Source organism: Erinaceus europaeus, chromosome 23 (assembly GCF_950295315.1).
Source record: "Erinaceus europaeus chromosome 23, mEriEur2.1, whole genome shotgun sequence".
NCBI classification, from domain to species: domain Eukaryota; kingdom Metazoa; phylum Chordata; class Mammalia; order Eulipotyphla; family Erinaceidae; genus Erinaceus; species Erinaceus europaeus.
Genome location: NC_080184.1, coordinates 14,080,273 through 14,147,428, shown reverse-complemented (window position 1 = coordinate 14,147,428; position 67,156 = coordinate 14,080,273). Strand labels below are relative to the sequence as shown.

Genomic DNA, 67,156 nt, shown 5'->3' with positions numbered 1-67,156 from the left:
GGTCCCCACCTGCAAGGGGGAAGCGTCACGAGCGGTGGAGCAGGGCTGCAGGTGTCTCTCTGTCTCTCTCCCTCTCTATCTCCCCCCTTCCCTCTTGATTTCTGGCTGTCTCTATCCAATCAAATAAAGTTTTAGAAGTAGAGATAGATGAGCATAGAAGCAGCCTGTGTCCGTGGGCTTGGGAGAAGCCCTGCAGTTTCCAGCGGAGGGAATGGGGGCAGTGGACTTAGACCTCTGTGATCTCACCAGTTTGGAAATCAATATTCAGTCAGTAATAAAAAATAAATTAAACATTTCCAGGACCGTGCAGTGGCGCACCTGGTTAAGCACACACACACACACACACACACGGTATGAAGTGTAAGGACCCGTCTCTCCATGAGTGGGGAAGCAGGGCTGCAGGTGTCTCTCTATCTCTCTCCCTCTCTATCTCTCCCTCCTCTCTCAATTTATCTCTGTCTCTATCCAGTAAAATGAGGAAAATGGCTGCCAGGAGCAGTGGACTCGTAGTGCCAGCATCAAGCCCCAGCAATAACCCTTAAAGGAAAAATAATAATAATAATTTCTCCTGTGGGGGAGATAGCATCATGGCTATGTAAAGAGACTCTCATGCCTGAGGCTTCAAAGTCCCAGGTTCAATCCCCCATACCACCATAAACCAAAGCTGAGCTGGGCTCTGGTAAAATAATAATAATAATAATAATAATAATAATTAATTAATTAAAAATAAAATGGGGAACCGGGTGGTGGCACACCCGGTTGAGTGCACACGTTACAGTGCACAAGGACCCGGGTTCAAGCTCCCGGTCCCCACCTGCCAAGGGAAGCTTCACGAGTGCTGAAGCAGAGCTGCAGGTGTCTCTCTGTCTCTCTCCCTCTCCATCACCCCCTGTCCCTCTCAATTTCTGGCTGTCTTAATCCAATAGATAAACAAAGATCATTTTTGAAAATGTTTTAAAAGCTTCCAGAGACTTTTTTTTTAACATTTGTTTATTCCCTTTTGTTGCCCTTGTTGTTTTATTGTTATAGTTATTGTTGTTGTTGTTATTGATGTTGTTGTTGGATAGGACTGAGAGAAATGGAGAGAGGAGGGGAAGACAGAGAGGGGGAGAGAAAGACAGACACCTGCAGACCTGCTTCACCGCCTGGGAAGTGACTCCCCTGCAGGTGGGGAGCCGGGGGCTCGAACCGGGATCCTGACGCCGGTCCTTGCACTTTGCGCCACATGCGCTTATTAACCTGCTGCGCTACCGCCCGACTCCCTGTTTTTGAAAATTTTTAAACAAATAAGTAATGAAAATAAAATCATTTCTCCCCCCCCCCCCAGGAGTCTGGACTAAAAATTGTTGATGGGGAACAGAAGGTGGGAGCTCTGGCTTCTGTCATTGCTTCTACTCCGCTGGACCTGGGTGGCGGCAGGTGGATCCACGTCCCCAGGAGTCTCCCCAGGAGTCTCGGGTCTTACCTGAGGTGCCCGGAGGGCATCGGCACAGGTACCTGTCCACCAGGTCCAGGCACTTCCCGCCGTGCTGGCAGGGCTGGCTGCGACACTCGTCCACCTGGCTCTCGCAGCGGACACCTGTGTAGCCGGGCGCGCAGGTGCAGGAGAAGCTGGCGATGCCATCCACGCAGTGCCCGTGGTGGCAGGGGTCCGGGGAGCAGTCGTCCACGTTGTGCTCGCAGAAGGCACCATCGAACCCTGCGAGTGGGGCGGGGCCCGGGTGGAGGGGCGTCCCAGACAGCCCCTTCTTCTTTTTTTTTTTTTTACATTTATTGATTGATTTTCCATTTTGTTACCCTTGGTTTTTATTGTTGTAGTTATTATTGTTGTTATTGTTGGATAGGACAGAGAGACATGGAGAGAGGAGGGGAAGACAGAGAGGGGGAGAGAAAGACAGACACCTGCAGACCTGCTTCACCGCCTGGGAAGCGACTCCCCTGCAGGTGGGGAGCCGGGGGCTCGAACCGGGATCCTCATGCCGGTCCTTGCGCTTTGTGCCACGTGTGCTCAACCTGCTGCGCTACCGCCCAACTCCCCCTGGCAGCCCCTTCTACCCCCTTCCCAGACAGCTCCGCAGCTCCTGGACCCTGGGCTCCTCTCCCCTGCACCCCTGCACCCCTGCGCACACCCACCCACCCACGAACCCCTTGGCCCACCTGGTCGGGGAGGGGAGTCCCATCACCCCAGGATCCACCCTCAGGAGACAGGTGCAAGCCCGATCGCGCCCCTAGCTGCGACCCCCAGGACTCAGCCTGGCCCCCACTGCTCCCCAGTGAAGCCCCACTCCCAGCCAACCAAAACCCCCCCACCTAATCTTTTCTGTTTAATATTTTTAAAGTTATTTTATTTTATTTATTACTGAATAGCGACAGAAACTGAGAGGGGAGGAGGCGATAGAGAGAGACAGAGAGACACCTGCAGACCCGCTTCACCACCCTTGAAGCTTTCCCCCTGCAGGTGGGGACCGGGGGCTTGAACCCGTGTCTTTGCACACTGTAATGTGTGCTCTTAAACAGGTGTGCCATTCTTTTAAATATTTTATTTATTTTATTTGAATGAGAGAGAAAGAGAAATACAGAGAATATATAGAGAAAGGCACACCGAGAGCCCAGAGCCCGGCTGAGCTCTGGCTGATGGTGGAGCTGGGGATGGAACCTGGGACCTCAAAGATGCAGGCAGGAGAGTATCTTTGCAGAACCATTGTGCTACCACCCCAGTCCAAATATATATTTTTTAAGCTTTTAAATATTTTACTTATTGAATTTTAATGAGAGAGAAGACCTGCTCAACTCTGACTAATGGTGGTGCCGGGGATGGAACCTGGGACCTCAGAGCCTCAAGCAGGAGTTGTTTGTTTTTTGCATAACCATTATGCTGTGTTCCCCAACCGCCCCAGCAAAGAGAAAGATGGAGAGGAAGAGAGACACTTGCAGCCCTGCCCCCCACCCCTGAAGGTGGAGACCAGGGACTTGAACCCGCGTCTTCACACATGCTAATATGTGCGCTCCTGCCGGTGCGCGGCCAGCTGGCCCTCAAGCCCCTCCCTCCCAATCTTGACATTCGCAGCCTGACTTTAGAAATCTCATCCCGGGCCGGGTGGTGGCGCTCCTGGTTGAGCACATGTTACAGTGCCCAAGGAGCCAGGTTTGAGCCCCTGGTCCCCACCTGCAGGGGGAAAGTTTCACAAGTGGTGAAGCAGGGCTGCAGGTGTCTCCCTGTCTCTCTCCCTCTCTATCACCCCCTTCCCTCTTAACTTCTGACTGTCTCTATCCAAGAAATAGAGATAAAAGAAAGAGAGAGAGAGAGGGAGGGAGGGAGGAAGGGAGGAAGGGAGGAAGGGAGGAAGGAAGAAAGAAAGAAAGAAGGAAGGAAGGAAGGAAGGAAGGAAGGAAGGAAGGAAGGAAGAAAGAAAGAAAGAAAGAAAGAAAGAAAGAAAGAAAGAAAGAAAGAAAGAAAGAAAGAAAGGAAGGCATCTCATTCCAGGAGTCGGGCGGAAGCTCAGTGGGTTAAGCGCACGTGGCGCAAAGCATGGGGACCGGCGTAAGGATCCCAGTTCAACTCCCCCCGGCTCCCCACCTGCAGGGGAGTCGCTTCCCAGGCGGTGAAGCAGGTCTGCAGGTGTCTGTCTGTCTCTCCCCCTCTCTGTCTTCCCCTCCTCTCTCCATGTCTCTCTGTCCTAGCCAACAGCAATGACAACAATAACAACAATAATAACTACGACAAGAAAACAACGAAGGCCACAAAAGGGAACAAATGCATAACTATTAAAAAGAAATCTCACCCCACCTCCTGGGATTGGAAATGGGGGCGCACAGATGCTGCCTGGCCACACCGCCTCCCACCCTCCCGCTCACCCAGGTGGGTTCTGTTCCTCCCCAGGACGGGTTGGGGGCGTGGTCCTGGCGGCTGAAGCCCCGCCCAGGCCCGACTATTGGCCCCTCCCATTATAGGCCCCGCCCACCTGTTGGCCCCGCCCCCGGCCCCAGCCCCAGGCTCACCCTCACTGCAGCGACACTCGTAGCCATCGGGCTGGTCCACGCACTCGGCCCCGTTTCTGCAGGGGGTGCTGGCGCACTCGTCCACGTCCAGCTGACACATGGCCCCACTGAAACCTGGGGTGGGGAGACCCAGACAGGGTCAGGGACCCCCACACACACCGGCCCCTCACCAGCTGGGTTTTTTTGGGGGCGGGAGGAGAGGGGTTTAGGGGGAGAAGGGGCCAGGGGCTAGGCAGCAAGTTGCTAGCACAGTGCATCTGCAGAAGGGCTCTTCCGCCTGGGGCTCTGGGGTCCCAGGTTCAGTCCCCAGCACCACCATGAGCCAGAGCTCAGCAGGGCTCTGGGGAAGATAAATAATAATAATAATAATAATGCCGAGGAGACAGCACAATGATTCTGCAAAAAGACTCTCCTGCCTGAGGCTCTGGGGTCCCAGGTTCAGTCGCCAGCACCACCAGCAGCCAGAGCTCAGTGGGGCTGGGGAAGATAAGCAATTGGGGCCTGGGCAGTGGCGCACACACATTACCCCCTCCCCGGATCCCACCTGTCCCCACCTGGGAGGGGGGAAGAACTTCACTCGCCATGGAGCAGAGCTACAAGTATCTGTCTCTCTCTTTATCCTCCATCTCCCCTTCTCAAATTCTCTGTCTCTATCAATAAAAGAAACAGAAATAAGGGAAGAAAGGGGTCGGGCGGTAGTGCAGCGGGTTAAGCGCAGGTGGCACAAAGCCCAAGGACCAGGTTAAGGATCCCGGTTCGAGCCCCCGGCTCCCCACCTGCAGGGGAGTCGCTTCCCAGGCGGTGAAGCAGGTCTGCAGGTGTCTGTCTTTCTCTCCCCCTCTCTGTCTTCCCCTCCTCTCTCCATTTCTCTCTGTCCTAGCCAACAAGGAACAACATCAACAATGGTAATAATAATGACAACGATAACAACAACGGTAAAGAACAAGGGCAACAAAAGAGAATAAATAAATATTTTTTAAAAAAAGAATACCAGATGCAATATTTAAAAAAAAACAAGGGCAACAAAAGGGAAAATAAATAAATAATAGTAAAAAGGAAAAGAAATGGCCTCCAGGAGTAGTGGACTCGTAGTGCTGGTACCGAGCCCCAGAGATAACCCTGGTGGCCACACAAAAATAAAATCAAATAACTAACTAAGGAATGAATGAGCTGTAACGTGTGTCCTACCAGAAGAGCCGTCCGTCAGCATCAGCTCTTAGGCTCCCGTCCCGCCCCCGCCACCGGGGAGCCCGCCTCTCCCGGGCACCTCACCTGCAGGGCAGGTGCAGGTGAAGCCATTGACCCTGTCCTTACAGATTCCGCCGTTGACACAGGGGCTGCTCTGACACTCGTCCATGTCCACCTCACAGAAGGTGCCCGTGAAGCCTGGGGCCATGAGAAGGGGGGGAGGTCAGTCTGGACTCGACAGGCAGGGGTGCCCAACCCCCAAAGGCCTCGAGATTGAGAAAGGAGTGAGAATTGTCCCACAATCCGCTTCCTCCCACCTCCCACCCCTGGAAGTCTCTGCCTAGCATCCGGCTTCGTGAACGACCCCTTCACAGCCCCCCAAGGCCCACGTGGGGGCGGAGGGACCCCCGCAGAGCCCCTTCTCCAGTCTCCTGACTCCACTGGACCATAACCTCTCAGATCCGCCCGTGCCCCGCACACACTCACGCCGTTCCACCTGCAGGCTCCCTCCCTCCTTCCCAGGGACACGGCCTCAGCCCTGGCTGCAGACCCCTCCACCCCCAGGTGCCAGCCCCACCCCTATCAAGGATGCACCCCGCTTGCAGGCTCCGCTCCCAGATGCAGAAGTTCACAAGCCCCTCCCATGGAAGCAGGCTCCACCCCCAAAGTAAGGACACGCCCCCAGGACATGCCCCGCCCACACCCCAGGGTCCACCTACATGTCCACCCAGCAGCGCAGGCCCCTCCCCCAGACACAGGCTCCACCCCCAGGCCGGACCCCACCTCCAGTGAAGGCTCCAGCACAGGCCTCACCCCCAAGCACATGCCCCAGCTCAGACCCCTTCCTAGTCCAGACCCCTGCCCCCAGAGGAAGGCTCCAGCCCCACGTGAAGTCCCTACCCAACTAGGACTCACCCCACTAAAGTCCCGCCCACAACCCAGGCCACGCCTGCACTAGGCTCCACCCACCCTGAGCCCCGCCCTCGTAAGACCCTTCCTAGGAAGGCCCCGCCCACCCAGACCCCACCCACAGAAGAAGCCCCGCCCACATCTCAGGACTCGCCCCAGTCTAGGCTCCACCCACCTAAGCCCCACCCTATCTCAGTCTCCGCTGACACAGGCCCCACCCCAAACAAAATTCCACCCACTCAAGCCTCAACCGGAGCCCAGGCTTCACCCACCCAGGCACTGGCCCACCCAAAGCTCAGGCTCCGCCTACAGCCCGGGCCCCGCCCCACCTTGGCCCTACCCACGGTTCAGACTCCGCCCACTGCCCACACCCCCCCAGTATCGGCCCACATTCATGGCCCTGGCCCACATTTCAGGCCCTGCCCATATCCCAAGCCCCATCCGGCCCAGGCCCCGCCCCATGTAGGCCCAACAACCCATGGTGCAGGCTCCACCCACTGCCCACATCCAAGCCCCATCCACATATAGAGCCCCGCCCACACAGAGCCCCGCCCACACCAAGAGCCCCGCCCACAGCCAGAGCCACGCCCACAGCAAGCGCCCCGCCCACAGACCGGGCCCCGCCCAGCGCACCTGCCATGCAGATGCAAGTGAACTGGCCGATGCGGTCCAGGCAGGTGGCCTGGTTGCGGCAGGGCCCCGACAGACACTCGTTGACATCCGTCTCGCAGCGCGGCCCGGTGTAGCCGCGGCCACACTGGCACAGGAAGGAGCCCTGGGTGTTGACGCAGCGGCCCAGGTGCTCGCAGGGGTTGGCACCTAGGAACAGGGAGACCGGGCTGGGCGCGGGCGGGCGGGGCGCAGGGTGGCCGGGTGCCCACGCCCCCGCCCCGGGCCCCGCCGCACCGAGGGAGCACTCGTCCACGTCCTGGTCGCACGCCCCGCCCGCGAAGCCCGGCGGACAGGTGCAGATGGCCCGGCCGTTCACGGGGTTGGTGTCGCAGATGGCATCCTCGTGGCAAGGGTTGCTGACGCAGGCGTCGTCCAAGTGGCACAGAAGGCCTGCGGAGGGGGTCAGGGGTCACTGCAAGAGACTCTCGGGCCTCTGCTTCGGAGGCCCCGGGTTCAGTCCCCAGCACCACCATCATCTCTGGGTAATAGCAATAGCAAGTAATAGTAATAGCAATCGCAAGTCATAATCAATAATAGTAACAGCAGTAGTAACAGCAAGCACTAGCAATAGCAGTGGCAAGTAATAGTAATAATAACTAGTAGCAATAGTAATAGCAAGTAGTAGTAATAGAGATACTCATAGCAATAGTAATAGTAACAAGGCAGGGTGACAGCACCATGGTTCTGCAAAAAGACTCTTTTGCCTGAGGCTCTGAGGCCCCAGGTTCAATCCTCAGTACCGTCACCAACCAGAGCTCAGCAGGGCTCTGGGGAAATAATAATAATAATAATGGTTCTGCAAACAGACTCTCTGCTTGAGGCTCTGAGGCCCCGGGTACAATCCCTAGCACCACCAGCAGCCAAAGCTCAGCAGAGCTCTGGGGAAAATAATAATAATAATAATAATATAAATACAGCACAGTGGTTCTGCAAAAGATTCTCCTGCCTAAGGCTCTGAGGTCCCAGGTTCAATCCCCAGCACCACCATCAGCCAGAGCTGGACAGAGCCCTTCTCTCTGTCTCTCCCTCTCTCTGTCTCTCTCTCGTTAAAATTAAATCAAGGGAGTCGGGTGGTAGCACAGCGGGTTAAGCACACGTGGCACAAAGCGCAAGGACCAGCATAAGGATCCCGGTTCGAGCCCCCGGCTCCCCACCCGCAGGGGAGTCGCTTCACAGGCGGTGAAGCAGGTCTGCAGGTGTTTGTCTTTCTCTCCCCCTTCTCTGTCTTCCCCTCCTCTCTCCATTTCTCTCTGTCCTATCCAACAATGACGACATCAATAACAACAATAAAAAACAACAAAGGTAACAAAAGGGAAAATAAATAAATAAATAAATAAATAAATAAATATTAGATCAAGTCCAGCCCTGGAACCCCAAAGCTTGCACCCTGGACAGCTCCATCCCTTCCCCTCACCCCTGCCCGCCCCCCACCGCCAGCCAGCCCTCCCGGCTCCCGCCCAGGGCCCTCACCGGTCTTGCCCATGGGGCAGGCGCAGTAGAAGGAGGCCACGCGGTCGTGGCAGGTGGCCCCGTGGAAGCAGACGGCCGTGGCACAGTCATCGATGTTGTGACCGCAGCTCTCGCCCGTCCAGCCATTGACGCACACACAGCTGTGGCCGCCCAGCGTGTTGAAGCAGGTCCCCCCGTTGTGGCAAGCGTTGGGCTGCAGCTGGCACTCATCCACGTCCTCCGTGCAGAACTGGCCTGCGGGGGGAGCGGACGCAGGGCCCGGGCTCCAGCCTTCTCCCCCCAACCCGTTCACCCGGCCGCCTGGCCCCAAGGCACCAGGGGAGGCTCACCCGTCCACTCTGGGGGACACTGGCAGTTGTAGGTGTTCACGCCGTCCACGCACGTCCCCCCGTTGACACACTGGTGGCTGGGGCAGTCGTCCACGTTCACCTCGCAGTGAGGACCCTCGAAGCCTGCGGAGGAGGGGGTGGCCAGGGTTGCGGGAGCTGGGGTGGGTCCGGTCGGGGAGGGGTCGAGACAGGGGGCCAGGATGCTGGGCAGTCAGGGGGGTTGAGGCAGAAGGGTTGGGGTAGGGGGCTATGGGGTTCAAGGCGGGGGTCTTGGGGCAGTCGAGGGTCAGGAGGGGCTGGGACAGGGGCAGTGGGTGGTCAAGAGGGGCAGCTGGGCCTCGGTCAGGGTGGGGTGCAGGGGTGCGTCAGGGCCAGCGGGGGCCCGTCTCCCACACCCCGTCCTCACCGGGCAGACAGGCGCAGTCAGAGGCAGCGTCGACCCCTGGGCGGCAGGTACCCCCGTTGAGGCAGGGGGAGGGGGCGCAGGGGGGCCGGGGACTGGCGCACAGCGGCCCCCCGAAGCCGGCAGGGCAGAGGCAGCGGAAGGAGCCGGGTGTGTTGAGGCAGGTGGCCCCTTGCAGGCAGGGCCCCCCGGCCCGGCACTCGTCCACATCTGCCCGGCAGGTGCGGCCCTGGTAGCCGGCCGGGCAGCTGCACAGGAAGCGGCCGTCGGGGGCGGCAGAGCAGCGGGCTCGGTGGGCGCAGGGTGAGCTCAGGCAGGGGTCCGGCTGTGAGCAGTCAGCACCTGGGGGAGGGGGGGCAAGATGGGCTGGGGCCAGCCAGGGTCATCTGGGGTCAACAGGGGTCAGCTAGGGGTGATCAGGATTGGCTGGGGTCAGCTAGGCTCATCCAGGGGCGGCCAAGGTCATTGGGGTCAACCAGGGTCACCTGGAGTCAACAGAGGTCAGCTAGGGGCAGCCAGGGGCAGCTGAGGCTAACTAACTGGGGTCAGCCAGGGTCACCTGGGGTCAACAAGGGTCAGCTAGGGGCGGCCGGGGTTGGTTGAGGTCATCCAGGGCCAGCCAGGGTCGACCAGGGTGAGCTAAGGTCAGCAAGGTCACCTGGGGTCAGCTGGGGTAGCGAGGGCACGGGGAGCAAGGAGGGGCAAACGGGGTCGTCCTCCGCTGACTGGGGTCCTCCCCCCTTTACCTCGGAAGCCGCGGGGGCAACGGCAGGAGAAGCGGGCAGCACCCCCCAGCACGGAGCTCTGGCAAATGGCGCGCCCGACACAGGGGCCCGAGTGGCAGGGGTCCTCCAGCTGGCAGCGCTCACCCACCCAGCCTGGGGGGCACCTGCAGGAGAGACAGACCCCTGTGGGACACACACACACACATACACACACACACACACACACACACCAGGCACAAAGACCCGGGTTCAAGCCCCCAGTCCCCACCTGCAGGGGGGAAGCTTCACGAGCGGTGAAAACAGGGCTGCAGGTGTCTCCCTCTGTCCCTCTCCCTCTCTCAATTCCTCTGTCTCTTATTCAGTAATAAATAAACAAATACTAATCAATATCTCCCCAAAGCAGGCATGGAACACATCAGCAGGGCTGAGGAGACAGCACAACGATTCTGCAAAGAGAATCTCCTGCTTGAAGCTCTGAGGTCCTAGGTTCAAGTCCCTGTACCACCATCAGCCAGAGCTGTGCAGGACTCTGAGTAGTGTGTGTGTGTGTGTGTGTGTGTGTGTGTGTGTGTGTGTGTCTGTCTGTCTACATTTTTCTCTATGTATCTCACTCATTAAAATAAAACATCTATTTTCTTAAATTCACAATGTGTAACAGCCCAAACCTGGAAGCAACCCAGGTTGTCCAACCACAAGTAGTGGCTGAGCAAGTTGTGGTCTAGATACACCACGGAATACTACTCAGCTGTGAAGAAGGATGAGGTCACCTTCTGCACCTCGTCTTGAATGAAGCTCGAAGGAATCCTGGGAAGTGAGATCAGCCAGAAAGAGAAGGGTGAATCTGGACTGATCTCACTCACAGACAGAAGTGGAGAAATCAGAACAGAAGGAGAAACGCCAAGCAGAATGCGGACTGGGTTTGGTGTCCTGCACCAAAGCAAAGGACTGTGGGGGTGGAGATGGGGGCTTGAATTCAGGTCCTGGTGCTGATGTTGGAGGAGGACCCGAGCTGGGGGGGAGAGGGTTTTGCAGAAAACTGAGCAATTTTACAGATGGACCAGCAATAGTATTTGCTATAAGCCATCAATCCCCTTCATAAAATTTAAAAGAAAAAAGGGGAGCCGGGCAGTAGCACAGCGGGTTAAGCGCAGGTGGCACAAAGCACAAGGACCTGCAGAAGGATCCCGGTTCGAGCCCCCGGCTCCCCACCTGCAGGGGAGTCGCTTCCCAGGCGGTGAAGCAGGTCTGCAGGTGTCTGTCTTTCTCTCCCCCTCTGTCTTCCCCTCCTCTCTCCGTTTCTCTCTGTCCTAACCGACAACAACAATAATAAAACAACAAGGGCAACAAAAGGAAATTAATTAACTAATTCGTTAAAAAAAAGGGGGGGAAAGCAAGGGCAACAAAAGGGAAAATAAATAAATAGATATAAAAATTTTAAAAAGACCCTCTCCCCCCTCCAAAAAAAAAAAGTTCCTGGCTGGGGTGGGGCGCGGCTCAGAGCTAACGGGGGTACATTTCCGGGGTTGGATCCCTGAATCCCTGAATGTTTGGGGTGTGGCTGGGTGAGAAAGGTGAGCTCATCCAGGTTGTCCCACCTGGGTTTCTGCTGGGAGCTGGGACAGGCCAAGGTGGGAGCGACCCAGGGATAGGAGGAGAGGAGAGTGCAAGGGAAGGTGACAGGCCCAGACCAGCTGGGGGCTGGAGGGCAGATTGGACAGACTTTCTTTCACGCTGCCAAGACAAGATTCTGTTGTTTCTGTTAGTTCTTTTCTCTTTGATTTATTTATTTTTTATTTATCCCTTGTTGTTTTATTATTGTTGTATTTATTATTATTCTTGTTATCGATGTCGTCATTGTTAGATAGGACAGAGAGACATGGAGAGAGGAGGGGAAGACAGAGAGGGGGAGAGAAAGACAGACACCTGCAGACCTGCTTCACCGCCTGGGAAGCGACTCCCCTGCGGGTGGGGAGCCGGGGGCTCGAACCGGGATCCTTGTGCTTTGCGCCACGTACGCTTAACCCGCTGTGTTACCGCCTGACTCCCTCCTTCAATCGCTTTTTGGTGTGTGGGGGTGGGGGGAGAACGTGGGCACCCAGGTTAGAGGACCGTAGCCTCCTCCCCACCCCCAGGCCTCGCCATTGAGAGAGAGGAAGGGGGGGCAGAGCGGTGCTTGGAGAGCCCCCCAGCCCAGGGCCAGGCTTCTGGTGCTGCCACCCCTACCCCACCCTTGGCCCCCGTCCCAGGGCTCGGCCTCCTCAGTCCTCAGGGGGTGCTGACTCAGTGACTGTCACCCACACACACCCAAACAGGCCTGGGCAGGCAGGCAGGGGTGCGGGGTGCTGGGCGACTCAGGGCTGGAGCAGGTAGCCCCGGTCGACTCCCCCAGGACACACCTCCAGACCCCCCCCACAAGGTGCGCCCTGCCCCCTACCCCAAGTCATCTTTGTATTTTTTAATTATCTTTATTTATTGGATAGAAAACACCAGAAATGGAGAGGGAAGGAGATGAGACAGAGAGACCCCTGCAGCCCTGCTTCACCACTCGCAAAGCTTTTCCCCTGCAGGTGGGGACCAGGGATTCGAACCCGGGTCCTTTCACACTGTAACATGTCGCTCAACCAGGTGCGCCACCACCCAGCCCTATAAGTAATATATATATATATATTTTATTTTCATTTATTTATTTATTCCTTTGTTGCCCTTGTTGTTTTATGGTTGTAGTTATTGTTGTTGATATTGATGTCGTTGTTGTTGGCTAGGACAGAGAGAAATGGAGAGAGGAGGGGAAGACAGAGAGGGGGAGAGAAAGACAGACACCTGCAGACCTGCTTCACTGCCTGGGAAGCGACTCCCCTGCAGGTGGGGAGCCGGGGGCTCGAACCGGGATCCTTCTGCCGGTCCTTGTGCTTTGCGCCACCTGCGCTTAACCCGCTGCGCTACCGCCCGACTCCCTTGTTGCCCTTGTTTTATTGTTGTTGTTATTGATGTCGTCGTTGTTGGATAGGACAGAGAGACATGGAGAGAGGAGGGGAAGACAGAGAGGGGGAGAGAAAGACAGACACCTGCAGACCTGCTTCACCGCCTGGGAAGCGACTCCCCTGCAGGCGGGGAGCCGGGGGCTCGAACCGGGATCCTCAGGCCGGCTGCACGACTGCCCGACTGTGCCAAGTAATCTTTCTAAGATCCCCTCCACCTCCCCTTTACAAGGGGTCGCCAAAGGGCGCCTTCCTGAAGCCCCGCCTCCAAAGCCCCCCCAACAGGTCCCCACAAGGACCCCTATTCACAGTCCCCCAAAATAGCCCCTCAAAAGGGACCTTTTCCAAGGCTCCACAGTGCCCTCTTCCCTGCACCCCCTGCCCACCACCTCCTTGCCCCCACCCTGCGCCCCTGTCCCACTCACCCCTCCCCATGCACTCTCCTCGTCCCCACCCTGTGCCCCTCCCAGGACCCTCCCTGTCCATTCCCTTACCCACTCCCCCCATGCACCCCTCCCTGCTTCCTATCCTGTCTTGCCTACACTGTGCACCCCTTCCCACACCCTCCCCCATGCACCCCTCCCTGCAACCCCCACCTTGTGCCCCAAAATCCCTCTCCTGCATGCACCCCTCCCCGTGCCCCCTCCGCATACACCCCTCCGCATACACCCATCCGCCTGCACCCCTCCGCATGCACCCCTCCGCATACACCCCTCCGCCTGCACCCCTCCGCATGCACCCCTCCGCCTGCACCCTTCCGCATGCACCCCTCCGCATGCACCCCTCCGCCTGCACCCCTCCGCCTGCACCCTTCCGCATGCACCCCTCCGCATACACCCCTCGCATGGACCCCTCCGCATGGACCCCTCCGCATACACCCCCCTGCCTGCACCCCTCAGCATACACCCCTCTGCATACACCCCTCCGCATACACCCCTCCACATGGACCCCTCCGCATGCACCCCTCAGCGTGCACCCCTCCGCATATACCCCTCCGCCTGCACCCCTCCGTATGCACCCCTCCGCATGCACCCCTCCGCATACACCCCTCCGCCTGCACCCCTCCGCCTGCACCCCTCCGCACGCACCCCTCCGCGTACACCCCTCCGCGTGCACCCCTCCCCGCGCCCCCAGCCCCTCCCCTCCCCTCCCTGCCTCCCGGCGGGTTCCCACGCTCCGCGCCCGCCGACCGGTCAGGCCGGTTCCAGCCCCCGCCCCGCCCCGCCCCTCCCCTCCCCTGCACTTTGGGCGACAGCGACGCGGGAGGGGCGGGGGCGTGGGGTGCGGGGGGCGACGGGACTCGGAGACGCGGCCAGGGGGTGGGGGTGAGGGGTGAGGGGCTGCGGGGGCCCCGACACTGGGGGACGCGGAGTCGTGGGGGGGGGCGGGGGCTCCGATCCAGCGGGTCCGGTTCCGGGCGCCGCGCGCGCCGGTGATTCACCTGTTGGGGGGCGGGGCCGCCGCGGGCGCATCCACCTGTCTGCGCCCAGGTGCGCGGTGCCCTCCGCGGTGTCCCACCTCCACGCCGCCGCCCGCCCGCAGGGCCAGGGGAGCCGCTGCGCCCCACCCCGCACAGGGCCCCGCAGCCAGGTGAGCCCGCACCCCGTCAGGTGAAGCCCCCACACCTACCTGTCCCCACCCAGGGCACCCCCATCAGTCAGGTGAGCCCGCACCCCGTCAGGTGAAGCCCCCACAACTGTCCCCACCCAGGGCACCGCTATCAGCCAGGTGAGCCCACAACCCGTCAGGTGAAGCCCCCACACCTGTTCCCACCCAGGGACCCCGCCATCAACCAGGTGAGCCCACACCCCATCAGGTGAAGCCCCCCACAACTGTCCCCACCCAGGGCACCACCATCAGCCAGGTGAGCCCGCACCCAGTCAGGTGAAGCCCCCACAACCCACACGCACACCCCAGGCACCCAATCAGGCGAAGCCCCACCAAACACCCGCGTCAGGTGAACCCCCGACACACACACACGTCCAGGGTTCAGCTCAGCCAGGTGAAGCCCCCCACATCGCCATGCCCCACCCAGGGTCCCGCTTGTTCACCCGCCAAGGTGGGTGCAAGGTGCAGGGGTGCTGACTCCCTAGGGCATGTCCCCAGCAGACCCCGCGGTCCCCCAGACACGCGTGTAGCCAGTGTGACGGAAACTGAACCTCGGCTACCGGTCCCACCACCTGACAGCAGCAGGAAGGCGGCCAGGGAGGGCTCAGCAGCGGAGCACAGGACTTGCACGGGCCACACGCACTGCACAGGGCCTGGCACTGCACAGGGCCGTGCTGAGCGGCACCCTGGTATCTCTCAGGAAGCTGAAGCTGGGGAGACAGCAGGAGGGTTCTGGCCACAGACTCTCCCGCCTGAGGCTCTGAGGTCCCAGGTTCAGGCCCCAGCACTGCCACCAGCCAGAGCTCAGCAGGGCTCTGGGCTCTGTCTCCCTCTCATTAAAATAAAATGCTTAAAAACATAAGAAAGTGCAGCGGGTTAAGCGCATGTGGCGCAAAGCGCAAGGACCGACGTTAAGGATCCCGGTTCGAGCCCCTGGCTCCCCACCTGCAGAGGAGTCGCTTCACAGGAAGCAGGTGAAGCAGGTCTGCAGGTGTCTGTCTTTCTCTCCCCCTCTCTGTCTTCCCCTCCTCTCTCCATGTCTCTCTGTCCTATCCAACAATGACGACATCAATAACAACAATAACTACAACAATAAAACAAGGGCAACAAAAGGAAATATATATATATATATATATATATTGAAAAAGAAACATAAGAAAGAGGGAGTCGGGCGGTAGCGCAGCGGGTTAAGCGCAGGTGGCGCAAAGCGCAAGGACCGGCGTCAGGATCCCGGTTCGAGCCCCCGGCTCCCCACCTGCAGGGGAGTCACTTCCCAGGCGGTGAAGCAGGTCTGCAGGTGTCTGTCTTTCTCTCCTCCTCTCTGTCTTCCCCTCCTCTCTCCATGTCTCTCTGTCCTAGCCAACAACAATAACATCAATAACAACAATGATGAACAACAAGGGTAACAAAATGGGAAAAAAAGGTCTCCAGGGGCAGTGGATTCGTAGTGCAGACACCGAGCCCCGGCAATAACCCTGGAGGCAAAAAAGAAAAAAAAGACTCTCCTGCCTGAGACTCTAAGGTCCTGGGTTCAACCCCCAGTGCCACCACTAGCCAGCTAGAGCTCAGCAGGACTCAGGGCTCTCTCATTAAAATAATACATATATTATTCAGCAACGAGAGAGAGAGAGAGAGAGAGAGAGAGAGAGAGGAGCAAAGCATCACTTTGGTGTACGCAATGGTGAGACTCCAATCTGGGACTTCTTGCCTGCAAGTCCTGCACTCTAGACACTGCACCGCATCCCAGGCCTCAAGGTGAATACTTTCTCAAGGTCAGGGTTTATTTCTTTATTTTTGCCTCCAGGGTGATCGCTGGGGCTCAGTGCCAGCACTAGGAATCCTCTCCTGGGGGCCACTGTTTCCATTTTATTGGACAGGACAAGAGCGAAATGGAGAGAGAGGAGGAGAGTCAGAGAGGGAAAGAGACCTGCTTCACCGCTCTCGAAGCTTCCCCCCACCCCCGCAGGTGGGGAGCCGGGGACTCGAACCGGGAGCCTTGCATGGGTCCTTGAGCTTAGTACTGTGTGTGTTTAACATGGAGCACGACTGCGTGGCCCCCTTCTTTCTTTCTTGAGAGAGAGGGAGACCAGAGCGCCTTTACAGCAGACGCCATGCTGGGGGTGGAACCTGGGGCCGCAGGCCTGCAAGGCCCCCACTGTCAGGTGAGCTACCTGCCTGGCCCGAGACCATGCACCTTCATCCTTCATTATTTTTTAATGTTTTTTTTCCCTTTTGTTGCCCTTGTTGTTTTTCTGTTGTAGTTATTATTGTTGTTATCGATGTCATCATTGATGGCTAGGACAGAGAGAAATGGAGAGAGGAGGGGAAGACAGAGAGGGAGAGAGAAAGACAGACACCTGCAGACCTGCTTCACCACCTGGGGAGCGACTCCCCTGCAGGTGGGGAGCAGGGGCTCGAACCAACCAGATACACCAAGATTTATGTTTCTTATTTCATGAGAGACACAAAGACAGGCCAAGAGTCTCACTCTGGTACCAGCAATGACAGGTGGGGCTCAAACCCAGGACCTCATGTTCATAAGCCCACAGCGCTACCTACTGCACTACCTCGCAGGCCGCCAGAAGCCTTGTTTGTGGAGTTGGTCGTGCTCTGTGCTGGGTTCTTGCACTGTCACCACTAACCCAGGAAGGGGAGAGAGGGCGAGAACGAGAGAGAGACAGAGAGAGAGAGAGAGACCTACCTGGCTGAGCGCACATGTTACAGTGCGCAAAGACCGGGGTTCGAGCCCCTGGTCCCCACCAGCAGGGGGAAAGCTTTGTGAGTGGTGAATCAGGGCGGCGGGTGTCTCTCTGTCTCTCTCCCTCTCTATCTCCCCCTCCCCTCTCGATTTCTGGCTCAAGATAATACAAAAAAGTTAAATAAATAAAAGAATATGGGAGTCGGGCGGTAGTGCAGCGGGTTAAGCGCAGGTGGTGCAAAGCGCAAGGACCGGCATGAGGATCCCGGTTCAAACCCCCGGCTCCCCACCTGCAGGGGAGTCGCTTCCCAGGCGGTGAAGCAGGTCTGCAGGTGTCTATCTTTCTCTCCCCCTCTCTGTCTTCCCCTCCTCTCTCCATTTCTCTCTGTCCGATCCAACAACGACAACATCAATAACAGCAACTACAACAACAATTTAAAAAAAGGCAACAAAAGGGAAAATAAATATATATTTTAATATATATATATATATCAGGAATTCACCCAGCCTGCCTTGGCCCAGAGCCCTTGCCTGCCCCGTGTCCCCATCTCCCCTCCCCGTCTGTCCCCCTGTTCCTCTGTCCCTCTGTCCTCTCTCCGCTGAATTCCTGAGTTCCTCTCCGTGGCTTGGAGCCAGGGCCCAGCAGCCTGATTGCCGGGGCCCAGAGAGGGGAAGTGAGTAACCCCTGGTCACGCAGCAGCGGGAGGGTGAGGGGGGCTGCCTGCCAGCTTTCTGGGTCCCTCCCATGGCTCCCTCTGGACAGCTGAGGATGCAGAGGGGGGACCCCAAAGATGCCAGGAGGATAGAGCTTGTGGTAGGATTGGGGGCATCACGGAGCAGAGAGGGAGAGACAGACAGCCCCCCCCTGCCCCCAACCCCGGTCCGCCACCCTCCAGCCCCCTCAGCCTCCTCCTCCCTCCTCCTGCACGAAGGGCCCAAGGGCGGCTGGGAGGGCCACTCACAAGCAGGCCATGTCGCCAGAGCGCAGCTGGGTGCACCGGCCTCCGTTGGCACAGGCATTTCCATCCAGGCAGGGGGCGGCTGTGGGGGGGGGGGACAAGCAGGTCGTTGGAGGCAGAGGTCAAACAGAACCCTCGTCCTCCTCTCCTCCTCCCCTTCCTCCTCCCTCTTCCTCTTCCTCTTCTTCTCCTTCTTTCTCTTCTCCCCCCCCTCAGAAACAGCTGCAAGCTTGGGGGGGTGTCTCCGTGGCACAGGGAGCGCCCCCCAGTCCCAGTTCCCACGCCCCCCCACCGCCACCCCGGGTCCAGCTGTTGGGGCCGCAGCTGTTCCTGCCAGCTTGAACCCTGGGAACCACAAGCACGGGCAGGGGGAGGAGGAGAAGGATGCCAGATGTGGGGGCTCAGGAAAAGAGGGGGGTCCCTGCTGAGGTCCAGGAAGAAAATGGTGTGAAATCCAGGCCCCCCCCCCCAAGATTCAGGGGCAGAGCGGGGCATGGGTGGGTGTGTGTGTCACAGAGATGTTCTGGCATCTATCCAAATAAATAAATAAGTATATACTTTGAAAAAAAAAAAGAAAGAAAAGAAAAGAAAAGCAGAGGCCGGGATAGAGAACTATCATGGTTCTGTAAAAAAAAAACAAAAAAAACTCCCATGCCTGTGGCTTCCGAGTCCCAGGTTCAATCCCCAGCACCACCATCAGCCAGAACTGAGCAGGGCTCTGGTTTAAAACAAACAGGCAGTGGTTAAGTGCACACAGTACAGGGTGCGAGGACCTGGGTTCGAGCCCCCGACCCCCACCTGCTTTACAAGTGGTGAAGCAGGGCTGCAGGTGTCTCTCTGTCTGTCTGTCTTTCTCTGTCTCCACCTTCCCTCTCCATTTCTGTCTCTACCCAATAATAAATAAATAAAAACATCATATATATATTTCCCCCCTAACATCAGAGAGAAAACCAGGACCCAGGAACCTGGCACACTGACTGACTTTCAGGCCAGAAGCTCCAGGGTCCCAGGTTCAGTCCCCAGCAGGACATAGGCCAGAGCTGAACAGTACTCTAATCTCTCTCTCTCTCTACCCCACTCCCTCCTCCCCTCCCTCTCTCTCATAAAACAATAATAAGGTCTTTTTAATATTTCACTTTAAAAAAACATTTAATTTATTTTATTTTATATATATAATTTTTTAAATTATCTTTATTTATTGGATAGAGACAGCCAGAAATCAAGAGGGAGGGATAGAGAGGGAGAGAGACAGAGGGTGATAGAGAGGGATAGACAGATAGAGGCTGATAGAGAGGGAGAGAGACAGAGAGACACCTGCAGTCCTGCTTCACCACTCATAAAGCTTTCCCCTTGCAGGTGGGGACCGGGGGCTCGAACCCGGGTCCTTGCACATTGTAATACATGCGTTCAACTAGGTGCGCCACCACCCGACCCATAATTTATTTTATTTTAATGAGAGAGATACAGAGAGAAAAACACAAGAGAAAAACTCCAGAGTCCTGCTGAGCTCTGGCTGATGGTGGTGCTGGGGCCTGAACCGGGGACCTCAGAGCCTCAGGCAGGAGAGTCTGTTTGCAGAACCCCTGTGCTGTCTCCCCAGCCCTGATATTTTACTTTTTTTAATGAGAGAGAGACAGAGATAGCGAGAAAGTACAGAGAGAGAGGAAGCTCGGAGCCCTGCTGAGCTCTGGCTGATGGTGGTGCTGGGGATTGAACCTGCGCACAGAACCATCCAGCTGTCTCCCTGGACCCTGAGGACGGGGGAGAAGGAGCCACTACAACCCCGTGGCTTATATGATGCTGCCGGATATTTAACTCAGGACTGTCCTGTTTACTTTGACTTATTTTTAAAGATTGCCTTCCTGGAGGGGACGGGTGGGCAGGGGTGGGTGGGGACACCAGAGCTCCACTCTGACACTGGGGACCGAATTCAAGAACTCACTCTTGGCAGGAGCTCTCTAACCACTGCACCACCCCCCAAGCCAATTTTTTGTTTTTTTAAGAGGAAATCAGGAGGCTGGGAAATAGCATCCTGTTAGTGCCCTGGATGGTCCCGCCGGAGGCTCTGAGGTCCCAGGTTCAGTCCCCAGCACCCCCATCAGCCAGAGCTCAGCAGGACTCTGGGGAAAATACTAGCAATGGTAATAATATTATTATTCTACAAACAGACTCTCCTGCCTGAGACTCTGAGGTCTCGAGTTCAATCCCCAGCACCAGCAGCAGCCAGAGCTGAGCAGGACTCATGGCTATCATTCAATAATAATAATAATAATAATAATAGCCTTTTTTTAAGAAAAAAAAGAGGAAACTGGACACCAGAGGTCACAGAGAGGAGAGGAGGTCAGAGACAGAGAGAGAGAGATGAAGGGTCAAACACAGGACCTCCTTGCTTCAAACCCTGGGTTCGATCCCTGGCATGATAGACACCAGAGTGATACCTCCCTCTAAATAAAATGAAACAAAAATAAAAATGCTTTTTAAGGGAGTTGGGCTGTAGCACAGCGGCTTAAACGCATGTGGCACAAAGCACAAGGACCGGCATAAGGATCCAGGTTCGAGCCCCCGGCTCCCCATCTGCAGGGGAGTCGCTTCACAGGCGGTGAAGCAGGTCTGCAGGTGTCTGTCTGTCTCTCCCCCTCTCTGTCTCCCCCTCCTCTCTCCATTTCTCTCTGTCCTGTCCAACAACAGTGACAACAACAACAACTACTACAACAGTAAAACAACAAGGGCAACAAAAAGGGAATAAATAAATAAATATTTTTTAAAAAATGAAAGAAAGAGGGGCTTCGGTGGTGGCGCACCTGGTTGAGCGTGTGTATTACAACTCGCAATGTCCCGGGTTCAAGTCCCTGGCCCCCACCTGCAGGGGGAAAGCTTTACAAGGGGTGAAGCAGGGCTGCAGGTGTCTGTCTGTCTCTCTATCTCGCTATCACCCCCTCCCTCTTGATTTCTGTCTGTCTCTATTCAATAAATAAAGATAATAGGAAATGTAAAAAAAAAAATTTTTTTTTTAAAAGAAAGAACTGCGTGCGTGGTGGGGGGGGGGGTGATGGAGAGCTGGTGGTGAGATTTAAGAGGCTGCGACCCTTGGTGGGTGGCTGGGTGGCTGGGTGGGTGGGGGCAGGCGGGCACCCAGCCTGGGACCAGGCCACCCATGTTGTGAGCCCCTGGGGTGCAGCAGGAAGGGGGTGTCCTGGGTCTGCGCCCCTCAGCGTCCTCCAGACAGGCCTGTGCACCCCAGGGTGCGGGGGAGCCAGTTGGGGAGCCCACCCCGCACCCATCAGCCCCTCCCCATGCAAGAGATGGGGGTAGGGGGCAAGAGGGGGGCTGCCCCCTGCATGGCTGCCCAGCCTGGACTTGCACCCCTCCTCTTTATCCGGCCTGGCCTGGGGTTTTCTTTTCTTTTTTTTTTCTTTCTTTCTTTTTTTGGGGGTGTGTGTGTGGCTTTGTGTGGCTCAGGAGAGAGCGCGGGGCAGCGGGGGGAGGGGGCGTCCAGACCGCCTGGCCATTGTCCCGCGCAGGGGGAGGGGAGGGGCGCAGGGGGGAGAGGGGAGGGGGTCCCCGGGCCACCAGGAGAAGGGGGGAAGAGGGGTCCTGGAGCAGCACATGTGCGACCCCCACCCTCCCTGGAAGCCCGCCCCAGCAGTGGATGACATGGGGGAGACAGGGGGCGCGGGGAGAGGGGGGTCTCCCAGTTTGCAGGGGGGAGGGGAGGGGGTTTGGAGTCTGGGTTGGGGGGTGTGTGTGTGGAGGAGGAACCCCGGGACTCCGGCTCCGGCTCCGGCTCCGGGTCTTGGCTCACCCCGGGCCTGGGAAGTTTCTCTGGGACTCAGAAGCTCTTGCAACTTTGCGCCCCCTCCCCCAGCACCCCTGCCCCCGCCCCCCTGCCCGCACTGGGGGTGGGGGCTCTGTGTGCCAGGGGGTCCTTGGCTTAAAGGAAAAAAAAAAAAGTCGGGGGACTGTCGGGGTGTCCACGGTGCCTTATCTCAGAGCACCCCCCTCTAAAAAAATAAGAAAAAGAACCCCCAGATTTGAGGTGGGGGCACCCAGGTCCCAGCCACCCCGCCCCCAGGTTCCCGGCACTCCGCAAAGTCACAGCCCCTGGAACCCCGGACCTCCCTGGGGTTCATTCATCCGCACCCCGACCCCTGGGTGCTCTCCCAGAGCTTCTGGGTCCTCCCCGCACCCCCACTCCCGCACCCCCACTTTGCCCTGGACAGCAGCGCAGCCCCGGGAACCCCCTCCCCCACACACACCCCCTGTCTGCACCCCCAGTTCTCCGCTGCGGCTCCTCCCAGCCCTGCCCGTCCAGCTTCAGGGGTGCTGGCACTCGGTACCCCCTTCTCAGCCCACCCCCACCCACCCCTCCCCGCCAGGACAGGGGCCCCCTCACCTGCAGCCTCGGGCCCTGCCAGCAGATGCAGCAGATGCAGCAGGTGCAGCAGCAGCAGGGCACCCCAGGGCCCCATGGCCCCCGGCCCGCACCCCGCGCCCTGCAGCACCCTGCACCCAGCACCCAGCACCCCGCGCCCCGCTCGGGCGCTCCCAGCAGCAGAGCCCCGACTCCGCCGGCAGCCCCGCCCGCCAGCCCGCCCGGCCCCGCCCCGTCCCGCCCGGCCGTGGGCTCCCGCCCCTGGGCCCTGCAGCCTGGACCCCACGACCAAGGGCCCTGGAGGGACACCCCAGACGTGGCCCCCTGCACAGATGCAGGAGCCCCCCAACACTGACACTCCCACTCACACACACACACACACACACACACACACACACACACACACACACACACACACACACACACACGAGTTTCTTCATGGGAACTTAGAGAAAGAGGCAGTAAGTCCCCAGACTGGGTACATACAGAGACAGAGACAGAGAGACAGAGTCATAGAACTTAGGAAAAAGTGACTGTAAGTCCCCAGACTGGGTACAGAGAGAGAGAGAGACCGAGAGAGATTCATAGGAACTTTGAAAAAGAGACTTAAAAAGGGGAAAGAAAAAAAAGAAAAGAAAAGAAAAAGAGATTATAAGTCCCCAGACTGAGTACACACACACTCACAGATTCTTTCTTCTTCTTCTTTTTTTTTTTTTTTTTGCCTCCAGGGGCTCAGAGCCAGCGCTAGGAACCCACTCCTCCTGTGGCCATTTTTTTCCATTTTATTGGACAGGACAGAGAGAAATGGAGAGAGGAGGGGGAGACAGACAGGGGGAGAGAAAGACAGACACCTGCAGACCTGCTTCACCGCCTGGGAAGCGACTCCCCTGCAGGTGGGGAGCCGGGGGCTCGAACCGGGATCCTTCTGCCGGTCCCTGCGCTTTGCGCCACGTGTGCTTAACCCGCTGTGCTACCGCCTGCCCCCCCCAGCACCCCCCCACACACACACAGAGTTTCTTCATGGGGATTTAGAAAAAGAGACTGAATTAGACCCAAATTAGGTAGACACACTCACACACACACACACACACACACACACTCACACACACACACACACACACTCACACACACACACACACACACACACAGACACACTCACACACACACACACAGAGACACACACACTCACACACACACTCACACTCACACACACAGACACACACACACTCACACACTCACACACACACAGACACACACACTCACACACACTCACACACACACACACTCACACACACACACTCACACACACACACTCACACACACACACTTACACAGACACACACTCACAGTCACACACAGACACACACACACACTTACACAGACACACACACTCACACTCACACACAGACACTCACACACACACTCACACACACACACTCACACACACACTCACACACACACAGACACACTCACACACACACACACTCACACACACTCACACACACAGACACACACACACACACAGAGACACACACACTCACACACACACTCACACTCACACACACAGACACACACACACACACACTCACACACACACACAGACACACACACTCACACACACACACACTCACACACACTCACAGACACACACACACTCACACACACACACTCACACACACACACACTCACACACACACACACACTTACACAGACACACACTCACAGTCACACACAGACACACACACACACACACTTACACAGACACACACACTCACACTCACACACAGACACTCACACACACACACACACAAACACACACACACTTTCTTCTTGGGGAACTGACAACCAAAGACAGTGTAAGTCCCCCAACTTGGTCCTGAGCTTTTGAGGGAATTTTCAGAATCCAGACAGGCCAGGTGGGTAGGCGTGAGACCTGGGGCATGACAGACAGACAGACAGACACATATCTGCCAATCAGGCAGGAAAGCAACCCCACTTTCTTTCTCTTTGCTGTGCTATGCAGAACCTCCAAAATCCAAGCCAACCCCAGACAGTCCTGCCACCCAGACCGCCTTTTTTTTTTCCTTTCCTTTTATTTATTTGTTGTCTGTTTGTGAAAGAGAGACGCAGAGTGGAGTCTCTCTGCCACATGCGGTGCTGGGGACCAAGGCCGGGGCCTGATGCCTGAGAGTCCAATAAGGGAGAGAGACTGGGAGACCCCTGCAGCCCTGCCCTACCATGCATGAAGCTTCACCCCTGCAGGTGGGGACCAGGGGCTTGAACCTGGGTCCTTGTACAGATCCTTGCGCTTAGTACTATGTGAGCTTAACCGGATGCACCACTGCCTGGGCCCCCATCTCTCTCCCTTTCTGTCTCTTCCTTCCCTCCCGATTTCTGTCTCTATCCAAAAACAAATTCTTTCTTTAAAAAAAGGGGGAGTCGGGCAGTAGCGCAGCGGGTTAAGCGCACGTGGCACAAAGCGCAAGGACCGGCGTAAGGATCCCGGTTCAAGCCCCTGGCTCCCCACCTGCAGGGGAGTCGCTTCCCAGGCGGTGAAGCAGGTCTGCAGGTGTCTGTCTTTCTCTCCCCCTCTCTGTCTTCCCCTCCTCTCTCCATTTCTCTCTGTCCTATCCAACAACGACGACAGCAGCAATGATAACAATAATAATAAACAACAACAAGGGCAACAAAATGGGAAAAATGGCCTCCAGGAGCAGTATATTCGTAGTGCAGGCACTGAGCCTCAGCGATAACCCTGGAGACAAAAGAGTGAAAGGAAGAGGGGGAGAGGGAATAAGTGGAGGAGGAGGTGGCCTCTGGCCTGAGACCCCTGGTTGCAGGTGGAGCAGCATGTGGTGTGAGGGGCCCTATCTAGAAGCCCCTCCTCCCGCACACCCCTCTCCTCCTGACGCCCCCGGGACCCCCACCCGGTGTGCCCACTGGGCAGGAGGGTGAGGCCGGCTCCAGGCTGGTGGCTGCTCTGGGCAGGGTGGCGGGGACAGTGACTGACTGACCGTTCCCATGACCTTGCGGTGGGCGGCCGCCCGTGGCCTTGGCCTGGGGACGGCATTTCTCCACCATGACTGTAGTCTCCGGGGACCCGCGGCCTGGGGCCAGGCCAGAACCTGAGAACATTCTCAGGGCTTCCTCAGCCTGGGCCACGAGCTGGGGAGACAGAGCCAGGCCCGCTACGGAGGAACTTCTTAAAAAAAAAAAAAGATTCTGTGAACCGGATGGTGGCACACACACAGTTGACTGCACACGTCACAGTGCGCAAGGACCCGGGTTCCAGCCCCCGGTCCCCACCTGCATGGGGGAGGCTTCACGAGTGGTAGAGCAGGGCTGCAGGGTCTCTCTGTCTCTCTCCCTCTTTCCCAACTCTTTCCAATAGTAAATAAATACATAAAGAAAATATTTTAAAACATAAATTTCGGGAGTCGGGTGGCAACGCAGCGGGTTAAGCCACATGGCACCAAGCACAAGGACCGGCATAAGGATCCCGGTTCGAGCCCCCGGCTCCCCACCTGCAGGGGAGTCGCTTCCCAGGCGGTGAAGCAGGTCTGCAGGTGTCTGTCTTTCTCTCCCCCTCTCTGTCTTCCCCTCCTCTCTCCATTTCTCTCTGTCCTAGCCAACAAGGACAACATCAATAACAACAACAATAATAACTACAACAGTAGTCCGGGAAGTGGCGCAGTGATAAAGCTTTGGACTCTCAAACATGAGGTTCTGAGTTCAATCCCTGGCAGCACATGGACCAGAGTGATGTCTGGTTCTTTCTCTCTCTCCTCCTATCTTCCTCATTAATAAATAAATAAAATATTTAAAAATAATAATAATTGGGGGTCGGGCGGTAGCACAGTGGGTTAAGCACACGTGGCGCAAAGCACAAGGACCGGCGGGAGGATCCCGGTTCGAGCCCCCGGCTCCCCACCTGCAGGGGAGTCGCTTCCCAGGCGGTGAAGCAGGTCTGCCGGTGTCTGTCTTTCTCTCTGTCTCCTTGTCCCCTCTGGAGTCGTCTATGTCCCTATGCAATGAAATAAGTAAAGATTAATTTAAAAAAATAACAGCGGAAAGGATGTGATTAAGAATGCGGAATGCAAGATGAGGAGGCCAGCAGTATGTGTGGGGGGGGGGCAGTGACTCCCTGATTTGGGATGTGGGTGGTGGGGGATGAACTGGGAGCGGGAGGGAGGGGGTTCCAACCCCAGGGACAGGGAGGAGGGGAACGGACTGGGAGGGAAAGGAAGAAGGACAGACTAAAGGGGCAGGCAGGAAGGGTGGGTGGGTGCTGGGTGCAGAAGCAGCCGTGTGTGTGTGTGTGTGTGTGTGTGTGTGTGTGTGTGTGTGTGTGTGTGTGTGTGTCCATGTGTGTGTGTCTGTGTGTGTGTGTCTGTGTCTCTGTGTGTGTGTGTATGTGTCTGTCTGTCTGTGTGTGTGTGTGTCTGTGCGTGTCTGTGTGTGTCTGTGTCTGTGTGTCTGTGTGTGTCTGTGTGTGTGTGTGTCTCTGTGTGTGAGTGTGTGTGTGAGTGTGTGTGTGTCTGTGTGTGTGTCTCTGTGTGTCTCTGTGTGTGTCTGTGTGTGTGTGTTTCTCTGTGTGTCTGTGTCTGTCTGTGTGTGTCTATGTGTCTCTGTGTGTCTGTGTGTGTGTCTCTGTGTGTGTGTGTCTGTCTGTGTGTGTCTGTGTCTCTGTGTGTGAGTGTGTGAGTGTGTGTATGTGTCTGTGTCTGTCTGTGTGTGTCTGTGTGTGTGTTTTGGGGGGCGGACAGGAGCACTGATGGGCCTGATCCCCTAGGGCCCAAGGACCTGGCTGGTTCTAGCAAACATGGCGGGGGAGTTGGGAAGAGACGGGCTATTTTTATATCTGAGCTCTGACGAGTCCACTCCCAGGAAGCCGTCCCCGTGGCCTTGCTGGGACTCTGCCATGTTCCCAGGGCCACTTCCGCAGTCTCCGGCCCCCTCCTCCCTCACCCCAGCCCTGGGCCCCTGTCCCCACCCTAGGCAGCCTGCTACCCAGTGAGCAACTGTTGTTGAGTGAGTGAATGAATGAATGAATGAATGAATATGCACATCATGCTTTCTTATCTAAAGATTTATTCCAGCTTAATATAGATAAGAAAGTAAGTCACTCCCGGCCTGGGGAGACAGCACAGGGGTTCTGCAAACAGACTCTCCTGCCTGAGGCTCTGAGGTCCCCGGTTCAGGCCCCAGCACCACCGTCAGCCAGAGCTCAGCAGGATTCTGGAGTTTCTCTCTTGTGTTTTTCTCTCTGTATCTCTCATTTAAAAAAGGGGGGGATTGGGCGGTAGCGCAGTGGGTTAAGCGCACGTGGTACAAAGCACATGGACCGGCATAAGGATCCCGGTTCGAGCCCCCGGCTCCCCACCTGCAGGGGAGTCGCTTCCCAGGCGGTGAAGCAGGTCTGCAGGTGTCTGTCTTTCTCTCCCCCTCTCTGTCTTCCCCTCCTCTCTCCATGTCTCTCTGTCCTGTCCAATAAAATGGAAAAATAACCTCCAGGAGCAGTGGATTCCTAGTGCTGGCACCAAGCCCCAGGATAACCCTGGAGGGCAAAAAAAAAGTAAGTCAAACCCTAGCAGCATGTAGACCAGAGCTGAGCAGTGCCCTGGTAAAAGCAGAGAGAGAGAAAGAGAGAGGGAGAGAGCAAGGGAGCAGGGCTGAGTACACCTGTTCCCATGCACAAGGACCCCGGTTCCAGTCCCTGCGCCCCACCTGCAGGGTGGGAGCTTCATGAGCGGTGGACCAAGTACTGCAGGTCCTATCTGTCTGTCTGCCTATCTATCTATTTTTTTATTTAGTTTTTATTTAAGAAAGGAGACATTAACAAAACCACAGGATAGGAGGCGTACAACTCCACACAATTCCCGCCACCCAACTATCTATCTATTTATCTATCTATCTATCTCTCCTCCCCAATTTCTGTCTCTATCCAATATAAATAAATTAAAACGTAGGTATTTTTAAAAGAAAGAGAAAAATGAAGAAAGGGAGGGAAGAAGGGAGGAAGGAAGGATGGAAGGAAGGAGAGAAGAGGAAAGGAAAGGAGAGAAGTGAGAGAGAGAGAGAGAGAGAGAGAGAGAGAGAGAGAGAGAGAGAGCATCGCTCCAGCACTTACGTGTGATGCTGGGAATCAAACCCAGGACCTCACGTTTGAGATTCCCAAGACCTTATCGACTGTGCCCAGCCCCGTCCGGGCCCCAGAGACTGTTCTCACAGTCCTGGCCCTCCCCTCCCTGCCCCCCACACCCCCGCACCCCCGCACCCCGCACCCCAGAAGCTGCCCCCTGCAGGCAGCCTGCATCAATGCCCACTCTGTCCTGCCTGCCGTCCCAGGGGGGCTCAGCCAATCCTGGACCTTGGCTGGGGATGAAACTGGGGACACGGAGAACACGGAGCCCCCGAGAGAGAGGGGTCACCCCTGGGGGTGAGGCCCTGACCCCTCTTCTTTCTCTCTCTCCATCTTTCTCTCTCTGTTCATTCTGTCTGAACCCCCTGGAGCACCCCAAACCTGACTCCAGGTGCTGGACAGAAGGTGTCGGATCTTAGTTTCTCTGTCCTGTTGGTGGGGTTGACAACTGATGGCTTGGAGTCGGGCGGTGGCGCAGCGGGTTAAGCGCACGTGGCGCAAAGCGCAAGGACCGGTGTGAGGATCGAGGTTCGAGCCCCCGGCTCCCCACCTGCAGGGGAGTCGCTTCCCAGGCGGTGAAGCAGGTCTGCAGGCGTCTGTCTTTCTCTCCCCCTCTCTGTCTTCCCCTCCTCTCTCCATGTCTCTCTTATCCAACAACGATGACATCAATAACAACAACAATAATAGTAACAACAACAATAAAAACAAGGGCAACAAAAAGGAAATAGATAAATAAATATATAAAGTGAATGATTGGCTGGGGAGACACAGTGGTTCAGCAAAGAGACTTTCTCACCTGAGGCTCTGCAGTCCTGGGTTCAATCCCCAGCACCACCAGCAGCCAGAGCTCAGCAGGAGGAAATAGACAAACAAATACAATAAAAGATGCATCCAGGGTCTGCCTCCCCTGGTAGAGTGCACACGTTACTAAGCACGGGGACCCCGGTTTGAGGCCCCGGGCCACCGCCTGAGAGCACCATACAGAGGGGAGGCTGCACAGTGGTGACGTGGTGCCTTGGCATCTCTCCTCCTCTGTCTCCCTCTGCCTCTCCCCCTCCATCTGCAGAACTGCAGAACGTGAAACAACAGTCCCCCAGGAGAATTAGGATTCTGTAGACGCAAAAGGGGCTGGCATAAATGAAGATATGGACATGTAAATGAAAGAAAGAGAGCAGGGGGGCAGGCAGTGTTGTCCTGATTGAGGGCTCACATAAGAGTGTGCTAGGACTTTAGAGTGTGCCTCCCCCCCCCCCCGTCCCCGTCTGCAGGGAGCAAGCTTCACGAGTGGTGACGCAGGGCTGCAAGATGTCTCTCTGTCTCTCTCCCTCTCAATTTTTTTTAAATTTTTAAAAATATTTATTTATTCATTTTCCTTTTGTTTGTTGCCCTTGTTGTTTTACTGTTGTAGTTATTATTGTTGTTGTTAGTGATGTCATCGTTGTTGGCTAGGACAGAGAGAAACGGAGAGAGGAGGGGAAGACAGAGAGGGGGAGAGAAAGACAGACACCTGCAGACCTGCTTCACCGCCTGGGAAGCGACTTCCCTGCAGGTGGGGAGCCGGGGGCTCGAACTGGGATCCTCATGCCGGTCCTTGCACTTTGTGCCACCTGCGCTTAACCTGCTGCGCTACCGCCCGACTGCCAATTTCTCTCTTTTTCTACTCATTAATAAATAAATAAAAAGTGGGGGCCAGGCGGTGGCGCAACTGATTAAGTGCACACACACATTCCAGTGCACAAGGACCCAGGTTCAAGCCCCTGGTCCCCACCTGCAGGGGGAAAGCTTCATGGGACATGAAGCAGGCCATCAGGTGTCTCTCTCCCTCTCTCTTTCCCTGCCCTCTCAATTTCTGTCTCTATCTAGTAATAAGTAAATAAAAAATATTAAAATAAAGAAAAATTAAAATGAAGGAAAAATCAAACGAGTGGATGAATGAATGAATGAATGAATGAGCGGATAAGTGGACAGTTAGGCAGCTAGGTGAGTGTGTGGATGAATGAGCAGAGGAGTAAGTGAACAAGTGGGTGTATGAAGCAAATTGTGGATCGGTGAGAGGCTGCTTGGCAAATGAGCGAGCCAGTGAACAGATGAGTGGATGAGTGAGCTCGTGACTGAGCTGACACTCTGAACAAGAGAGGACACGTTCAGGTCATTGTGAGTGAGTGAGTGAGTGAGTGAGTGAGTGGATAAAGAAGTAAATAAACAAATCAGTGAGTGAATAATGAATGAGTTCCAGGAAGGTGGGGGTGTGACTAGGCGAACAGTGAATGAGTGAGTGAATGAATGAGTGAAGAGGTGAGTGAGTGAGAACGTGAAGATGTGAATGCATGTGTGAAGAACTGAATGAGTCAAGGAGTGAATGAGTGAAGAGGTGAGTCAAGGAGTGAAGAGGTGAATGAGTGAAGTGAGTGAAAGAAAGAAGCGGTGAAAGAGTGGAGAGGTGAGTGAGTGACTGAAGAGGTGGGGGGTTGAGTGAAGTGAGTCAAGGAGTGAAGAGGTGAGTGAGTGAATGAGTGAAGAGGTGAGTGAATGAGTGAAGAGGGGAGTGAATGAGTGAAGAGGTGAGTGAGTGAAGAGGTGGGTGGCTGAGTGAAGTGAGTCACAGAGTGAAGAGGTGGGGGAATGAGTGAAGAGGTGAATGAGTGAAGAGGTGTGAGTGCAGCCAGTGTGTGCAGTGAACTAGTGAACCGCGCGTGAACAGGTGAGTGAACGAGTGATGCCGACAGAAGGATGAAGGAGAGGAGTTCAGGTCTCGTGGGCGTGGCCCTCTGCGGTGTGCCCCCGCCCCGTCCCTTCCTGGCACCCTGATTGGCTCCGGCACGGGGAGGGGCGGGCCCCGGCCGAGTCCCGCGGCGCGACTGGCTCTTTGGCGCGACCGCCGCCCAATCCGCGGAGCCGAAGGGAGACCGCGCCTCTCCCGGTCGTCCGGGCAACCGTCCGCGGACCCCGTTGCCCCGCAACCGCGCGGGGGCCTCCAGACAGCCCCCGCCCGGGCCCCTCTCTGTTACCCAGGCAACCGCCCGTTCCGGTCACCCATCAGCCCTGCCCCCGTCGTCCTGGCAACCGCCTGGGGAACCCCCTGCACACACAGGGGCCCCCCTGGACTTCCCTCCTCCCCCGGGACCCGATCCCCAAGATGGGGAGCCCCGCAAGGAAAGAGGGGTGCAGGAGGGCGTTGCTCTGGGGGTCGAGGGGGGCTTGGGGAGGGGGGAGAAGAGTCCCCGGTTCTGGGGAGAAGGGGGCGGCCCGGCTGCTCAGAATGCAGGCCAGGTCTTTCTCTGCTGAACGCCTGCTCCCAGGCCCCCACCCCCACCCCAGAACCCCATGAGAACCCCGCCAGACAGGCCCCAGCCCAGCTCCCGTAGCCGGGAGGACCTGCAGCCATTGCACCCCCCAAAAAAACTGCAACCCCATCACCCCCCCAGCTGGGGTCCTCTGAGCCCCCTCCTCCAAGGGGAGAGGGGAGCCCGTTTGCACCCCCAGATTGGGGTCTGGCGTGTAGCATCAGGTTAGGGATAAGAAAGGACACGGGGAAAGGGGGGGAATGGAGGAAGGGAGGGAGGCAGCTGGCAAGCTCCCCTCCCCCCCCCCGCCAGGGAAGAAAGAGGGTCTCTGAGGTCCTCAGGGTGCTTACTCCCCTACCCCCAAAAAAAAATAAAAGTCATGCTTCTGAAGACCAGGCAGAGGCTGGGGAGACTCTGTACCTCCCCCCCCCAAAAAAAAAAAACTACCAGGGAAAGGCTGGAGTGACCCTGACTCCCCCCCCCAAAAAAAAACTACCAGGCAGAGTCTCCAAAAAAAAAAAAGGTACCAGGTAGAAGCTGGGATGGCCCTGTCCCCCCTCAGAAAAAAATAAGAACAAGGGGAGGCTGAGATGACTGTCCCTCCCCCCAAAAAATATATACCAGAGAGGCTAGGGTAACACTGTTCAACCCCCAAAAAATAGACAAGGGAGTCTGGGGTAAGTCAGGCCACCCCCCCTAAAAAACATGGAAAGGCTGGGTAGCTGTCTCCCCCCACAAAAAAAAAGACCAGGTAACAGCAGTTGATTCTGTCCCCCCTCATGACTCCCCCCAAAAAAAAGGCCACACAGAGGCTGGAGAAACTCTATTCCCCCCCAGAAAAAAATTCAGGAGAGGTTGGGGTGACTGTCCCCCAGAAAGACCAAGTAAAAGTTGAGGTGACTTTGTTCCCCCACCCAAAAAAAGGCCAGGCAGAGGCTGGGGTAACTCTGTCCTCCACTCTCAACTTTGTGGGGCTGGGCGGTGCACCCCCTCTACCCTTGTACCCAGCCCGCCTCCCCCCCAAAACAAGCCAGAAAGTGCTGCAAAGCTTTAGACCCCCAGGACCCCACCCCACCCCCAGATTCAGGGCACCCCAGCCTGCTCCCTTCCCCAGAACGGCGGTGGTGGCGGGCGCAGAGGGAGGCCGGGCTGTGTTCCCAGGGTTCTGAGGCTGGGAGAATCTGACCTATGAGCCCAGAAGGTCAGGGGGACCCTGGGAAACACGGATGGGTGGGGGTGAGGGGCTGATGGGACAGGAGGCTGGACTGGATGCAACTGTCAGACCCCCAGGAGCCCCCTACCCACCCCCCGGGGGAGGTGGTCGGCAACCAGGAAGGCCCCTACACTGTCTTTTTAATTAAAAAAAAAAATTTTTTTTTTCTACCAGAGCACTACTGAGCTCTGGCTGATGGTCTGATGGTGGCGGGGTGGGGATGGGGGTTGGACCTGGGATTTTGGAGTCTCAGGCATGAGAGTCTCTTTGCAGAACCATGCTGCTCTCCACCCCTGCCCACTGTCTTTATTCTTATTGAAGTATGTATTTATTTGACAGGAAGTTTATTGGAAGAAACAGTCACCTAGAGAAAAAAAAATGCAGACAGGAAGGAGCCAGCCTCCTCAGAGGTCGGCAGAGAGACAGAGCCACCTTGAAACTGACTTTATTCGGTTCTTTTTCCTCTCTCTCTCTCTCTCTCTCTTTTAAAGTTAGTTATTTATTTATTAGAAAGGTAGGAAGAGAGAGAGATCCAGACATCACTCTGGTCCATGTGCTGTCGGGGATTAAACTCGGGACCTCATGCTTGAGAGTCCAAACCTTTATCCACTGTGCCACCTCCCAGACCACTTCCTTTTTCTTTCTTTCTTTTTTAAAATTTCTTTATTGGGGAATTCATGTTTTACATTCAACAGTAAATATAATAGTTTGTACATGCATCACATTCCCCACCTCTCTCTCTCTCTCTCTCTTTCTTTCTTTCTTCCTTCTTATTTTTTCCATTTATTTATTTTACCAGAGCACACTGCTCAGCTCTGGCTGATGGTGGTGCAGGGGGTTGAACTTGGGACTTTGGAACCTAAGGAATAGGAGTCTCTTTGCAGAACCATGATGCTACCTACCCCTGCCCCCTTTTTATTATTTATTTATTTCTCCTTTTGTTGGCCTTGTTGTTTTTATTGTTGTCGTCGTCGTTGTTGGGTAGGACAGAGAGAAATGGAGAGAGGAGGGGAAGACAGAGAGGGGGAGAGAAAGACAGACACCTGCAGACCTGCTTCACCGCCTGGGAAGCGACTCCCCTGCAGGTGGGGAGCCGGGGGCTCGAACCGGGATCCTTATGCCGGTCCTTGCGCTTTGCCTTAACTCATTGACCTACCTCCCGACTCCCTCTTTCTTTCTTTCTATATATATATATATAGAGAGAGAGAGAGAGAGACCTGCAGACCTACTTCACCACTAGTGAAGCATCCCCCTGCAAGTGGGGAGCCGGTGGCTTGAACCTGGATCCATGGAGAGGTCCTGGTGCTTAGTACAATGTGCACTTAACCCTGTGACCACTGCCCAATCTCTCTCTCTCTCTCTTAACCCTGTGACCACCACCCTATCTCTCTCTTTCTATCTCTCTTTTTTTTTCTATCTCTCTCTCTCAACCCTGTGACCTCCACCCGATCTCTCTATATCTCTTAACCCTGTACCCTCCACCCGATCTCTCTATATCTCTTAACCCTGTACCCTCCACCCGATCTCTCTCTCTCTCTTTCTTAACTCTGTGACCTCCACCCTATCTCTCTCTTTCTATCTCTCTCTCTCTCTCAACCCTGTAACCTCTGCCCGATCTCTTTCTCTCTCTCTTTCCAGCTTGGGGTGGAGGGCGAGGAGGTCAAGGCTCAAGATCTGTTCAGTCCTCTCTTCCCAGAGGCGGTGCGGACAGGGGAGGAGAGGCCCCCACTCCCAGACTCACACCCGCCCTTGGGGAGGGGGTGGGCTAGCGGGGCAGGTCCCCCAGGAAGGCCCACATGTAGTGGTGCACCAGGGCGGCGTGGCTCTGGGGGGCCCAGTGGCCCACCCCTGGCAGCACATGAGCCTCTAGGCGTCCCGGCATGAAGTGGGCCCCGATAGCATCCACCAGCCTCTTGTCCAGAACCGGGTCCTGGTCCCCCCAGAGCAGCAGCGTGGGTGTGGACAGCTCCTGGGGCTCCAGGGGGAAGTCCCTGTGGACAGACGGACAGGTGTGCCTGTGGCCCCGCCCCCCACACTCGCGGGGACCCCGCCCTCCCAGACCCAGGCCCCGCCCTCCCAGGGATAGCCCCGCCCTCTGAGCCAGGCCCCAGCCACCTAGGGCCAGGCCACGCCCTCCCAGGACCAGGCCCCGCCCTCTCTGGGCCAGGCCCCGCCCTCCCAGGGATACCCCGCCCTCCCAGAGCCAGGCCCCGCCTTCCCAGGGCCAGGCCCCACCCTCCCAGGGCCAGGCCCCACCCTCCCAGGGATAACCCCGCCCTCCCAGAGCCAGGCCCCGCCCTCTCAGGACCAGGCCCCGCCCCCCAGAGATAGTCCCGCCCTCCCAGGCCCCACCTGAACAGGTTGCGGTAATAGTTGAGGGGTCCGGTGAGCCCTCCCGGCTGGGTGAAGTCGTACAGGCAGGCCTCCAGCTCACTGGGGCTCAGCTGGGGGATACCCCGCTTGTAGTGGGCCAGGGTGGTCTTCAGGAGCTGGGGGGAAGGCAGGGGGCTACAGTGGGGCTCTGGCCTCAGCTCTGCCGGAGCCAGGAACCTGGACTCTGAGCGGGACCCCCTTGGGTAGGCAACCCCATGCAGAAAGGCGTCTCTCGCCTTTTTTATTTTAAATATATTTTAACTTATTGTATATTAAAGAGAGAGAGAGAGCCCAGAGTCCTGCTGAGCGCTGGCTGATGGTGGTGCTGGGGCTTGAACCGGGAACCTCAGAGCCTCAGGCAGGAGAGTCTCTTTGCAGAGTCATTGTGCTGTCTGTCTCCCCAGCCCCAGAAAGGGCTAGTTGGCGGGAGCTGGGCAGCAGCGCTTCGGGTTAAGCGCAGGTGGCGCGAAGCGCAGGGACCGGTGTGAGGATCCCGGGTTCGAGCCCCCGGCTCCCCACCTGCAGGGGAGTCGCTTCCCAGGTGGTGAAGCAGGTCTGCAGGTGTCTGTCTGTCTCTCCCCCTCTGTCTTCCCCTCCTCTCTCCGTTTCTCTCTGTCCTATCCGGCAACAACGACGACATCAATAACAACAACAACAACGATAAACAACAAGGGCAACAAAAGGGAAAACATGGCCTCCAGGAGCGGGGGATTCGTAGTGCTGGTCTCCAGCCCCAGCGATAACCCTGGAGGCAAAAAAAGAAAGAAAGAAAGAAAGAAAAAAAGAAAGAAAGAGCTAGCTGGTTTCCCTTCTTTTTCTCTCTCTCTCTCTCTCTTTCTATATTGATAGTTCATTTTACTGTGTTACTTTTAGTAAGTGAATTTAAATGTTCATTCATTCATTCATTTTATTTGATAGTACCGAGAGCAATTGAGAGAGAAAGTGTGGGGAAGAGAGAGACAGAGAGACGCCTGCAGCCCTGCTCCACTACTGGTGAAGGTTTCTCCCCCTGCAGGTGGAGACCCTGGGGCTTGAACCCAGGTCCGTGTTCATGGGAACAGCTGTGCTCAACAGGGGGCACAACCCAACCATAATTTTTTAATTAATTCATTTTCCCCACCTGAGTTATTTTTAATTTATTTTATTTCTTTATGAGAAAGACAGGAGGAGAGAGAAAGAACCAGACATCACTGGCACATGTGCTGCCGGGGATCAAACTCGGGACCTCATGCTTGAGAGTCCAAAGCTCTACCACGGCGCCACCTCCCGGACCACTATTTTTATTATTTTTTTTTTTTTAGATCTTTATTTATTTATTGGATAGAGTCAGAGAGAAATAGAGAGGGAAAGAACAGAGAGGAAAACAGAGATACGCCTGCAGCCCTGCTTCACCATATATGAAGCTTCCCCCCTGCAGGTGGGGACCGGGGACTTGAACCCGGGTCCTTGTGCACTGTGACGTGTGCACTCCATCAGGTGTGTCACCATCCGGCCCCTCTTTGTTTTATATTTTATTTTTATTTATTTATTTGTTTGTTTGTTTTCACCAGAGCCCCTGCTCAACTCTGGCTTACGGTGGTATAAGGGATTGAACCTGGGACTATGGAACCTCAGGCATGAGAGTTTCTTTGCATAACCATTATGCGCTATCTATTCTGATTTTTATTTATTTATTTATTTTAACTTATATAGATAGATATATTTATTTTCCCTTTTCTTGCCCTTGTTTTTTATCGTTGTTGTAGTCATTGTTGATGTCGTTACTGTTGGACAGGACAGAGAGAAATGGAGAGAGGAGGGGAAGACAGAGAGGGGGAGAGAAAGACAGACACCCGCAGACCTGCTTCACCGCCTGGGAAGCGACTCCCCTGCAGGTGGGGAGCTGGGGGCTCGAACCCGCGTCCTTACACATTATAGCAGATGCGTCAGGGCCCAGCCAAGAAAGGGGTTTCTTCCTGGCCACGCAGCTAGCTGTCCTGCAGTGCCTTGGTCCTGCAAAGCCAGCGGGCCTCCCCCGAAGCCCGTGTCCCAGATGCCCAGCCAGTGCCCCCGCCCCGTGCGCCCCAGGTCCAGGCACCTGGAAGTCAGACATGGACAGCAGCTTCTCGGGGAGCCAGCGCAGCTGGAACAGGAACATGTAATTGGAACGGAAGAGCTGGGTGACGTGGCGCAGAGAGAACTCTGGGGGAGGGCGGGGGCAGACAGACACACAGACAGACGTGAGGCCCCTCAAGCCCCTGACACACCGGCATGCCACGTTTGCTTGTTTCCTTAAGATGCGTTTATTTTAACGCGAGAGGGAGGGGGTGTCAGGCAGTGGTGCCGCGGGTTAAACGCACATAGCACACAGCTCAAGGACCAGACTGGCACAAGGATCCCATCTGGGCTCAAGCTCCCGGACCCCACCTGCAGGGGGGAAGCTTCACAAGCGGTGAAGCAGGGCTGCAGGTGTCTCTCTCTCTCTCCCTCTCCATCTCCCCACTCCCTCTCCATTTCTCTGTCCTGTTGAAAAATAAATACATACACACATAAAAATGGCCACAGAAGCGGTGGATTTCTAGGGCAGGCACCGAGCCCCAGCTATTAACCCTGGAGGCAAAAGAGAGGAGAGAGAGAGAGAGAGGGAGGGAGAAGAGGAGAGAGAAAGAGAGAGAAAGAGAAGAGAGAGCACGAGTAGACAGCCCATGGTTATGTTGAGACTCTCATGCCTGAGGCTCCAAAGTTCCAGGTTCAATCCCTTGCACCACTATAAGCCAGAGCTGAACAGTGCTCTAGTAAAAGACAGAAGGAAAGAAAGAAAGGAAGAAAGAAAGAAAAAAAAAAAGAAAAAGAAGGAGAAGAGAGAGGGAGAGACAGATTGCCCAGAGCCCTGCTCAGCTCTGGCTGCTGGTGATGCTGGGGATTGAACCCAGGACCTCAGAGCCTCAGGCAGAAGAGTCTGTGTGCAGAACCATCCTGCTGTCTCCCCAAACCCTTCTCCCCTCCCTTTTTTTTTTTAAAAAATTTTATTTAAAAAAATTATGTATTTATTCATGAGAAAGACAGGAGGCGAGAAAGAACCAGACATCATGCTGGTCTGTGTGCTGCCAGGGATTGAACTTGGGACCTCATGGTTGAGAACCCACTGCGCCTCTTCCCGGACCATTATTATTATTATTAGTAGTAATAGTAGTAGTAGTAGTAGTATCATTATCATTATTATTATTATTGGATAGGACAGAGAGAAATTGAGAAGGGGGTGAGAGACAGAGAGAACCCTGCAGCCCTGCTCCACCACTCATGAAGCTTCCCCCCTGCAGGTGGGTACCGGGGACTCGAACCCGGGTCCTTGAGCTTGTTGATGTGTGCCACCTCCTGGTCCCACCTCCTAGCTTCGTAAGGATGCAGTCCTTGTCCCCCTGGGGAGAAGGGGCCTCCCTGCACCCTCTCCCCCACCCGCACGCACCTTGGAACACGGGCCTGGGCGGGGCACTGATCACCACCATGCGCTCCACCAGGGCTGGGTAGTAGGTGGAGACGTGCCAGGCTATCACCCCGCCCCAGTCATGGGCCACCAGCACACACTTGGAGTAGCCTGGGGGACAGGGGTCAGCGTAGAATAAGGGACAGGGGTCAGCCCGGGAGGAGGACAGGGGTCAGCCTGGGAGGGGGGACAGGGGTTCAGCCTGGGAGGGGGACAGGGGTCAGCCAGGGAGGGGGGCGACGGGGGCCAGCGGTCAGCGGGGACCAAGGTGTGCTCGCACCCAGGCCGTGCACCACGTCCCGCACGTCGGCGGCCAGCAGGTCCAGGGTGTAGCTGTCCACCCCGCCGGGCTTGTCCGAGCCGCCGTAGCCCCGCATGTCCACGGCCACCGCGTGGAAGTGGGGCCCGAACTCGCGGAGCTGGTGGCGCCAGGAGAACCTGCGGGGGCGGGGGGGAGGGGGAGCCCTGGGTGGGTGATGGGGACCCCTGACGTGGGGGGAAACCCAGGGAGGGCGCGGTGGAGGGGTCCCCCAGCCCCTGTGTGCAGAGCCCCCAGGGGACGCTTGACCTCCGCCCCGTTGCATCCCAGCCCCCGATGCCAGCCCTCTCCGAGCCTCCCGATCCCTCAGAGCCCCCAGCTGCCCCGTCCCCAGACCCCTTTGCAACCCAGCCTCCCAGGACCCAGATCCTCCCCCTGTGCCCAGGCTCCTCCCTGTCCCCTCCCCATGTCCCCTGTCCCTGTCCTCCTGTCCCCTCCCCCCGTCCCCTCCCCCAAGGTCCCCTCTCCCTCCCCTGTCCCCGCCCCCGTCCCCTCCCCATGTCCCCCTGCCCCTCCCCCCTCCCCGCCCCCAGTACCAGGTCTCCGGGAAGCCGTGCAGGAAGAGCAGGAGCGGCCCGTTCCCGCGACCCGCCGACACGTAGTGCAGCCGCAGCCCCGAGCTCTGGGGGGAGGGGGGGAGGGTGTGAGCCCGGGGGTCCCCTCTGCTCGGCGAGCGCCCCCCACCCCGCGTCGCCACCCCCAGTCCAGAGGGCACCCCCAGCTCCCGGTGACCCGCCAGCCCGACCCCGCCCCTCCCCAGAAAGCCCTGGAGCCCCCAGCACCCCTGAATCTGGATAGCAGCACCCTGGAGACCCCCTGCAGCCCCCAGCACCCCCAGCCCCTAGACACCCCCTAGAGGCCTCCCAGCCCCCCAGTCCCATTGGCGTCCTCATTGCAGCCCCCATGAAGCCCCCATCCCCACGGAGTGACCCCGGGAGCCCCGGCATTGCCCCCAGCCCCCCGTGCCCCGAGCGCCCCCTGTGTCCCCGCCCCGGGAGCCCCGACATTGTCCCCAGCCCCCCGTGCCCCAAGCGCCCCCCGTGTCCCTGCCCCGGGAGCCCCAACATTGTCCCCCAGCCCCCCGGAGTCCCGAGCGACCCCGTGTCCCCCAGATCTCCCCCAGGAGCCCCTGCATTGCCCCCAGCCCCCCGGAGTCCCGAGCGCCCCCCGTGCCCCCCAGATCTCCCCCGGGAGCCCCGACATTGCCCCCAGCCCCCCGGAGTCCCGAGCGCCCCCGTGTCCCCGCCCCGGGAGCCCCGACATTGTCCCCAGCCCCCCGGAGTCCCGAGCGCCCCCCGTGCCCCCCAGATCTCCCCCGGGAGCCCCGACATTGTCCCCCAGCCCCCCGTGTCCCGAGCGCCCCCGTGTCCCCGCCCCGGGAGCCCCGACATTGTCCCCCAGCCCCCCGTGTCCCGAGCGCCCCCGTGTCCCCGCCCCGGGAGCCCCGATATTGTCCCCCAGCCCCCCGTGTCCCGAGCGCCCCCGTGTCCCCGCCCCGGGAGCCCCGACATTATCCCCCAGCCCCACGTGTCCCGAGCGCCCCCCGTGTCCCGAGCGCCCCCGTGTCCCCGCCCCGGGAGCCCCGATATTGTCCCCCAGCCCCCCGTGTCCCGAGCGCCCCCCGTGTCCCGAGCGCCCCCCGTGTCCCGAGCGCCCCCGTGTCCCCGCCCCGGGAGCCCCGACATTGTCCCCCAGCCCCCCGTGTCCCGAGCGCCCCCGTGTCCCCGCCCCGGGAGCCCCGACATTGTCCCCAGCCCCCCGGAGTCCCCAGCGCCCCCTGTGTCCCCCAGATCTCCCCCGGGAGCCCCGACATTGTCCCCAGCCCCCCGGAGTCCCGAGCGCCCCCCGTGCCCCCCAGATCTCCCCCGGGAGCCCCGACATTGTCCCCCAGCCCCCCGTGTCCCGAGCGCCCCCGTGTCCCCGCCCCGGGAGCCCCGATATTGTCCCCCAGCCCCCCGTGTCCCGAGCGCCCCCGTGTCCCCGCCCCGGGAGCCCCGACATTATCCCCCAGCCCCACGTGTCCCGAGCGCCCCCCGTGTCCCGAGCGCCCCCGTGTCCCCGCCCCGGGAGCCCGGATCCCGCGGCCGGCCGGCGGCTCACCTGCAGCGCGAGGAAGCGGTGCTCGCCCAGCGCGGGGTCGCGCAGGCCGGCGGGCGGGGAGCTCCGGGGGCGGCCGCAGCAGCCCAGGCGGGGCCGGCACAGCACCCCGAGCAGCGCGGCGCAGGTGTAGGCGGCGGCGGCCAGCAGCGCGGCGGCGTAGACGGCGACCCACATGCAGAAGCGCAGCAGCGAGAGCGACAGGCGCGACGGGGCGAGCAGCGCCGTCACCACCAGCTCGGGCATGTCGCCGCGGCCAGGGGCCTGGGCCGGGGGCTGCCGGGGAGGGGGCCCACCGCCTTTGGTCCGGGGGGGGCCCGCGCCGTCGGAGGCCCCGCCCTGGGCCGGGGGTCCCGGGAGCCCCTCGCCTCCGACTCGGGGGCCCGCCGTGGCGTCCGGGGCGAGGGCCGCGGGCGCGGGGAGCCCGGCCCCTGGGTCCCGGGCAGCCTCCGTGCCGTCGGGGCTGGCAGGCCGCGTCGTGGGAAGAGACGGGCGGCCGGGGCCGAAATCCCTGCCGCGCGCGACGCACCCGCGCGCCAGGTGCGCTGCCCGGCGACCGACCGACGGACCGACCGACCGACCGACGGGGAGGCGCGGAGGGTGGGGGTTCTGGGCGGACACCTGGGCAGGTAGGCGGGCGGGGTCCGACGGCCCCAGGGAGAGGAGGCCGCGGGCCCCAGGACGGCGGAGGGGGCCATCCCAGGCGGGCCGGGCGGGCCTGCAGCGCAGGTGCGGGGCGCGCGGGGGGGGGGGGGGGGCAGGTGCACCTACCTGCGGGGGGAGCGCGGTCCGCGCCGGGGGCTCGGCCGGGAGGGGTGGGCGGGGCCTCGCGCGGATTCTAACCAATGAGCTTCGAGGGCGGGCTGGGCGCGGGCCAATGAGACGCCGAAGGGGCGTGGCCGGGCGCCTAATATGGCGGGCCCGGAAAGCGGAAGCACCGGGACGGGCGGGGCCCGAGCCCCGAGCTGGGAATGCAGAAGGCGGGTGGTCCCCCCGCCCTCCTCAGCCCCGGGAGGCCTGGGGAGTCCCTGCCGCTGGCCCCCCGAGCCCAGAGGGTGCGAGGCTGCCCTCTGATCGACGTCTCCCCAGGGCCCCGCGGCGCGTCCAGCCGGCCGGACCTGGTCTCGAGCATGGGCGCTGCCCCCGCGCCGGCCCCCAATTGGTCGAGAGAGCCCCCAGGGCCCGCCCCTGCGCGGCTGTGATTGGTCGATCGAGGCCCCCCAGGGCCCGCCCCTGCGCGGCTGTGATTGGTCGAGCGAGCCCCCCCCAGGGCCCGCCCCTGCGCGGCTGTGATTGGTCGAGCGAGCCCCCCCCCAGGGCCCGCCCCTGAGCGGCTGTGATTGGTCGAGCGAGCCCCCTCCCAGGGCCCGCCCCTGCGCGGCTGTGATTGGCCGTCGGCGGCTCTTGACGGGCAGGCGACAGGCGCAGCCTGGGCGCCCCAAGGATGGAGCGTGGAGGCGGCAGGTGGAGGCGGCAGGTGGAGGCGGGGAAACTGAGAGTGATGGATAGAAGGCAGCAGCTTCCTCCTCCTCCTCCTCCTCCTCCCGCCCACTCACTCCTGACACCTCCTGTTTGACCTAAATGGCACACACCCCGAGGGACACCATCCAGAATTGGGGAATTCAGTGATTTCCCAATAGCCACCGGGCTGGCAGGACCGACCGCGATCCGGGGGCCCACCCATCCACCTCTCCTCCCATCCTGATGACTATGGGGGAAAAAAACACACACACACAAACAAGAAGAACTTTTTTAAAAAGATATTTTTGAAAGCTTTATTTATTTATTTTAATATTTATTTATTTCCTTTTTGTTGCCCTAGTTGTTTTATTGATGTCGTCGTTGTTGGACAGGACAGAGAGACATGGAGAGAGGAGGGGAAGACAGAGAGGGGGAGAGAAAGACAGACACCTGCAGACCTGCTTCACCGCCTGGGAAGCGACTCCCCTGCAGGTGGGGAGCCGGGGGCTCGAACCGGGATCCTCACGCCGGTCCTTGCGCTTTGCGTCACCTGCGCTTAACCCGCTGTGCCACCGCCCGACTCCCCTAAAGTTTTATTTATTAAAACAGAAATGGAGAGGGCAGGGGAGAGAGACCTCTGTAGCCGGGCTTCAGCACGTGTGAAGCTTCCCCCCACCACCCGCAGGTGGAGGGCGGGCGGGGCCCGCAGGGGCTTGAACCCGGGTCCTTGAGCACTGTAGTAGAGTAGTGTGTGCACTTAAGCAGGTGCGCCACTGCCCTTTGTTGTTGTTAACAAGAGGGATGAGAGAAACCCGAGCATCACTTTGGGATATTGGACACCAGGAACTGAATTTGGATTCTCAAGCTTGCAAGTCTGGAAGTCTGGCATTCTAGCTACTGCAAACTTCCTGGGCTAATAAAAAATAAAACCACAGTGGGAGTCGGGCTGTAGCGCAGGTGGCGCTAAGCACAAGGACCGGCATAAGGATCCTGGTTCAAGCCCTGGCTCCCCACCTGCAGGGATGTCATTTCACAAGCGGTGAAACAGGTCTGCAGGTGTCTATCTTTCTCTCCCCCTCTCTGTCTTTCCCCTCCCCTCTCCATTTCTCTCTGTCCTATCCAACAACAATGACAACAATAATAACTACAACAATAAAACAACAAGGGCAACAAAAGGGAATAAACAAATAAAAATAAATATTAAAAAATTTTTTTAAAAAATAAAATAAAACCACAGTAAGGGCAACAAAAAGGAAAAAAAAAATAGAACAAACAGAAAAAAAAAGAGGGTTGGGCGGTAGCACAGTGGGTTAGTGCAGGTGGTGCAAAGCGCTAAGGATCCCCCCGGGTCCGCACCTGCAGGGGAGTCGCTTCCCAGGCGGTGAAGCAGGTCTGCAGGTGTCTGTCTTTCTCTCCCCCTCTGTCTTCCTCTCCTCTCTCCATGTCTCTCTGTCCTGTCCAACAACAACATCAATAACAACAATAATAACTACAACAAAACAAGGACAACAAAAGGGAATATTAAAAAGAAGAAGTGAGTGCTGAAGAGATAGCATAAAGGTTCTGCAAAGACTTTCATGCCTGAGACACCACAAGGTCTCAGTTGTTTTTGCCTCCAGGCTTATCTGGGGGGCTCAATGCCAGCAGTACAACCCACTTTCCACCCTGGAGGCCATTTCTTGAGGGGACGGACAGAGGAGAGACAGACGCCCGCAGACCAGCTTCACCTCTTGTGAAGGGACCCCCCCCCCCCCCCCGCAGGTGGGGAGCCGGGGCCTCGAACTGGGATCCTCATGCTTGGTACTAGACGCTCTTAACTGGGTGTGCCACCATCCACCCCCACCGCCCCAACCCTGTCCCGAGGTCCCAGGTTCCATCCCCAGCGCCACCATCAGCCAGAGCTGAGAAAGGGCTCTGGAAAAAGAAAAAAAAAAAAATCTTTTTTTCTTCAAGCTATTTTTTAAAATTTGTGTTTAATAATGGTTTATGAAGCTATAAGATGACTGGGCAGAGTTGGGGGGGACAGGCCAGTTCCATGATCTGAACTCAACCTCCCTCACGCCTGCAAGCATTCTGGCCACTGTAGACCAGACCAGGCGTCTTTGTTACCTTTTTTGGACGGAGACAGCTAAGAAGCCAGAGGGGAGGGGGAGATAAGAGAGGGAGAGAAGACAGAGGGACGTCTGAAGCCCTGCTCCACCACTCGTGAAGCTTCCCCCCCCCCACAGGTGGGGACCGGGGCCTCGAACCCGGGTCCTTGTTCACTGTGATGTGTGCATTCTGCAACCTCTCCATGAGGGTGAGGGTGAGGCTGGCAACCCCCACCTGCTCGGCCTCTTCACTTGGCTGGGGGGGGGGGACGACTGTTGGACTCTACCCTCAGACAGACACACAGACAGAAGTCACAGACGGTGGCTTCCTTTTATAGTATTCGGTACAAATGTTTATTTTTTCGATGAGCACTGCACACAAAACAATGCAAGAAAGAGGCCAAAGAAACGTTGAGGGTCTGTGTGGGGAAGCGGATGAAACCTTTCTCCCAACACCTCAAGCTTTTCATGCAAACGGACACACGGCCGAGCGGCCTGGCACACGGCACAGTGTGCGTGGAGGGGGTGGTCTGCAGGCCCCTCTTGCCTGGGTCTCGGGGCTGAGGTCTGCCAGCGCTGTGGGGAGGAGCGGGGAGGTCGGGCCACGTTCCGACTGCCAGGCGGCTGGAGAGGGGACGCCGGTCAGGGCGGTGTGGTGGGGGGGCAGGCGTGGGTCTGCGCGCGTGGGGTCTCCGTTCCCCGAGGAGCTTTGAGTGGGAGAGGCAGGAGAATGCGAGTGACCACAGCTCGCCCCACCCCTGCGCCTCCAGGCGGGAGGGAGGAGTCCGGTGTGTGCAGAATACTGTCGGGGGCTCGGCCGGAGAGGGGAGAGGGGAGAGGGGGGAGGGGGGGCCCCTCGCCTGGGCTTCTGATCACAGCTTCAGCCCCAGGACCCCCACAACCCCGGGGCTGGGGTTCAAAAAAAAAGAAATGTCCGAGAGACGCAGCATTAATAAAAAAAAGAGATGTGTTTATTCCATGATCAGTACAGACCCAATGCATATTCAGACCAGTCAGCGACTCCAGAGTTTGGCCGACACTGAGACACCACCGTCGGGGAGGGCAGGGCAGGGGCTGGGGGTCCGGGCGGGAGCGGGGAGGGGCTTCTCATGGCACGCGTAACCTCACCAAGGGCTCCGGTTATAAAATTAAAAAAGAAAAAAATAGGCGGGTGGAGCAAACGGAAGAAATGACCATGGGGGAGGGTTCTGGGGGGGCCGTCAGTCAGGGTCTGTGCCCCCAAACCCCCAAAATCAAGGGCACTATGTGGCCCCCCCCCCTTCAGTTCCTGGTCTAACAAAGAGAGGGGAGGGAGAGAAGGGGAGAGGGAGGGAGGGAGGAAGGGAGAGAGAGAGAGAGAGAGAGAGCGAGAGAGAGAGAGAGAGAGAGAGAGAGAGAGAGAGGGATATCCTAGAACAGACTGGGCTCGGGAGGAGACGAACTGGACAGCTGGGGGGAGGAGGGCAGACCAAGAAAAGAAACAACAAAAGGAAGCGTTCGCTTTCTGGTTTTATCGTGAAAATAGACGAATCGAGTTGGAAACAGTAAAATACAGGCAGGCTCTTCTTGTGTGTGTGTGTGGGGGGGCTTTCGTTTTTAACACTTTTGGGGGGGTGATTTTTTTTTCCTTTTCTTTTTTTCCTTTTTTTTTTCTTTTTCTTTTTCTTTTTTTTTTTTTGGTGGAGTCACCAACAAACTTTCCAACAAAGATACCACTGGAGAAGGGTTCACTACACGGCACAGCCACGGTCACACACTACCGCGCCCGCAGGGAGGAAGGCACACCGCCTGGGGGAGAGCGCGGTGCCGGTGTGTCTGGGGCGGGACGGGGAGGATGACAAATAAAATAGAACCGAGGACAGGACGACAACGAAATACAGACATGGTGGGGAGGGCGGGAGGGGACCCAGAAACACGGAAGGGCGACGGACTTTGGTTGGCGGCCCAGCGGGATACTCAGACTCGGTAAAGGCTTGTGGGGGCAGAGTCAGCACGGGGTGGGCGCCCCGACCCGCCGGGACAGACGGACAGACGGCGGTGGCGGTGGCGGTGGCGGGGGGGCCGTGTACACTGTGCAGACGCCTGGCGGCGGGGGCGGCGCGGGGCCTGGGTCTCTGTCGTCCGCCCCTCCATCCGTCCGTCTTTCTTGTCTGTCCGGCCGGCGTAAGGCAGACCAGGCCGAGCCCCCGCCCGCGGCGCTCAGAAGAGGTTCTCCTCGAAGATGGACAGCAGGTCGCTCTGGAAGTTCATGTCGATGGTGGCCGCCATCTGTGGGCGGGATGCGGTGCTGAGGGGTCCCCAGGAGGCCCGCCCGGCCCATGTCCCGGCCCCCCACCCACCGCCCCGGCCCCCACGGCCCACGTCCCGGCACTCACAGCCTCGCGGCGCCGCCGCTCCTGCTCCCGCTTGCGTGCCAGCTCGCGCTGCTGGTCCAGCATGGACTGGGGCTGCTGGCCCTGCCCCGGCCCCGGCCCCTGGCCCTGCCCCTGCGCGGGGGCCCCGGCCGCCTGCTCCTGGCGCTGCTGCTGCTGCTGCTGCTGCTGCTGCTCCTGGCGCCGCCGCGCCTCCTCGTGCGCCCGCCGGGCCTGCTCCAGCGCGTCCTCGTCCTCGCGGCTCCTGCGGGGGCGCGGCGGGGCAGGGTCAGCCCGGGTCAGCTGGGATCAGCGCCCCCCCCCCCCCCCGGCCCCCGGCCACCTCAGGCGCTCCTGCCGCAGCCGCTCCTTCTCCTTCTCCGCCAGCTCGGCCTGCGCCTTGAGCGCCTTCTCCCGCTCCTCCTTCTCGCGGGCGGCGCGCCGGAACTGCTCGAAGCTGTCGCTGGACGACTTGGCCGTGGCCGACGGGGTGGCCGGATGCTTGTTGTGCGCCAGGCTCACCCAGGACCCCATGTTCTTCAGCTTCAGGTCCTGCGGGGGACCGCGGCCCGACTGGACGAGACAGACACAGACAGACAGACAGACAGACAGAGAGACGCGCTGATGTCTTTGAGCCCCACGTCCACGCCCACCCCCTCCTTGCTCGCTGACTCCCTTGCGGGACGGAGACGGGGAGAAACAGAGCAAAGGGGGGACAGAGAGACAGACACCCGCAGCCCCGCTTCACCAGTGTGAGGCTGCGCTCCGGCAGGTGGGGAGCGGGGGCTCGAACCCGGGGCCCGGCTCTAAACAGGGTGCGCTGCGGGGGGTCGTCTCCTCTGGCGTCCCCCCACCCCCCAGAGCCCTAGAGCCACTACCTTCTTTGGGGCCACGGGCGTCTTGGGTTCCTGCTTCTGCTTCTCCTTGTCGGGGGCCCCGGGCGGGGGTCCGCTCTGCTCAGCGGGCCGGATCACCGGCCTCCCCACGTCCACCGGCTTCATCTCGGGCCCTGGAACACAGCAGCCGGTGGGCCCGGGCGGGGCTCCCAGGGGCGGGCGGGCGAGCGGGCGGGGGCGGCGGGCACTCACGGGGGGGCAGGTGCACGGCCTTGATGCTCTCCGGGTGCTTCGGGGGATCGGGCCGCAGCGAGGGGCTAAAGGGTTCCCCGCGCAGAACGGGCGAGTGGGTCTTCTCCTCCTTCACCAGCGGCTGGGGCTGCACCACGGAGGCGGCACGCAGCTCCTGGACGCAGGGGCGGGTGAGGCGGCGGCCGGGGGGTAGGGCGGGGGGGTGGGGGTGGGGCGCAGGCCGCCCTTACCTGCTTCTTGGGCTGTGCGCTCTGCTGGGGCGGAGACGAGTGGCTCAGGCTCTGGAACTGTGGCATCTGGGGGGAATGTATCATGAGCGGGGAGGGGGCTTCACGGAGGTGACCTAGGAGAGGGCAGAGCAGCATGTCGGCGGGGCGGGGGCGCCGGCCCCCAACCCCCGGGGGAGCCCGCTTGAGCCGTGGGGCCGGGACGAGCCGTTCAGGATGGGTGGGAAGCTGTGGGCAGCCTCTACACGGCTGAGTAGAGAGAGACAGACAGACAGACAGCCCGGCCCCAGGAAGCTTCCTCCAGTGAGGTGGGGGCCAAGCTCGGACCTGGGCTGACCTGTCCTGGCAGCTGCTGCACCGGCCCTAGCGGTCTCTCATTTCCAGAAAGAGAGAGAGAGACGAGCAGACAGGGCTGGTGGTGAAGCAGGGCTGCAGGTGTGTGTGTCTCTCTCTCTCTCCCTCCCCTCTCAGTTATTCTGTTTCTAGCCAACAAATATGAGGAGGGAGGAAAGGCAACCAGAGGCCTTGAGCCCGGGTGCTACGCTGGAGTTCTCTCGGCGGCAGACTCGCTCCACAGTGCTCGGCTAACACTGGGCCCCTCAGCCCCTTCCTGGTGCCCTGGTCACCCTTCGTCACAATTATTCTTTCTTTAAGCCTGTTTCCTTTTTTAAATTACCTTTATTTATCTACTGGATAGAGATGGCCAGAAATCGAGAGGGGAGTGGGAGACAGAGGGAGAGAGTGCTTCACCACTCGCAAAGATTTCCCCTTGCAGGTGGGGACCGGGGGCTCGAACCCGGGACCTTGTGCCCTGTGACATGTCACGTGCGCTCTACCAGGTGCGCCACCACCCGGCCCCTTCAACCACTGGGGACTCCTGAGCAGTGTTTCTGAAAGGCTCACTTACGGGAGGTGAGGGGAGAGAGACAGAGAGAGAGAGAGAGAGAGAGAGAGAGGCAGAGTCGCCCTCTGGCCCTGTGGTGTGGCGCAGGGAAGCCGACTTCACGCCAGCTCTGCCCACTGCGCCTCCCTCCCTGGCGGCACCTTGTCTGAGCATTTCCCACACTTGCTGAGCGAGAGAGACAGACACAAACGGAGCCCTGCTGAGGTCTGCGCCGGCCGGGCACCGGGGACCCAGGCCCCATGGCCACCGGACTCTACCAGGGGAGCTGCTGGTTCTGAAAGCAGCTTCCTGCCTCTGGGCCGCTGTTTTTCCAAAGTGGCCGACAGAGCAAGCGAGCCCAGAGCCCTGCTCAGCTTTGGCTTCTCGTGGTGCCGGGGTTGAACCCGCGGCCTCTGGAGCCTCAGACCTGCCGGCCGAGTGGACCCCGAGTCCCAGCCTGTGCCCCCCACCTCACAACTCTTGAAGACAGATGGGTCGCCCGCCCACCCCCCACAGCAGAGGTGACGGACAGGGACACCCCCCTCGCCCGGGTCACCTCCTCCAGGAAGCCTGTGGGAGTCCCGGGGGCGCAGAGGGGGCACTCACCCGCCGAGTAGGGGTCCGGCTTGTGGTGGCGGGGCGAGGGGTGGTGCTGGATGACCTGCTGAGGCTTGGCGGGCTGCGGCGGCGGCTGGGGGCCCGGCGCGGGGTGTGGGGGCTGCGGGCCGGGGGGCCCGGGCAGGGGCGGCTGGATGTGGGCGGAGAAGGGCAGGGGGGGCACGTGCACCTGCCGGGGCGGTGCGGGCTGCGGCTGGGGCGGGGGCGGCGGCGCCGGCTGCGGCTGCGGGGGCGGCGGGGGCGGCGCCCCGAGCTGCGGGGCCGGGTGCGGCGGGGGCGGCAGGGGCGTGGGTGGCTGGGACTGCACCTTCACGGAAGGGAGCAGGGGCGTGGCGGGCGGGGCCTTGTGCAGCTGCTGCAGGTATAACTGCATCTGCATGGAGCCGAGGGGCTGCGCGGCAGGGTCTTCGTCCTCCTGCAGCAGCACCTGGGGCGGCTGGGCCATGGGCGGCTGCGGGAGCAGGGGCGGCTGGGCCAGGGCGGGGGACACGGGGGGCCGCGCGGGCTTGGGGGGCAACGCAGCCGCTCGGTTGCTGGGCCTGGCCGGCTGCTGGGGCAGGGCGTTGTGCAAAGCTGGAAGGGGGACGGGCCGAGCATGAGGGGGGCTCCCAGAAGACCAGCCCTGCACCCCGAGACCACAGCCTGCGTCCTGAAGCCCGGTCACCCCCAAGGCCCAGCCCTGAACCCTGAGACCCCCGCCTGTATCCTAAGGCCCTGCACCCCAAGACCCGACCCTGTACCACGACATCCCAGCCTGCATCCTGAGGCCCGGTCACCCCCAAGCCCCAGCCCTGAACCCTGAGACTCCAGCCAGCATCCTAAGGCCCTGCACCCCAAGACCCCGCCCTGTACCACGACATCCCAGCCTGCATCCTGAGGCCCGGTCACCCCCAAGCCCCAGTCCTGAACCCTGAGACCCCAGCCTGCATCCTAAGGTCCTGCACCCCAAGACCCCAGCCTGTATCCTATGGCCCGGTCACCCCCAAGCCCCAGCCCTGCACCCTGAGACCCCAGCCTGCACCCTAAGGCCCTGCACCCCAAGACCCCAGCCTATATCCTATGGCCCGGTCACCCCCAAGCCCCAGCCTTGCACCCCGAGAGCCCAGTCACCAAGCCCCCCGCCCACACTCTGGGGGTCCTGGCTTCCCCGCCTCCAAGTTCCAGCCCCAAGGCCCCTCGCCCAAGGCCCCAGCACCCACCCCCGCCCCCGAAGCCCGCCAGGGTCCCCGCCACTCACCTGGAGGGGAGACCACGGCGTGCTGGCTGAGGTGGGGCGGGGTGCTGTGCTCGGGCGCGGGGGCCAGGTGGGGGGCGAGCTCGGGCGCGGGGGGCAGGTGCAGGAGGGGCTGGGCGAAGTGGCCGATGGGGTCGAAGACGCCGCCCGCCAGCTGGGGCTCCAGCACGGGCACCGGGGCGGGCAGGAAGGGCGGCGACGACTTGAGGGTGGGGGCGGCCGGCGGAGGCAGGGCCAGGGGGGCCGGGGGCGCGGGGGGCTGCGGCGCCTGCTGGGGCGGCACCGGGGGCTGCGGCTGGGGGGGCGGCGGGGGCTGGGGGGGCCCCGGGGCCGGCGGCATCTGCGGGTGGTGGTGGTGATGGTGCTGTGGACGGGCGGGCAGGCACGTCAGGGGAGCAGAGCCCGGCCTCCCCGCCAGCCCTGGACAGACAGACACACGGCCCAGCACACAAAGCCCAGACCCGAGAAACTCCTCCCCCATCCCGGGTACCCTCGGGACCCCCACGTACCTTCTTCTGCTCCCGGCTGGGGTGCCCCTTCTTTTTGGACTTTGGAGCCATGTCTGCAGAGCGAGAGAGAAGGCGTTGAGGCTGGGGGGCCCGGGGCTGGGCAGGGGGCACACGGGGCCGTGACGGGCTAGGCTGGACCCGCCCTCCCAGCCAGACCCATGGAGAGGGCAGTACCCCTGGGGCATCCCCGGCCCGGCTCAGGGGAGGCTGGGGTGGCCGACCCCACCTGTCCTGTGTGGGGACGCTCGGGGTGCCGGGGGGGGGGGGGGGGGGGAGAGGTCCGGGCCTCGCCCCTGCCCACCCCCACTCCACGCTCGCGCTAAGGACGCCGCCACAGCCGCCCCCACCCCTGCCCAGCCGCCAGCTCAGGGGGAGACGGGGCCGCGACAGACGAGACAGCAACACAGACCGCGCTGGCGGCGACAAGACACACGTCCAGGTACGGGGCCCACACCCACCCGACACCGGGCACAGAGGGGCGCCTGTGGGGTGAGGCCGGCAGAGGGGGGGAGGGGGAGAGCATGAAAACAGTGGAGACCACGGGGGGGGGGGGGGCGCCTTCGCCGGGTCCTGGCGATGCTGAAGGAGCCAGTGAGGTGAGACCAAGAGACACTGGGGTCTGAGGGGTGTGGGGGGGAGAGTTCTGTGCGGTGCTGCGTGGGCCACGTCTCCGGAGTGGAGTGGCTGGAGCCGTGGAAAGCCCGTGGTATGCATGTGTGCGTGTACACGGTGTCTGTGGCGTCGAGTCTGGTGTTCACCTGTGGTGTGTGAACGCTTGTCCTGCGGTGTTCTTGTGTGTGCTAAGCATGTCCGTGCATGGAGGGGGGGGTGGCTGGAGCCGTGGAGAGCCCGTGGTGTTCGTGTGTGGGTGTGCGTACACGGTGTCTGTGGCATCGAGTCTGGTGTTCACCTGTGGTGTGTGAACGCTCGTCCTGCGGTGTTCTTGTGTGTGCTAAGCATGTCCGTGCGTGGGGGGGGTGGGCGCTGGGCGTGCAGCACATGTGGCGTGTCTGTGGTGTTGGCGTGGCGAGTCCGTGGTGTCCGTGTGCATGTCGGGTGCCTGTCGAGTGCGTGCTGGTGCGCGGGGCACGCGGCGCGTCTGTGGCGTGTGGTCTGCGCGCGTCCCGGGGTGTCCACGTGTGCGGAGTTGGCTGCGTGCCCGGGGTCCGTGTGTGCGGGCACTGTGTTCATGCATGTGCGTGGCATGGGGGGGCGGGCAGGGCGGGCTCCCCGTGAGGCGATCTGTGAGCCTCGCAGCGAGGGACAGTGGGACGGTGACTCGGGGCAGACAGACGTGCAGACCTCGGCGGGGCGCGGCGGCCTATGGCCGGCCCAGGCCCGCTCTGACGGCAGGGAGAACAGGACAGGAAGTGTGCAGCATCCCGACACACAGCCCCAGACACCCCCCACAAAACTCTCTCGAGAGGGTCACGTGCAGACGGCCTCAAAGACTGCGTCATCTTTATTCCGAGAACAGCGTGGACTCTACACAGATGTCAGCTTTACAGAGAGGGGTGTACAAAGAATTCAGACGTCTGTAAAAAGCAGAGACTCAAACACTGATTCCTCCCTGCTCCCTCCACCCCCCGCCAAAATGGAGAGGGAGGGCCAGCAGAGGCGCCCAGCCCCCCGACCCAGCAGACGGGGCCTCCCACCCCATGCAGCCAGGACCATGCCGCCACCCCGAGTCCAGATGCTTACCCAGGAGGCAGCCCCACGGGTCACGCCCCCCCAAAGCTCCCATCCCTCCCAGAGACAAGCCAGTGAGACCCCCCAGCTGCAGGCGGGGCACGAAGCCCCCTCAGGCCAAGGGGTCTGACAAATGGGTTGGCCTGGCGCAAGGCGCAGAGAGCAGCCGGAGACCCCTCCCCACCCTGCTGGGCGCCCCCCCCCAGCACTCCCCCCAAAGCCTTCCAGCAGACCCCGCCCTCAGGAAGCAGACAGGAGCTCGACACTAAAAAATTCCCCACCCCACCCCACCCCACCCCACCCCCAAACAAAACAAACACCACGACAAACAGCCCCAAGACAGATGCGGTCCCTGGGGCAGCTCTCTGCCTGCCGAGAGGCCAGCTTCATGACCAAAAAAGGGACACAAGGTATTTTTAGAGCCAGAACAGCCCGTGGAGGGCAGGACTGGAGCAGGCCAGGCCGGGGTCTGGGGCCCGCCCGCTGTCCCCACTGTCACCCGGGGTCGGTCCCTGGCCTAACTGAGCGACTGCGAGGCCCGCAGGCGCGGGGCGTCGGGATTGTCATCGCCCTTGGGGACGCCCCCAGAGGACCCCAGGCGGGCAGCCCTCCCAGAGGTGGGACTAGGCCCGAGCTGCGGCCAGAAGGGAGGACGGACGGACGGACTAATCTGTGGCCGCCGCCCGCCTGGGGCACAGGCCCGGGGCGGGCGGTCCCACTGCGCCTGGAGTGCCGTCCCTCTCACGGAAGAAAACGGACTTAAGCTAGAGCTTGCTGGGGAAGAATCTGGAACTGAAGACCGTTTTATTAAGAGTCCGTGTCCAGGGTTAGGCAGGACCTACATAGAGGAGAAAGAAACCAGTGTGAGAGGTGACGTGCCGGGCGCAGGCGGGGCGACTCCCCAGGCCCAGGGAGCTGCGCGGGGGAGGGGGCGCGCCTCACCGGACAGACGGGGAGCCCGCACACAAGCTGCCCACCTCCTTGGACACACAGCTGGGAACTCAGCTCCACACGGTGCCAGGAGGCAGACGAGAGACAGAGACAGAGACAGACAAGACAGACGGAGAGAGAGGGGAGGAGAGGGAGACGGGGAGAGGGGAGGCCGCCCTCACATTCCTCAGTGGCCCTGCAGCCCAATGACCTGCCTCCTCCCACCCGCGCCCACCGGGCCCACAGCGAGGGGGAGGGCCGGGCCGGCATTTTCCCAAACAGCAGGCACCTCTCTTTCCCCAGAGGGGTGCGGACACCTGGCTCGGCCGCCACCCCGGGAAAAGGAAGCTCCGGCCCAAAATAGCGGGCGTCCCGGAGACGCCCCAGCTCCGGGCCCAGCTGCACACCAGCGGAGGGATGTGTGCCCGGGGTGCCCCGCCTGGCCCCGTGAGGCCCCACCTGGAGCGGCGGGGTGGGGGTGCCCTCCCCTGGTTCCCCGGGCCGGTGGGGGCGGCCGACACCCCATCCTGACAGCTGACCGGGGCTTCACCCGCCAGCACCCCGGCTCAGGAGGACGGCACCGGGTCGTCAGGGTTCGGAGGTCACGGGGCCTGCCCACCCCCGTTTCCGTCCCTGTCTGTCCTGCTGCACTGACTCGAGTCCTCACGACCCTCGGGAGGTGTGACGTGTGACCCTGGCCAAGACAGGACAGCCCCTTCCAGAAGCCACCGCGGACCACGCCCCCCAGACAGGACACGAGATCCAGTGACACCCCGCACCCAGGCTCTGCAGCCCGGGCCTCCCCAGGCCTCCCCTGGCACCCATCGTTCCCACGCTCTGGGGTCACGCGTCGCACAACCTCCCGCCTTCTCAGAAATGGGGTGAGAGGAAAACTCCGGGAAGCGGTCTCGGCAGGAGAAGTCACAGGCCGCGCAGGGGTGTGTACGGGCGCGCGCGCGTGTGTGTGTGTGTGTGTGTGTGTGTGTGTGTGTGTGTGTGTGTGTGAGATTCACCCCTCCGGCTCGGGGCGCAGAGATGAGATGGGACGGGCAGGAGCAAGGCAGAGCGGCCCAGGAAAGCCCAGGAGGCCGCACTGGGTGGGGGTGCCCCCTGCTGGCCACAGAGGGAAGGCCAGAGACGGCCAGCCGGGCGGCGGCAGTAGGGCCCTAGGCGGCGGCGGCACGGGCACCCCTACCCTAGTCGGGCCGGGGCCGGGGGCCGGGGGCCGGGGGCCGGGGGCGGGCCTGACCTGTCTCTGAGTCCTCGCTGTCGGAGGAGCTGGACTCGCTGCTGCTCTCCGACTCGGAAGACGAGAAGCCCTTCACCTTGGAGGAGCCTGCCAGCACGTCCACCTTCTCGGCTGTGGGCGGGCAGACGTCAGCGGGGGCTCGGGCGGGGATCCCCCCGCATCCCCCACCGCCTCCCCGGCCCACCTGGCGGCTTCCGCCTCTTGCGCAGGCAGGAGGTGACGTAGCGCTCCAGCTCGCGCAGCGTGGACGGCTTGAGCGTCTCGAAGTCGATCTCGATCTCGTCGGGGTTGGAGTTCTTGAGTGAGGGCTCGCGGGACTGGATGATGTGCACCACGCGGCCCAGCTTCTCGCCCGGCAGCTTGTTGATGTCCAGGCTCAGCTGCCGCTTCTCCTCGTAGGACATGGGCCTGCAGCGGGCCTCCCCTTCCTCCTCCGACTCGCAGGCCGCCGGCTTCTTCGCGGCCGCCGGCTCCTTCTTGCTGCGAGCAGGCGGTGGGGGCGCGGGGGTCAGGGGGCGGCCGCCTGTCCGTCTGATTGTCCCTGCCCGCCTGCCCGCCCGCGGACCACACTTGGCCCGGCCGGCCATCTGTCCAGCTGCCCCCACCCGTCAGCCCTGAGATTCCACGCCTCGGCGGGACACGTTCCCGGGAGCCCGGCGGTCCGCCTGTGCCCCCCACCCCCAGAGCCGTCCACCTGTGCAGCGCCCTGGCTGGCAGCTGTCTGTCTGCAGGACACACCTAGGGGCGCCAGCGGTGGTGACCTTCTTGTTCTTCTTGGGCGGCAGGTCGCGGGCTCTGCCCTTCCGGCCCTCCTCCGCCTCGTCCCTCTTCCTCTGCTTCTCCTTCTTCTTCTCCTTCTTGTCCTTCTCCTTCTTCTTTGGTTTGTTCTGCTGGGGCTGCGAGAGGGCGGCCAGCTGCTCGTGCACGGCCTTGAGCTGCGGACGGACAGACGGGCGGTGGGAAGGCCTGGACCTCAGCCTGGGCTGCCCAAGGCCCGCCGGCCCAGCCGGCCCCTGCGGCTCCCCCCAGGAGCCCCCAGAGCCCCGCCTGCCCCTGCGGCTCCCCCGGAGACCCCAGAGCCCCGCCTGCCCCTGCGGCTCCCCCGAGGAGACCCCTGAGCCCCACCTGCTCCTGCAGCTCGGCCAGCCGCTGGGCGCGCTCCTCCTCAGAGTCGTCTGTGGAGCTGTCGCTGTCGGAGGAGCTGTCGCTGCTGCTGTCGCTGGAGGAGGGCGGCGCGGCCACCTTGGTGGGGGGCGGGGCGGCCGGGGACGACACGGCTACTGGCGTCTCCTCGGGCTCGTCCGGCATCTTGGCGAAACGCATCTCAAACACGTCCTGGGGGGAGGCGTGCCCGTGAGGGCTGCAGGGCGGGGGCGGGGGCTGCCATCCCACCTGGTGGGACGCCCCTGGGGCCGCAGGCTGAGTGTGCAGGACCCCGGAGGCCGGGGGTCTCAGAGAAGGGTGCTGGGCGGGCAACAGCTGCGCAGACCGGAACACGACCGTGGGCCCCGACTCGGCCCCGGGCAGCCAGCCGGCTTGTGAGCAAGTGCCTCCCCTCTCTGGGGGGCTGCCCGGCACCAGCCATCACAGCCCAGCCGGCGACCGCGCCATAGAGCTCGGGCCCTCCCTCTCAGGGGCCTGCCAGGGGTCCCATCGGGTCGGCCTTCCGGCCGGGCCCTGGGGCCGATACAGCTGCTCGCAGGAGGGCAGGGGCAGGGCCGCCTCCGAGGCCACACTGCCACCTGCAGGCCGCGCCCAGAACAGCAGTGAGACGCCAACAGCGAGGGAGAGTCTGGGGGCAAGACCTTCCCACCCCACAAACCCACAGAAGCAAAGACAACCCCACTGCCCGCCAGCCACGACAGGAGGCACGGAAACCCTGGAGGGCGGCGGACAGTCGGGTGAGAGAAGCCCCTCCCCGCACGCCAGGTGGGGTCCGGGCCGCACCTACACCCCCAGCCCAGAGCAGGTCCAGACCCCAAACTCGAGAGGCGAGGGAGAGAAAGCGGGGTCTGTCCCATCTCTTACGGTGTGACTCAGATACTTTTAAAAAATAAATTAAAATGAAGCAAGATAGTGAGAGTACTAAACATTGACTTTATTCTCTGTGATTTCAACTCAGCCTCAAGCAGCCCATGGGCCCCGTTTTCATTTAAGGAGAGGTAGAAACAGAGAGGGGACCCCACAGCCCTGCCCACCCTCCATGGGCTCCCTGGGTGCTGTGCAGGGTGCTGAGAGAGGAGAGACCCCACAGCCCTGCCCACCCTCCATGGGCTCCCTGGGTGCTGTGCAGGGTGCTGAGAGAGACCCCACAGCCCTGCCCACCCTCCATGGGCTCCCTGGGTGCTGTGCCTGGTGCTGAGAGAGGAGAGGACCCCATAGCCCTGCCCACCCTCCATGGGCTCCCTGGGTGCTGTGCAGGGTGCTGAGAGAGGAGAGACCCCACAGCCCTACCCACCCTCCATGGGCTCCCTGGGTGCTGTGCAGGGTGCTGAGAGAGGAGAGACCCCACAGCCCTGCCCACCTTCCATGGGCTCCCTGGGTGCTGTGCAGGGTGCTGAGAGAGGAGAGATCCCACAGCCCTGCCCACCCTCCATGGGCTCCCTGGGTGCTGTGCAGGGTGCTGAGAGAGGAGAGATCCCACAGCCCTGCCCACCCTCCATGGGCTCCCTGGGTGCTGTGCCTGGTGCTGAGAGAGGAGAGACCCACAGCCCTGCCCACCCTCCATGGGCTCCCTGGGTGCTGTCCATGGTGCTGAGAGAGGAGAGACCCCACAGCCCTGCCCACCCTCCATGGGCTCCCTGGGTGCTGTGCAGGGTGCTGAGAGAGGAGAGATCCCACAGCCCTGCCCACCCTCCATGGGCTCCCTGGGTGCTGTGCAGGGTGCTGAGAGAGGAGAGACCCCACAGCCCTGCCCACCCTCCATGGGCTCCCTGGGTGCTGTGCAGGGTGCTGAGAGAGGAGAGACCCCACAGCCCTGCCCACCCTCCATGGGCTCCCTGGGTGCTGTGCCTGGTGCTGAGAGAGGAGAGACCCCACAGTCCTGCCCACCCTCCATGGGCTCCCTGGGTGCTGTGCAGGGTGCTGAGAGAGGAGAGACCCCACAGTTTGCCCACCCTCCATGGGCTCCCTGGGTGCTGTGCAGGGTGCTGAGAGAGGAGAGACCCCACAGTCCTGCCCACCCTCCATGGGCTCCCTGGGTGCTGTGCAGGGTGCTGAGCAGAGACCCCCACACACAGCCCTGCCCACCTCCAAGGGCGTGCACTGTCCCCCAGCCACCAGCCCTCCGTGACTGCAGCCCCTCACCTGCCGCCGCCAGCTGCCTGCACACCGCCCCCCCGGCTCCGCTCACCTGCAGCTTCCGCGCCATGGCCACCACCTCGTGGTCGGGCGGGTTGTACTTGTAGCAGTTGGAGAACATGAGCCGCACGTCGGCGCCGAAGTCCTGGGCGTCACGATACCCTCTGGCCTCCAGCTTTGACTGCGGAGACAGGGTCCTGGTTAGCAGCTGCAGGGGTGAGCTCAGCGGTTGGTGGAGCGGGGCTGCTGGTGCCTCTGTCTCTCTGCCCCCAGCTCTTTCAATGTCCATCTCTAGCCAGCAAATAATAAATAACTAAAACAGAGCAAGTGAGGGCCGGGTGCCGCACACCTGGTTGCACGCACGTTAGTTACAGTGTGCAAGGTGCCGGGTTCCAGCCCCCGGGCTCCACCTGCGGTGGGGGGTGAGCTTCCCAAGTGAAGCAGGGCTGCAGGTGTCTCTCTGTCTCTCTCTGTCTCTTGATTTCTGGCTCTCTCTACCCAGAACAGAAAGAAGAAAAAAAAGAACCAGGCAGCAGAACGCAAGGTAGAGCACAATGGTCAACAAGGACCCGGGTTCGAGCCCCTGGTCCCCACCTGCAGGGGGGAAGCTTTGTGAGCCCCGAGCAAGGCTGCGGGGGTGTGTGTGTGTGCGCGCGTGTGTGCGCGCGTCTGTCTTTCTCTCCCCTCCCCCTCCCCCCCGTCTCTCCGTCCTACCCGTGGAAGCACTTAGGGCCCCGCCCGCCCCGCGCCCCACGCCCGGCCACCTTGATGGTGCTCATGTCCATGGGGTGCTTGATGATGTCGCAGTAGTCATGGAGACCCAGGGCCTCCACGTCCACGGGCTTGTAGAAGGGCCAGGCGTAGGCCGCGTGCTTCTTGGCGAACATCTCCCGCAAGATGCTGGCGCAGCACTTGAGCTGTTCGGACACCTTGCTCCCGCTGCCACCGCCGCCACCGCCGCCACCTCCGCTCTTGTCGCCTGCCGGGTGCTGCTGCGAGTCAGGCACGTCCTTCTTGGGGGGCTTCACGGGCCGGCCGCTCTCCCGCCGGGGGCCCGGCTTGCCAGCCTTGGGCTCGGGGGGCAGCGAGGGCGGCTCGTGGACGGGGTCCATGGCGGTGGGGGTGGTGGTATCGGCTTTCCTCTTCACCCCCTTCTTGGTCTGCCGGGCAGAGTCAGGGCGGCCGTCAGTCGGCCCCGGCCCCCCGGCCCCCGTCCCGTTTCCTGGGCTCACCCGGTGGGGTGGAGGTGGGGGTGGTCAGGGCGGTCAGTCGGCCCAGCCCCCAGCCCCATCCCATCCCCTGGTGGGGGGCTCACCTTCACGGGCTGCGGAGTGGCGGCCAGGATGGGTGGGTGGCTCTGCACGGGTTGGGGGGCGGGTGCGGGCGGGGGCGGCGGCTGGGGGGGCGCGGGTGGGGGCGTCTGCAAAGGCTGGGGGGGCACCGTGGTCACGACGGGCGTCTGGACGAGCAGGTCGGGTGTGACAGCGGTGAAGGGGTGTGGCGTGGCGGGCGCTGGCGGGGGGTGCTGCGGGGGGGCCTGGGTCTGTGGGGGCGTGGAGGGCTGCGTGCTGCCGGGCACCGTGGACACGCCGGGCTTCGCCGTCCCTGCGGCCGGAAGAGGGGCGTCACGGCCGGCAGGGAGCACCTGCCCTGGCCACCCCTGGGGCCCGCTCACCGGCCGCCCCTGCCCGCCCCCGGCACTCCCCCCTCACCGGCCACCCCTGTCGGCCCCCGCGCCCGCTCACCGGCCTCCTTGCGCCCGCGCCCGCGGCCCTTGGCCTGCACGATGAGGATCTCCGTCTCCTCCGTGGGCAAGTCGCTGATCTTCTGCAGAAACAGCTTCTCCAGGGCTTCCGCCATCAGGACGATGTCGTCGCCCGGCTGGGGACAGGAGCACGGGCACAGTGAGCTGCGGGCCCCCGCCCCCGCCCCCACCCGCCACCGGCCACCCGCCCCACCTTGTTGTAGATGTAGCAGTTGGTGAACATGGTGTTGAAATCCTGGATGCACTCCTGGGCGTTCCAGTAATAGTTGTTCTCCAGGCGCTTCTTGATGGTCCCCATGTCCATGGGCTGCTTGATGATCTTGTAGTAATCCTGCACCGTGGGAGGAGCCACTCCAGACGCGGCCGCCGGGCCGGGGAGCCCCTCCTCCACCCGCTGCCACCCGAAGCCCCCTCCTCCCGGCCGTCACCCGGGGCCCAGACGGCGGTGAACAGGGAGGGTGTCCCACCACGGGCCCCCAACGGACGGCTCGCCGAGTTTGGGAGAAGCGGGGACTCAGCCCGGCCCGTGGACAGGCCCAGCTGCCACGACGCTCAAGGGCAAAGAGGGCAAGGACGGCGGGGCGGCTGGACGGTCGGACAGCCCGCAGGAACCCAGGACACCCCGAGACCCAGCCAGAACTTGGCGGGTGGGCCTCTAGCGGCAAGTGTACACACACACACACACACACACACACACACACACACACACACCCCACAGAGCCAGAGCCGGAGCCGGAGCCGGAGCCAGAGCGGGAACAGGAGCCCGCCCTGCACAGGCCCGGCAGCCCTACTCAGGCCCCAGCGGATGAAGGGCTCTGCCCGCCCCCAGCCGCCCCCCCCCCCCCCCCGCCACTCACAGGCAGGTTGAGCTTGACGGCGTCCACGGGCTGCTGGAAGGGCCAGGCGAACTGGTGTTTCCATAGCGTCTTGAGCACCACCTTGAGCAGGTACTGCAGCTGGTTGGTCTGGCGCCTGGGCTTGTTGGGGTTCGAGGTCTCGGGGGGCGGGGGATTGGCACCGGCGGCGTGGGCTGGCTGGGGGGGCGCCTGGGCCTGCGTCGTCGACATCTGGGTCGCCTCTAGTCCATCCCCCATCACGGGCGGGTTCCTCAGTCTCGTGCCAGGGCCGCTCTCCACAGACATGCTACCGCCCCATCACATCCTTCCCGGGCGCTGCGGGCACGGGCGCGGGCGCGGGGGTCAGGGGCCGGGACCGAGTGCCCGCTCCCTCCCCGCCTCAGGCTGAGCCGCTGACCCGCCCCCGTGTCCGGGACCATGAGGGGGAGGCGGCCATGGGCCATGGGCAGAGCGGCCCCCCCCCCCTCGGTTCCAAGCTTCAAGCCCCCGGCTGGGCGGGGCAGCCGTGAGTCTGTCCGTCTCCAGGGCGGGACCCAGACCTGGGAGTGGCGGGAGACAGCGGGGCTCCGAGAAGCCCGGCCCCCCAGCCCCCGTCTGAGAGCCGGCGGTGGGACCGGCCCCCACGGGCGGGAGGGACGCGTCGTGGGCGGAGGCCACATGTGGCCAGGGCAGCCCCCCCAGGAAGCGATGGCCCCGCTCAGCCCAAGGCCCAGGCCCCAGCCCCGAACTGCGTGGGCCGCCAGCCACCTCCAGTCACAGGACAGCACTGGCCTCTCCTTCCCGGAGGAGAGGACCCCGCACCGACAGTTCCCGGGAGGCCCTGGCCCCCAGGCTCCCTCGTGAGGGAGGGACCCCTAGGCCTGCGTGTGGAGCCCCCACTGCCCCTGCAGAGCTGGGGCTCTTCTAGGCGACAGGGACGGCTCAGCGCTGGAGCTTCCCCGGGTGCCGTAGGGCTCCCTTCATTTGACAACACAGACAGGATGCGGGGGCAGAGACAGACAGACACCACAGCCAGGCTCCACAGCCCGGGAAGCTCCCCGTGGGTGGGGATGGGGCTGGAACCCAGGGCCGAGCACCCCACCCGCAAGCTCTCCAGGCCTCAGCGCCCCTGTCCTCACGGGTCACCGCTGGGCCCTCTCGGGAGCCCGCGCCCACCTTATCTGGGGCCGGGCGGGCAGGTGGCAGCTGATAGCGGGCAGAGGCGGCCCAACGGCCCGAGGCGGGGCACACCCTCAGTCGGCAGGGGCCGCTGTGGCCACGCAGAAGCCCCGCCGTCCGCTGGACAGACGGCCCCTCTGCCTTCCGCCCAGTGAAAACCAGCCGCAGACAGACAGACAGACAGACAGACAGACAGCCAAGTCAGCCCGGGCTCTGTTGGGAGGGGGCAGACCAGGAAGGCTGGAGGGTGGAGGGTGGACCCACCCATCGCCTCCTCACCCACTTTCTGCTGAGCTCCCTGCAGACAGACCGTGGGGGGCATCACAGACCCCCATCAGGCAGCGCCCACCGTCCGCGGGGAACCAGGCAGTCGCCGAGCCCCCACCGTGCTGCCTGCGGCCCAGATCCCAGCGGGCAGTGCCCGCACCGTGGGGGGCCTCAGGCCGGGCACCATCTCTCTGGAGCGAGTGCCCTGTGGGGGGACAGAGGTGCCCCACCGCTGCCCGGGAACGGAGGGCACGTGCCCCCAGCACCACCCTCCACCAGGCGCAGGCCCAGGGCTGACGGCGGGTTCCTGTCAGTGATGAGGCCTCTCCGCTCCTCTCCTTTGAGGTGGGACAGAAATGAAGTGAGGGCAGAGGGGAGACAGGCAGGGAGAGAGACGGAGAGGCCCCTGCAGCCCCGCTCCACCACTCGCAAAGCTCTCCCCCTGCAGGAGGGGACCAGGGACTGGAACCCAGGCCCTGGGGGTGGAACCCCACAGCACCCTCGCCATCAGGGCCCCCTCGGCCACACCTGCCCTCCAGGCAGCCCGGTGGGCACAGGGCCTGCGGACGGGCAGCTTCCACCCGAGCAGGGGTGCGTGAGAGGCGTCACGGGGGGTGGGGGAGACCCCAACGCCGACAGAGACCCGGGTGCTGGGGAGGGGCTGCGACGGCACCCGCCGCCCTCTCCCATAAAGACAAGGCCCCAGGCCCGGCAGAGGGCCCGGCAGCGCTCACGGGGAAGAGCCGGGAAAGGCTGCGAACGGGGCTGGGGGGCCGGGCAAAGAAAGGGGGTGGGGGCACCCCCACGTCCACGGGCAACCCGCCAGCCTGAGCCCCCAAGGGGCAGCACCTGGGACGGGGGCTCAGGGAGGGGAGAGCGCACACAGCCTTCCCGAGGGTTCGGACAGACGGCCGGACAGATGCAGGAAGCCACGCTCCTGAAATCTTGTCACCCCCCCACCACACACACACCTGGGTTAAATCCAAGTCTAACGAAAAGGCCTTGCTGAGGCTGGAAACGGCACAGGTGAGATTCTCCTCCCCTCCGGAGGCTCTCTCTCGGCCCGGGTTCAACCCCCGCACCGCCATCAGCCAGAGCTCACGGGGCCCTGGGCCGTCTGTCTGTCTCTCTCGATGGAATAACACGGAGTAAACTGAGCCAGGGCGGGCCGGGGAGGCCCACGGCGGCTCTGCAGAGACCCCCTCCCCGCAGGGCTCTGGGGGACCCCAGGCGGACGCAAGGCGGAGGTGGGAGCGTGACTGACACCCGCAGCTCAGCCTGCCCGCGGGCTCCACCCCCAGGACCAAGGGCTCGAACCCGGGACCTTGCCCATGGTGACAGGGGTGCTTCTCCCCGCCCCCCACTCTCGCAAGTCCCGCGCCTTACTGCTGCACTATCTGCCCGCTCCCAATCAAGGCTTTTCTTCCTTGGGGAGGGCAGTGACAGAAGTGAGCGAGGAGACGGGACAGAGGGCCAGACCCCCGCAGCCCTGCCCCCCCCCACTCGCCAGGCCCCGCCGACAGTCCTTTTGAATTTCTTTCTTTCTTTACTGGGTGGAGACAGAAGCCGGAGCGGAGAGTAAGTCAGTTCTCAGTCCCTTTTCCCTCCCTTTCCCTTTCCCTTTCTACCTCTCTCTCTTTCCCTAACGCGCTCTGTTCTCAACCAGAGTCTAAGCTACCTGAAGGAAAGGGAAGAGAAGTTGAGAGGGAAGAGGGAGACAGAGAGGGACAGAGAGGAAGAGAGACACAGGGGCCCCTGTTGCCCCTCCACTGCTTGTGAAGCCTCCGCCCTGCAGGTGGGGAGCGGGGGCTCGAACCCGGGTCCTCGCGCACCGTGGTGTCTGCTCTCCCGGGGGCATCGCTGCACGACCCCCCGGCTGGCGGCTGGGACTGACCGGGGCCCCGCCCGCCACAATTGTCCCAAGCAGGTAAAGAAGGTGACTTATCACCGAGAGAGAGAGAGAGAGAGAGAGAGAGAGAGAGAGAGAGAGAGACAGCGTGAGCGAGCTCGGGGCACTGCTCGGCCTGGGGCCCTGGGACCCAGTTCCCACCCAGCCCCAAGGGAGCGAGGCCTCAGTGCCCGGCGTCCGCCTCGGCCTCTGTCTAGAGCACCCCCGCCCGCCCCGGGCACCCCTGGTTGCAGCCGGGGAGGGGGGCAGACAGAGGTCTCTTGTGGGCCCCCGCCTGTGCCCCGGCCCGTCACTGTCAGCAGAGACTCAGAGACAGGACTCAAAAGCCCAGGGCGATGCCCACTCCACTGCCCGTCCCAGCACTGGGCCCCCGGGGGCTGCAGTCACGGAGGGCAGCCAGGCAGCAGCACACCTGGGAGCCGCCGCCTCTTTCTTTTCCTCTTTCTCTCCCCCTCCCCTCCCCCCAGCCCAGTGCAGCCCGGGGGCAGTGCAGGGACAGCCTGAAGGTCATCCTGGACAACAGGACAACAGGACAACAGGACAGGGTGCTATCAGTGGCCAGCTGGGGAGTCCAAGACCCAGAAAGCAAAGTCCGACTCTGCCCCTCCCCCCGCAAACACACGGGGGGGGGGCGCCCACTGAAAGGTCTGCTGTCTCCACAAGGCGCGGTGGGGGACCCTGAGAACCGCTTCCAGGGGCCGGCAGGGGCGCGCCTGGTGGGGCGCACGCATTATAGCACGCACGGCCCGGTTCGAGCCCCCAGCCCCCACCTGCAGGGGAAGCATCCTGAGCATTGAAGCAGGGCCGCAGGGGTCTCTGTCTCCCTAACCCCCCCATATCTGACGGTCTCTATCCACATGTAAGTAAAAGTAATACAGACAACAGTAACAGTAAGAAAGGAGACTTTATACGGCACGTGAGCCCGGGGGCTGGGACTCGCCACCTGGGGGCCGCCCCTGCCCCCCGCCCCTGCCGCTCAGGGCCCCCACTAGACGCGGCCTTTTCCTAAGTGGGGTCAAGAAACAAAACCGGGGCGGGGAGCTCCTGCCTGAGGCTCTAAGGCCCCGGGTTCCAGCCCAGCAGCAGCAGCAGCCGCAGCTGAGCAGGCTCTGGGGAGAGAGCACACACACACACACACACGGACACACACGGACACACATACAGAAGGACCGGGCCTGCCCTCGCCCCACAGCGCCTTCCACCCGACATCTCCTCGCCCTGCCCTCCGCCCGCCCGGCCAGGAAGACGGCTGGGGGGTTAAGCCCGGCCGCCCGACCCCACACGGCACGACGGGCCCATGGACCTGAGCTCCCAGAGACAGAGAGACAGAGAGACGCCTCTCGGCGGGCCCCTGCAGGGCTGTGTGTGCAGGAAGCGCCTGCTAGGGGCCGGGAGGGGGTGCGAAGGGGTGCGAAGGGTACCGGTCCCCCAGTCTCTCTCCATCCCTCTCTCTCCCCATGCCTCAGCTGCAGGTGGTCCCTCCCCTCCCTTCTCAATTTCCGTGTCTACTAAATAAATTAAACAGGAGAGACAGACAGGGCCCGGGACGCTCCAGCAGAGGCCCCGAGTTCCATCCCCAGCAGCACACGCACCAGAGTGACGTCTGCTCCTTCCTCTCTCTCTGCTTACTCTTTCTCACAGATAAATCGTTTATTTTTTTAAATATTTATTCCCTTTTGTTGTCCTTGTTGTTTTATTGTCATTATTGCTGTCGTTATTGGACAGGACAGAGAGACATGGAGAGAGGAGGGGAAGACGGAGAGGGGGAGAGAAAGACAGACACCTGCAGACCTGCTTCACCGCCTGGGAAGCGACTCCCCTGCAGGCGGGGAGCCGGGGGCTCGAACCGGGATCCTGACGCCGGTCCCTGCGCTTTGCGTCACGTGCGCTTAGCCCGCTGCGCCCCCACCCGACCCCGATAAATAAATTCACAGAAAGAAGAGGCACCGTCAGGCCTTGGCCCCACCACCGGCACACCCTCCTGCCCGACAGCAGGCACAAGAGGTCAGGCCCCACTCTCCCGACAGCCACGCGCAGGGACAGACGGACAGACGGACAGACGGACTGACGGACGGACAGAGCTGCAGCTCCAAGGGCCGGGCCCGAGCGTGTCCGCAGGCGGATGGAGCGAGGCCGTGAAGCCAGGTGGGCGAGGACGGCCAGCCTGCAGCCTCCCCAACTCTCGGAGAGACGCCAGACGCAGGCCCGCTGGCGGCCCGGCCCGGCCCGGCCTGCGAAGACGCCCGGCGGGAGGCTCACGGGCGGACTGGGGCGGGACTGGCGCGGCTCGTGGCTACGGCCCTGCCCGCGGGCCGGGTCTCACTAAGGGAAGGCCGGCTTGCTTTCTGACCCGCTTCCTTCACTACGAGA

General features: G+C 61.1%; 3 protein-coding genes across 9 annotated transcripts in view; all 3 read right to left on the bottom strand.

Moving 5' to 3' along the window:
• NOTCH3 (notch receptor 3) overlaps positions 1-22,491 on the bottom strand; it is a 57,165-nt gene extending 34,674 nt beyond the window's left edge. The window contains exons 1-11 of the mRNA XM_060182431.1: positions 22,332-22,491; positions 17,942-18,020; positions 9,717-9,859; positions 8,974-9,312; positions 8,568-8,690; positions 8,239-8,472; positions 7,003-7,158; positions 6,730-6,915; positions 5,272-5,385; positions 4,000-4,113; positions 1,466-1,699 (exon numbers count right to left, since the gene is read on the bottom strand). Of these exons, the coding sequence (XP_060038414.1) occupies positions 1,466-1,699; positions 4,000-4,113; positions 5,272-5,385; positions 6,730-6,915; positions 7,003-7,158; positions 8,239-8,472; positions 8,568-8,690; positions 8,974-9,312; positions 9,717-9,859; positions 17,942-18,020; positions 22,332-22,407 (1,798 nt within the window). The 5' untranslated portion in view covers positions 22,408-22,491. The remainder of the gene's footprint in view (positions 1-1,465; positions 1,700-3,999; positions 4,114-5,271; positions 5,386-6,729; positions 6,916-7,002; positions 7,159-8,238; positions 8,473-8,567; positions 8,691-8,973; positions 9,313-9,716; positions 9,860-17,941; positions 18,021-22,331) is intronic.
• Positions 22,492-33,276: 10,785 nt separating this feature from the next.
• On the bottom strand, positions 33,277-42,346 carry EPHX3 (epoxide hydrolase 3). Of its 5 annotated transcripts, XR_009547370.1 has the most exons (9): positions 41,205-41,808; positions 39,641-39,726; positions 39,066-39,223; positions 38,768-38,896; positions 37,400-37,503; positions 35,302-35,438; positions 34,547-34,940; positions 34,381-34,489; positions 33,277-34,348 (listed from the first exon to the last, which is right to left on the bottom strand). XR_009547370.1 is itself a non-coding variant. In XM_060182368.1 (8 exons), exons 2-8 carry the CDS (start codon positions 41,445-41,447, stop codon positions 34,715-34,717), a joined length of 1,083 nt encoding a protein of 360 aa, XP_060038351.1. In that variant the 5' UTR covers positions 41,448-41,477; positions 41,973-42,346; the 3' UTR covers positions 34,547-34,714. The 5 variants fall into 5 exon arrangements, 2 of the variants coding, with proteins under 2 accessions (XP_060038350.1, XP_060038351.1); XR_009547372.1 differs by lacking the exon at positions 34,381-34,489 and having other exon boundaries at positions 33,277-34,352; XR_009547371.1 differs by lacking the exon at positions 33,277-34,348 and having other exon boundaries at positions 34,380-34,425; positions 34,555-34,940.
• Positions 42,347-45,707: 3,361 nt separating this feature from the next.
• BRD4 (bromodomain containing 4) lies at positions 45,708-61,793 on the bottom strand. Of its 3 annotated transcripts, XM_060182269.1 has the most exons (19): positions 61,453-61,792; positions 60,789-60,926; positions 60,576-60,711; positions 60,146-60,435; positions 59,595-59,990; positions 58,883-59,011; positions 56,656-56,865; positions 56,269-56,465; positions 55,715-56,010; positions 55,531-55,641; positions 51,663-51,715; positions 51,157-51,517; positions 49,908-50,492; positions 48,422-48,534; positions 48,192-48,345; positions 47,982-48,112; positions 47,447-47,676; positions 47,128-47,368; positions 45,708-47,020 (listed from the first exon to the last, which is right to left on the bottom strand). In XM_060182269.1, exons 1-19 carry the CDS (start codon positions 61,735-61,737, stop codon positions 46,952-46,954), a joined length of 4,125 nt encoding a protein of 1,374 aa, XP_060038252.1. In that variant the 5' UTR covers positions 61,738-61,792; the 3' UTR covers positions 45,708-46,951. The 3 variants fall into 3 exon arrangements, 2 of the variants coding, with proteins under 2 accessions (XP_060038252.1, XP_060038253.1); XR_009547366.1 differs by lacking the exons at positions 45,708-47,020; positions 47,128-47,368; positions 47,447-47,676 and having other exon boundaries at positions 48,422-48,487; positions 61,453-61,793; XM_060182270.1 differs by lacking the exons at positions 45,708-47,020; positions 47,128-47,368; positions 47,447-47,676; ... (4 more) ...; positions 51,157-51,517; positions 51,663-51,715 and adding an exon at positions 53,096-54,189.
• Positions 61,794-67,156: the final 5,363 nt, after the last annotated feature.

Excerpts from the sequence above, each read along its gene's own strand:
- EPHX3 (XM_060182368.1), bottom strand. The coding sequence starts at position 41,447 with ATGCCCGAGCTGGTGGTGACGGCGCTGCTCGCCCCGTCGCGCCTGTCG. Across the intron at positions 39,727-41,204 it reads ACCGCTTCCTCGCGCTGCAG|AGCTCGGGGCTGCGGCTGCA; the intron begins GTGAGCCGCCGG and ends CCCTCCCCCCAG. Across the intron at positions 39,224-39,640 it reads CACGGCTTCCCGGAGACCTG|GTTCTCCTGGCGCCACCAGC; the intron begins GTACTGGGGGCG and ends CCGCCCCCGCAG.
- BRD4 (XM_060182269.1), bottom strand. The coding sequence starts at position 61,737 with ATGTCTGTGGAGAGCGGCCCTGGCACGAGACTGAGGAACCCGCCCGTG. Across the intron at positions 59,012-59,594 it reads TGGACATGAGCACCATCAAG|TCAAAGCTGGAGGCCAGAGG; the intron begins GTGGCCGGGCGT and ends CTGTCTCCGCAG. Across the intron at positions 51,518-51,662 it reads CCAGCCGGGAGCAGAAGAAG|CACCATCACCACCACCACCC; the intron begins GTACGTGGGGGT and ends GCCCGTCCACAG.